The sequence below is a fragment of the Lampetra planeri genome, chromosome 19 (assembly GCF_965212315.1).
Source record: "Lampetra planeri chromosome 19, kcLamPlan1.2.h2, whole genome shotgun sequence".
NCBI lineage: Eukaryota > Metazoa > Chordata > Hyperoartia > Petromyzontiformes > Petromyzontidae > Lampetra > Lampetra planeri.
Genome location: NC_136125.1, coordinates 12,569,690 through 12,641,778, shown reverse-complemented (window position 1 = coordinate 12,641,778; position 72,089 = coordinate 12,569,690). Strand labels below are relative to the sequence as shown.

At 42.8% G+C, this 72,089-nt stretch overlaps 1 protein-coding gene across 1 annotated transcript; it reads left to right on the top strand.

Annotated features, from left to right (window-relative positions):
- Nucleotides 1–12,699: 12,699 nt before the first annotated feature.
- On the top strand, nucleotides 12,700–40,096 carry LOC144724150 (melatonin receptor type 1A-A-like). Its single transcript, XM_078603065.1, has 3 exons — nucleotides 12,700–12,949; nucleotides 25,787–26,250; nucleotides 34,800–40,096. Exons 1-3 carry the CDS (start codon nucleotides 12,709–12,711, stop codon nucleotides 35,274–35,276), a joined length of 1,182 nt encoding a protein of 393 aa, XP_078459191.1. The 5' UTR covers nucleotides 12,700–12,708; the 3' UTR covers nucleotides 35,277–40,096.
- The last annotated feature ends 31,993 nt before the right edge of the window (nucleotides 40,097–72,089 follow it).

Here is a 72,089-nt window from a genome sequence, read left to right as displayed (position 1 = left end):
GAAAGCTACCCATATGGATGCTTACCTAAAACCGGATTCCCACCACCATCCATCCCAGAAGAATTCCCTCCTCAAGACTCTACACCATAGAGCCCAATGCATCTCCGACCAGGAACACATTGCCAGTGAACTCAAGCACGTACACCAAGCTTTCAAGGCTAATGGTTACTCCGACTACACAATCCGCAAAGCCACCACTCCAACCATGAAGAAGGACCCTCTTGATGAGCCATTCAAAACTATCACCTTACCCTACATTGCGGGGGTCACAAAAAAGATATTCAAAATCTTGAAAAAACACAAGATCCAGGTCCGATTCAACACAGTACATAAAATCCATGATCTGGTCCCGTCTGTAAAAGATGTGATTCCAGACATACAGTACCCTGGCATCTACAAACTAAGTTGCCTCTGTGGTAGCAGTTCCATTGGAGAAAACAAACGACATGTCCCGGACCGCATCCGTGAGCACAAAGCAGACCTAAAACACGGTAGGACAAGCACCTCAGCCGTGGCAGACCACTGTTATAATTCAGTGGGCTCACATGACATTGACTTCTTCAAGACAGACGTTCTCTGCAAGCCATTTGGCTACCATAAGAGATTTGTTCATGAGGCTATCCACATATACAAACACAGAGACAATTTCAACCGAGAAGATGGATTCTGGCTTAGCAAACATTGGAAGGATTTGATAAACCATTTTGGGTCTTCATTAATTGTGTTCACGCTTACGGTGACTTTCAGACCGCATTCCATTCTCTTTCTTTCTCCCCCTTCCTCCGTTCCGAGCATATGTGGACTCGTCCGTCTGAACAACCGCCAGTTTCTGTCCATGGTGCTAACGTTAAGAAAAAACGCCACTTTTTTACAATTTTCTTGCTGTAGTTTTCACACCTGATGATGATTGCTTGTGTTGCAATAGAAACGTCGTGAAAATTTAATTGTTAACTTTTTATTATTGTATTATTTCCCTTCTACGTGACTTTACCGAAAGAACCAAAAAAAACAAAAATTGTCGACGACTTGATTCAACTTCTAATACAGGTAGGAACAACAGTTCCACACTGCCCACCAGGGATTATTTGTCTGTCTGTCGTGCATAGCCACGCCCTCGATTTGTATTTCATAGAGTGCTTCAGGCGGGCTCAGCACCACGTGACGCGCCTCCCCACGCAGCTTGCGCCGCGTGACACGGATCGCACGAATGCGCCGTCCAATCAAGTTCCTACCTGCCCACTCCGAAGGAACGTGTTCTTTAAAGACGTACCCATCGGAAACCGCTCAATTGAAAGATTCCGTTCTTTTTCAACGGTTTTATTTAACTTCACTTCTGTTTGTCGTGGTCAAATCTTGTAATCAAATCCGGTGACAATGCATGCCTGTATGAAAATCGGCATCAATTCATCAATTAATTGCCTCCTTTCAAGCAATTACAATTTTTGTACGGACGGCTTATTAATTATATATTTTTGTGCGTAGGTCAAAAACGCCGCGGTTCCTGAACTGTGGAATCGGCTGGCACACAAAGCAGGCACCACGTGTCTCAGGCGCCATTGACGTACTTCTCGACCGTGAGTTTAACCAAGTTGTTAATAAAACCGTTGTTTAGAAAAACTATTTTAAGGAGTGTATTTATTGTAAAGAATAAAAATTACTTGACTTAATATTTTGTGAGGGGGCACGCCTATCTTTTACCGTTATCGAATTATTCAGATTTGAACATCATAAAATGTGTATTTTTGCATTCAAACTCGCTTCAAATCAAAACAATAAACGATAGAACAATGGTTCTCACTTTAAACCGCAATGTTATATGTTGAACGGTTTCTGAATGACACTGCGCACAAACGTGTTTATGGGGCACTTACAATCGAGATTTTGGGCCTTAAAATTAAAAATCTCAGAATTTCCTGTTTGTACCAAATTTCAGCTTTCTACCTTGTCGGGAAGTACCCTAAATGATTTTGAAACATACAGATTAAGGTCTTAATGTGCGTTAGTTCGCGTTTCCATATCCCCCACGAGTGGACAGGACTGCCAGGACATACAAAATAAGTTCTCCCTCTTGAGCAATACAGCCCCTAAATACTTGAACAGTGATTCAGGATGAAAATGTCATGCATGATTCATGGAATAATTGGCTACTCTGGATGCTTGTGGTTCGAAAAGGAAGTGTTTTATTCTTAGGTTTTTTCGGTAAAGTCACGTAGGTAAAACATCAAAATTAATGAAAATAAAATAAAATAAAAACAAAAATCACGACGTTTCGGAGGCAACACAAGTCTCCGTCATCAGGTGGGACCGTCACAGCCGAATTAGCTGCATCAAGTGAGGCAATGATTCAAGAAGTAATCCCTTATAAGCAAGTTGAAGGGGGGAGGAGAGGGGGGGGGCTCATCAGAATGTGGTAGCCAATGAATGGAACGTATCGGGAGGGAGGGGGGCGGGGCTCAAAGACAGCACGGAGTGCTAAGTACAACGCATCGGGAGGGGGAGCGGGGCCAAAACAATGGACGACGGCTTGGACGCGGTTGCCGCTGCACACGCCAACACAATGGACAGAGAGGGGGGAGGGGAGGTCTGATACACATGATAGACAAAAGAACGAAAATGCTAATGTTTATACCAATGCTGGCTGAACAATGAAGAGAGCACTGCCAAAAAAAATAACTGGGGATGTTAACACTCGGTAAAGTAAAGTAAAATAGTGCCTGTCAGATAAGATGGTCCAAAAAAGTGTAATTAAGTCTTTTTTGCGTGGTTGATAACATCTTTCCAATGATTACTAAGTTTGTACCCATCATCACGGTTGAAATTATGTCTGTGTTTGTATATTGTGTTTTGGCATTTTTATGCCCACACATATAGGGCGAAAATTTCGTTCATCATTATAGCTCCTTTTACCTGTTGGTGGTGCTGACAGCAACTTAAACAGTTTGATAGATCACAAAATGTTAATTCCCATCAAATACACACATTTATGAATTTCCTGAAATGAGTCTCACATGCAAATAAGACCCATTAGTTTATAGAAATATGCTTATCTTACGTTGTGTAAATTTGCTTTGCTGAACAGGTGATTTGCTACAAAATTATGAGTTTGATGAATAATAGACTAATCCCATGTTAAAATAACTTTTCGCTTCATTAGGTTCCAAAAATATACATATTCATAAAATATTTGTCAATTGAGAACTTTGGTGAAGATGAAACCTTAACATCTAGTGATTAAGTAGAATAATGCATTTCATGATCATAATGACTCCATGAATTCCTTGGATGATACTGATTAATGAAGCATAGCAAGACAGTCAAACATCATCAGATAATTGCATGCTGCTCATATATTTCTCTTTCATGGTATTAATACATCTAAGCTTACATGGAAAATAGTGGAATGTCCGCATATCGTTGCTTTCAACAATGCTGCCCCGTTGCACGTTACTCTGCAGCTTCCAACTTTGTTCAAACAGCTTTGGAATGTGTTTTGTTGCACGCACGAACACATGCTCTGATCGGCTGACATTCCTCATAACAAAACTAAATATGTATGTACGTGGAACTTCGTTTGTACCGTACGTCGCCGACCGTGCTAATCGGAGGTATGGGGGAAGGACGGCAAACTACACTAAACACACGCACGTGGCTCTAAACGCAAGTGAAGGTGTGGATATGTCGAAGATGAAAGCTCACCTGGTTCGACTGCACCTTTTGACTCGTCACAAACGCCTGCATGTTGTGTTCCCGTCATCTACCAAACATCGTGTTGTGCCTTTCTACCATATACACAAGATACATGCTCCCTCATTGTTTTTGGCATTATATAAAACGTTATATCCAAAATAAATTGTAATTTAAATTCCCAAGTTATATATAATGTTCAATTAGTTGTGTGTATCCGTTTCCTATACAGCAGATATCATTACCACCATACTCCAGGGACTCTCACTGCTGAGATCACAGCTGGAGATCACGATGTTCACGTAGGCACACCTCGGTAACTTGAAGGATGTTGGACCCTGCTTCTCTCTGCCTGTGTATTGTTGTTGACAATGGAAATACAAAAATATCAAATATAGAATACACCAAACAACATAAACACGCAGTCTACGTAAGTACGTGCTATAATAAGACTTGCTGTGAGCATACATTCTCTGCTACCTAATATGCGCAATGTGAATTCCACGTCAATTCTTCTAAACATGATCACACTACATGTGAGCTTGGCTTCTGATTGGTAGTTCAATGTTATCTTTGGGTAATACTTACTTAATGCATGGAAGTCACTGCTTTTACAAAACATACAGTGAACAGATATGCAAATGCTAAACAATTTAACACAAATGCTTAGCGATATTTTATATCAAACGTCTCCTACAAATGAATGCTATTGTACGATCTTCTGACTAAGCGATTGTGTGTCGGTGCGGCAAGTCCTGCTTTTTTCACGACCTTGAGAAAATTCGTGTTTTCAAAAGGAGTTTTGCATTTAACGTCCCTTTTATATGGACAGCATCAAAGATTAAACCAACAAAAGTAACCACGTGAAACGTTGATTCTGGAACGGGCAGTGTGTAATACAATTGCAGCAATTTCAGCAATTCAGAATAGAAAAGGTAGATGATAGCATCCCGTCCTTTCAATGCGGTATTCTGTAACCTAAAAGTAAAAATTGACAATGTGAATACCTGATGGAAGCATGTCTTGTTCTGCAAGTCGCCAAACTTAGCTCTGCCATACATTGCTTTTGCATTCATATGAAGGACATTTTGTATTTGCAACACACTTTAATATGCCAACAGCGTACGAACATATACGGAGCGATTGAAATGTGCACTGCACGAGTTATTATATTCCCGCCTGCGTGGCATCTATGAAGTCAAGATTTAATTTAACTTTGCATGACAACTAAATTGTACGGATTCCGTTCATTGCAAATCGATGTTGCACAAGCAGAGCAGTAAAGATGCCACCAGTCATTTGCGTTTCACGTGAGGAAGTGTGGCCTGTTTAATCACTGCTTGGTCTGGATTTCTTAACCGGGATTTGGCAATTTGCTGGAGTTAAACTTCAACTGCAACAGGAGAGTTCATGAGCCAAAAGCTATCATACACACACAATGTGTACTATCATCATACACACGTAATGTGTACTATCATACACACGTACTGCGTTATTTTTGGCACATTTTGTTTAAACATCAACACAATGATTTATTTGTAAATTAATCATTTGCAAGCACGTGCATAGCGCCCTAGCAATGCTATTCCAACAAAACTGAGGCCAATGAAACGTGCAGTTTGAAAACTCCCAACATCTTTTTGTGACATTCGCAACAACAACACACATTATCTCATAAGAATATGTTTTACCCTGTTCTGGAAATAAAACTGGTGTTAAGATGTTCAAACACCAAATATGAACATTTCGCAAGGAAACCAAATCTGCAATAACCACACGTACTTTGTGGTGAACATGCAAACACACACATGCTCTGTGGCATCGTCTTTGCAACGCTGGTGCACTCTTGCACGTGCCTTGTAAGTTATTTGAAACTGAGCATGACTTGAATATCGCCCCACAATGTTCTAATGAGTAACTTCACGCAGGCAGCGTTTCCCTTCTGGGTATGTCTGGTCACTACGTTTTCGTACAAATAAACATTTCCCTTCATTCATTATGACACTAGCTTTCTTGCCCGTCCAAGCACGGGTGGATATTGCAGTAAATCTGAAATATTCAATAGAAAAATGGTTCAGCTCCTGATTATTGAGGGGGGGGGTTGCCCCATTTGGAGTGACGTCACCCCTCATGGTTATTGTGGAAGGGTGCGGCATGTGGAGTGACGTCACCCGCTCATGGTTATTGTGGAAGGGTGCGGCATGTGGAGTGACGTCACCCGCTCATGGTTATTGTGGAAGGGTGCGGCATGTGGAGTGACGTCACCCGCTCATGGTTATTGTGGAAGGGTGCGGCATGTGGAGTGACGTCACCCCTCATGGTTATTGTGGAAGGGTGCGGCATGTGGAGTGACGTCACCCCCTCATGGTTATTGTGGAAGGGTGCGGCATGTGGAGTGACGTCACCCGCTCATGGTTATTGTGGAGGGGTGCGGCATGTGGAGTGACGTCACCCCCTCATGGTTATTGTGGAAGGGTGCGGCATGTGGAGTGACGTCACCCGCTCATGGTTATTGTGGAGGGGTGCGGCATGTGGAGTGACGTCACCCCCTCATGGTTATTGTGGAGGGGTGCGGCATGTGGAGTGACGTCACCCCCTCATGGTTATTGTGGAAGGGTGCGGCATGTGGAGTGACGTCACCCGCTCATGGTTATTGTGGAAGGGTGCGGCATGTGGAGTGACGTCACCCCTCATGGTTATTGTGGAAGGGTGCGGCATGTGGAGTGACGTCACCCCCTCATGGTTATTGTGGAAGGGTGCGGCATGTGGAGTGACGTCACCCGCTCATGGTTATTGTGGAGGGGTGCGGCATGTGGAGTGACGTCACCCCCTCATGGTTATTGTGGAAGGGTGCGGCATGTGGAGTGACGTCACCCGCTCATGGTTATTGTGGAGGGGTGCGGCATGTGGAGTGACGTCACCCCCTCATGGTTATTGTGGAGGGGTGCGGCATGTGGAGTGACGTCACCCCCTCATGGTTATTGTGGAAGGGTGCGGCATGTGGAGTGACGTCACCCGCTCATGGTTATTGTGGAGGGGTTCGGCATGTGGAGTGACGTCACGCGCGGGACACACATCCTTGGCTTATTATCGTCGTAAATACATATATATATTGCTGCTCGCCCATTATCTCGTCTGCTTGAGAGTGTAAACGTGGATTCTCAAATCACATTTATCTCGACAAACACAATTTTCCACTGCCACAGCATTGTGCTGCTTTGTGGAAAGAGAAAATTGGTTTCATAATTTTAGTTTAGACAAAAAACGCGTTTCTTTCACCATTCACCGACGTATAACTGATTGGTGAGGCACTTTGCGCGTGCGTTACACGTAGTTCTAGATCTGGATTTACAATTTGACTTCAGATTCCACATGTTCCATTACCTTTGCCATGGTTTTTTTGCAACATTTAAAACGGTTCCTGAGCTCATTAGATTACATCTAATCACATTTTTCCTAGTGGGTGGTCATTAGTGAGTGGTGACAGAGTGTGAGTGGTGAGTGGATACGAGTGAGTGGTGAGGAGGTCCTCACCATTTCTCAAGACTCACCAAACTCGTGCATCTTTTGGCTGAAAGGGATCCCCATAATCACCATGCGTCTCCAAAATCTATTAGTCTGCACTGCAGCAACAACTGAGTAATGTACATCACTCAGATGTAGAACGCGCGCAAAGATCCCCGTATAGCCTTGTACAGACTGTTGGGGCAAGTGCTGTTAGCGAGTAGCACCTATGAAGGCTGGCACAGCACACAAGGGGCTGGATGCCTGATGTTTACTCGTAAATGGTTTGAGTCGCATGAATGAATATGTCTATTGTACCTGTCAGTAACAAAAAAATACAGCTTCAAAAAACATGCATGCACAGATGTCAAGTGTGTATTAACACAACGTCTGTCATTCACATACATTGACATTTTAACACGTATGCTTTCGTGACCAGTATCATCCATAATACAGGTTGTTTGAGTTAGATCGTGTAAATATATAAATGTGTCGTTAAACCCGTCACCACCCGACACATTCACGTGTCAAACCTTACTGGCTATGTCGGGTGGTGGCGGGTTTAACGACACATCTACATTTACGCGATCTAACCCCCAACAAAAACTGTATCATGCATACATTGACAGGCATTGACATGCAGACTTGCACTTCCAGAAGTGCACGAGCACCCAGCGGAGATGCACAAGTCGTTGCCTCGAAATGAGTGGCTGTGTAAAACACAAGAATGAAAAGGAAAGCGTCTACATCATGAGACCTCCTTTGCCAGTATCAAAATGTAAAAATTGGTTTTTCCCCTTTTTTCTGGCAACAAAACTGAAACCTTTTTACAAGGAATCATGTCTGCATTAACCACAATATTTGTGGTCAGAATGCAAACAAAAACATACTCTGATAATATATGCGTTGTCTTTGAAACTGATTGTTCTACACCAGAGACATCTTTCTTTTGAGCCTCGTCTCAAAGGGTGTTAGACCAGAGGACACCAAAAGGCGTGCAGCTCAAAGACAAAGCACTATCAGAGTAATGAGGGCTCGGTGTGAGTAGCTACATCATGATACCTCCTTTGCCGGTACTGGCAATGGAGGTCTCATGATGTAGAGTTGTAGACAATGCATATATTATCAGAGTATGTTTTTGTTTGCATTCTGACCGAAAGTATTGTGGTTAATGCAAACATGATTCCTCGTAAAAAGGTTTCAGTTTTTTTGCCAGAAAAAAAGGGGGAAAGCCCTATTCTCTTAATGAAAAGGTAAGCCAATCAGCAAATAATCAAACCTATTGTTTAAACCATCTCTCTTTCGCACGCATATGTAAGTGTGCAAGTGAATAAGATGGCACTACCGTCCAGGCCAGTTATCAATCACAGTCTGAAAAGGTGCGAGCAACCTGAGTTAGTAATTTTAAATGAGCCGTGCTTTAATGTAGTGACACATCAGTAAGCAAGGTTAGTCATTTGAAATGATCATATTGACAAGAAGCTGCGTGTGGTTTGCCCTGTGGTTATTCGATCAATGCTGCATCGGTGGGTAAAAGTGTTGTGGTGTGTCAAGGTTTTGAGAAATGGCTTTGGAAATTGTATTAAGCCTACGTGTTCCGTACCGTGTAAATGTGTTTGCAACAACAGTTTTACATTAAATATCCATCCATTGTAAGGCAGGTTAGAACAGTTCTCTGCTTGCTTTATTTTTACATTTCTTGAAAAAAAACCTTGAAATGCCTCTAATAAAATATTCCCGGTGTTAAAGATTCACATGGCTCCAGGCCAGACAAAGTTTCCTCAGTAATGTCGATGCAGTTTTCCATGTTGGGCGTTTGTCGTATTTGCACTTATATTATATCCTAAATGTGACATACGAACGGTGCCGAAACATTCCTGTTGCGTCATTGTGCTCAGGGCGAGCTCTACAATGTGATAGAATGAGTTCGGCTGCGGAAACGGACAGGCAAAATAAAGGCCGCCATAGTTTCCCTGCAATACATATTGCAACAAGTATCAAAACAAGTATTAAAGAGTATCATACGATGGTACTTTGTCTCATTTTGGTAGCACGTACCAAGAGTGATAGTGTTGTGGAACAATGTGCTTGGCTAATGAAATAGAGTTAAAGATTTACCATGTGAAAAAAAGCTTTTATTTCCACTTATCGCAATTACCGCAAAAGTTGGTATGGCTGATGTAGGTTCCATATTCGCAATGAGCTCGAGCATTGCCAGAATCCCCTCAGTGAACACTCATTCGGGAATTTCTTATGGAGCCTTGAGTTAATTTTTACGTAAACATAAATGCAAGTACAACATGAATGTATGCCCTTTCGAGAATTGTAAAATACTGGTTACATAATAATACAAGATAAGAAATGAAAAAATAACATTGGTGATGCATTGTGGAAAGAGAATGAAAAAGCAACACAATGAGTGTTCAGAAACAGTCCAAACAAATATCATCATTATCATGAGCATACAAACTTCGATAAATGTGGGGAACATTCTGTAGAAGGTGTTCATGAGGACAGCGAGAGACGACAGTGAGTCCGATGAGAGGGGCTTGGGTTGACTAAGAGAGGGTAGCACGTTCAAGTAGGAGAAGTGAGAGAGATTTATACGGGAGAGGGCAGTGAGTTGGGCGAGAGAGGGTAGCCATGGGCGAGAGGCTCGGGAGTAAGACGTGGGAGGCCAAGGAATGTTGAGGGAAGGGAGCAAGGCTACCTGCCGGTGTTGCCCTCATGTATTGCCCAAATCCATGGCTGAGGGACACGTTAAGAATATTAATGAAATCTGGAGACGGAGCATATCACTGAGGGATCTGCTAAAAAAAATCATAAGGGAAGATCAAGGGAAAGAAGACATTTGAAAGAACGCGCTAGGAATGTATTGCTAACGTGAATGAGGCAGGGGTGAAAAAAACCTGTATGCAGGATTGAAGGAAAAGCACTTTATGGATGTCGGTGGCATAATGATAATGAATTCATGACAAAAAGCAGTCACCATGCTCAGCAACCTTGGAAAGTATTGTTTAAAGAGAATGGCTATTTTTGTGTTTTTGAAAGGCTGGAAAAAAGCGATTTTAAATAAAGGTTGTAAAAAATAACGTGCTCGATTTATTAAATATCCTCGTTAAAGTTTTGGTTAAAATTGTAAGTGCATATTCGTTATTGTGAATAATGTTCTTTGAACAAAATATGACCCACACAAAGTAAAATAGAAAAAATGTGAACTGGGACCCACGTCAGCGAAAAGGGTTGATGTTTGTTTTTTTCATGATTATTTTTGTAACAAAACTCACGGGCTTTTTCTTATTAATTCGGAACAATGTCAAGGAAGTACAAATAGATCACACGATTTCAAGGGTTCCTGAATTTGACTGCAAGTTGTCTTGTGGTTGTTGTTGCTGTTTGACTTGCATTCCACTGGGATTTTTGCACACAGTGTTGGTGTACGGTGCTTTTTCTGCAATATTTGCTGTATTTTCTTGGATTTTCTGTTTGCACATAGTCACTTTAAATGTTTTCTTGTTCATGTTTTTGTTTTTTTGTTTGTTGCGGTTGCACCCGATTCAAGAGCCGAATGGCTCACAGGGTTATACCTAATAAATGAACTTGAACTTGAATCATGATGCTTGATGTAATCTCCAGGGAAACGTCGATACCCATCTAAACGTTGTGGGACGACTCTCAAACAACAACACCGGGAGTGCTGAAGCCGTAAGATTATTGTCACGTGTGAATCACGTGACACATGTCAGGGCGCCGCGGTGGCGAGATGTTAACGCCCTCGCCTGATATGCAGGAGGTCGTGGGTTCGACCCCGACACCTGCTGCATATTGGAATTCGTACGAGTCTCTCTCTTGGTGGTCGCGTGGATTTTTCTCCGGCTCCTCCCGATGTGTCCTCTATATTGAGAGCGTTTGGCTGCTATACATTTCCATGTGATAAGCCACTTCGTTGAGTTATCATTTGTGGCCAGGCCACTTCTGAAAAAGAGCTATATAGCTCAGTGTGGCCTTACCTGGTAAAATACTAATTGTTTATTTGTTTTGATTTAAAGCTTTCGTGACTGCAGGGATTCATATTCTTGGTTCTTTCGGTAAAGTGTCGGCTGGAGGAGGGTTTACCAGAATAATTTTTATAGATCTATCCCAAAATAAACCGATGACGAATCATCATGCTGGTCGTGAGAGCCTACGTAGAAAATACCCCTGATGGTCAGCAGGGAGCGGGTTCCAGGAGCGGCTCAGATATGTGTGTATGTTGAAATTCTTTCGCATGTAGCTAACCGTGCTCATCGGACGTGCAGGGGAAGGACAATAGACTAAAGACAAAACGCAATTCTAAACAAATGAGTTTTCAATCAAGATGATTTAAAAGTGCAAAGCTCCAGTGGCTTCCTAATATCTGAAGGAAGAGCGTTCCAGACGGCCACAGAAGCGCATCTGAAAGCGCATCGCGATGCAGTGGCCACCGTCTCTGTTTGACGGCGAGACAAAAGCCGCTGCTGCTGCTGCTGCTGCGAGGAATTCGCGTGATGGTCTCACATCACTCGCCACTGATGTTCACCATGGCCGGGAATCCAGCTCAGGTGGCCTGAGTCGTAGCGAAGCGCATTAACCCGTGCCGCAGCTCCATCCACACAATGCATATTGTCATGAAGACACGCATCGCCTCTCTTGACGTGTGTGTGTATGTACAGAGACCCTGCACCCCGTACAGCTTTAACAGACTGTTGGGGCAAGTGCTGCTTAGCGAGCATCGAAGAATGTCGGCACGGCACACGAGGGGGTGGGTGGCCAGCACGACGCCCGGCCGCCTTTGTCTCCCTAGTGGCGATGTTTTCACATCGCACCAGGTACTCATTTGAGGCTGAGTCGACCTACAAGAGGCCCAGAACCGGTTCAGATAATTGTCCCTGGTGTTGGCCGTGAGCGGGAATCGAAGTGCAGCGTATCGCTAACTGCACGACCGCTCCCACCCACTCACAGATACTTGTAAAGCGACAGGCAGACCAAGCGAGTGCTGCGTTGAGCAACATGCACGGAGGAGTTAAACCTCCTGCACAAGCGACTTACCGTAACTCCCCCAGCACCTCCCCCCTTTTCCCTCGAACTCATCCCCCCCGCGGCTCCCTCGACCGCCACCAACATCGCAGAGCCTCGGCTGCAGCGCCTCCACCTTCCCCTCCATCCACTCCTCCTCCATCCCGCCCCCCGCTCATCACACGCACATGGCACCCGGCTCGTTCATAGCGACGGCGTCGCATGCACAGCGGCGAGAGAGACGCCGCCTGGGCACGAGACGCGCACCTCTCAGCTCCGCCGGCAACTCTCGGGACGCGTCTCGCTGCCGGCGCCGCCGCCCTCGGCTCGCATTCCTCCTCCGCTCCACCGCACCCGGCCACCTCCGCCGGCAGCAAAGGGGCAACCAGCAGCAGCAGCAACAACAGCGGGAGCGTGCGGTAGACACTTAACCTCGCTGCTGCTGCTACTGCCGCCGCTGCCTCCCGCCTACTTCTCGACTGGGCAATGAGCGCACAGACCCGCGTGCTGGACGCCGCCGTCGGGGCAGCGCACACGATGCTGCCCCCAGCAGCGAGTGGCCACGGCGGCGGTGGAGTCGGCGAGGTGGAGGAGGAGGGGGTGGAGCGGCCGCCGTGGCTGGGACCTCTCTTGGCGTCTGTGCTCATCTCCACCATCGTGGTGGACATCTGTGGGAGCCTGTTGGTGATCGTGTCAGTGTTGCGCAATAGGAAGCTGCGGAACGTAGGTGGGTGGGTGAGTGAGTGGGTGAGTGAGTGTGTGGGTGGGTGAGTGGTTGGGTGAGTGGTTGTGTGGTTGGGTGAATGTGTGAGTGTGTGGGTGAGTGAGTGGGTGGGTGAGTGTCTGAGTGAGCGCATCCTGCATCATTGCTCCATCACCGATGTTGTCATGTGCGCCCTCACTCTTACCACCACAGCGGCATTTGTTTAAACAAGTTTGGCTCTGCTGATGAGACCCAGAAAAAGAGAAACAGGTCAAGAGTTCACTTCCTTAGACAAATGCTGATGGATAATTTAAATCCTGTGAAATCAATAGGGCGATGGACTTATAACATGTTGTCTTTGTGTGTAGACAAACCGAAGTTCTGCTTATATACCGTACAATTGTACTAGAGTTGCTTTGTAAGGCACATAAACAAATCTAAAGTGTGTAGAATTTGATACGGAGACAGAGCGGACTTTTGCTTGTAGAATGGCTTTGCTCAGAACTTATAAGGACCATTGCTCAGAATGTAAAGTTGCTCATGCACGATTCACATTGCGAGTTAGAAACATCATCACAACCAGTGGTGATGGATTAAAGCCTCCTGCTACCAAGCCGCGTCGAGTGAGCTGGCGCCACTCGAGCCGAGTGAGCTGTTGCCTTGTCAGCCGCCGCCACTTCGAGGTGGAGTGACACATCGACAGTGCTCCTCCACGCGGTGGGCTGTGTGGAGTTGGGTTGCCTGTGCGTGCCCGCTCTGTGCTGCAGCGTCACAGTGTTGATGTCGCGGCAACGGCATCGTGATGGAGTGGAGTTCAGCGGTGGCGCGCGGTGGTTAGTTAGCACGCGACTACAGAGTTAGACTCCTGAGCTCGATTCCCGGTCGTGGCTAGCATGGGTCGCGAGCGACACCGGAGCGTGTTCCAGTGCCCGCCACACATCCACCACCCTTGCAACAACGAGCGTGGGGATGTATGCTCAAGGTGCGATGTCTAATCTTTAAATGATTATGAAATTCGCGTCGACTACCGATGAGCCGAGTGACCATTATTTGAACGTAAACATTACAACTATGTTTTACCATTGTCGCATAACTCTTTTGAGAAGAGCGGAGTGGAACTCCTACCCATCAACTACTTACAATGTGGGTGACATACGTTTTTATTTTAGGAACACACTGTGCATAACGAGATAGCACATTTAAAATCGCGCATTTTTTAAGTGCACTTGAAACTGTCGAGATATTATTTAGAAGTCATAACGTGTTGAAAAGAGGTAATTTTAATGGCAGATTTAAAATATTTAATTACTAAGAGAACAAAATTGTAGCATTGAAAGTATTGTATAATTTCTATCAATTGGTGTTTGATTTGGCTGTGTGTGAATAGCCACTATTTGAAGTGGTTGAAAGCAATTAAGGATGCACGAAACCTCCCAAACAAATATTTGTCTAATAAAGTTTACGTGTTTAAAATATCTTAAACATTTTCAACATCTTTAATTTAAGCCCTCGTAAATCTTTAAAACATTTTAGCGTGTGGTAGCACTCACATTGCTTAATATTTGCCTGTGATTTTCAGTAACAATATGGAATTACTCTGCATTTATTACAGAAACAAACGCTTTCTAAATCGTAATTTTGTCAACTTTCTAACTTTGTCTGATGAGAAAATATGGCTCATAAGTAATTTAATTTAAAAGGTAATGTCCATAAAACGTTAAGAGTGTGTTTTCATTATATTACAAGGCAGCCACAGAAAAAAAAAACATTAATGTGCAATTTACAAATTGTGGGAAAAACCACTGGCGATTAAAAAAACTAACACTAACTGAGTTCCCACCAAATGAGCCAAAAACAGCAGGAATTATTATTTGGTTCTTTCGGTTAAGTCACGTCTAAAGATAAAATAATGAATTAAAATAATAGCGACGTTTCGATTGCAACACAAGCAATCATCATCAGGCATAAGAGAAATAGCAACAAAAATCTAACTAGAAAACTATAGACAGACATACAAGCAGACAGACATCACAAGGACACACAGAGAGAGGACACATATCGGCACAGAGAGAGGGGTCGAAGGGACCATCACAGAAACGACCCCTCTCTCTGTGCCGATATGTGTCCACTCTCTGTGTCCTTGTGATGTCTGTCTGCTTGTATGTCTGTCTATAGTTTTCTAGTTAGATTTTTGTTGCTATTTCTCTTATGCCTGATGATGATTGCTTGTGTTGCAATCGAAACGTCGCTATTATTTTAATTCATTATTGTATCTTTAGACGTGACTTAACCGAAAGAACCAAAGAATAATGAGCCAAAAACAACCGTGTTAGTTTTGGCGTTGCAGAGAAAGTTTGATTTCCTTTAGAGGGCACTGTGCACACATGAGATGTGTGGAAAGGAAGTCGGATTACTGCAGCCTGGTCATCTGTTGTACCATTCAGAGATAACAGATGATACAAAACAAATGTGGCGGTTCCAAATGTCAATGCCACGACTACATGATTTTAAAAAAAATTAACCCGTAAAAACAAAGTTTTTCACTATAAATCCTTTATATGCGTGGTATCGGTTTTATTTTATTATTCATTTCTGTTTTTCTTGAGTAAGAGTTTCATTTTTATCACATTGGTATTTTAAATTAAATATAAGGAAAGTCGTATATAAGGACATTGGTCTTTGAAACGGGCGGCTAGAGTCCTCTCGTCCTCTGGCTTGAGATGGCTGCCACCTATGGGTCAGATGATTGCCTGCCACCATTAAGCAATTGGTAATTAAATATTTAAAAAAAATTCCCTAAAAAGTGGAAAATTTTGGAAAAAAAATTTCACGAAAATAAATTGTCACGCACAACGAGTCTGTGTGCAAAATGTCAGCTCGATTGGATCACGGGAAGTAGGTTAAAAAACGACCGAAAGATGTGCACGGTCGTAAGCGCGCAAGCAAGCAAGTGAACTTAATATAAAGGATTTAAAAACAATTATTTGGCTGCGGTGCACAAGCACAATCAACTATTTTACGGCAGTGTCGTTGACGAGTGTGTTGAGTTTTTCATCATTTTTATTTGGCTGTTCCAAAGATTTGGTAGAGGGGCTGTGGCTCAGTGGTTAGTGCACTGCGCTATGAATCTGGAGACATGAGTTTAATTCCCATCCATCAACAGCAGTGGTGATTATAATTGAACCAGTTCTGAGTGCCCACCTCTAATCCAAAACAACCCCTACGTTCCTATGACTCACTTATCCAGCAGTGGATTGCCAAAGAGATGTATACAATTATTCATAATTGATTCTTTTAAATCGTTACTTCGCAGACTGCATTCGTTGGAATGTTCACGCGCTGATGGATTGACTGATATAATTTGCTTCAGCCAATTTGAAAAACACACCTGAAATGAAGCTCAAACCTGTGTGGGAATAACAACTGCATGTATGCAGGGAAAACAGGTTATAAGAACAATAAGCACTTAGTACATATACCGTGTATATAACATTTCGGGTAATTATTTATACCGATTTTACATTTATGGCAGCAGCAGTGCAACCTCAATGTCATTTAAAAGAAGAATACACAAATTAAGCCTTATCTTGAAATATATATATTACACCAGGTAAGTCTCAAAACAATGAGGTGTAAAAAGGCGATACGTATAGAAATATACTGAATGAAGAGACAACACGAGCATTGCTCCTTGTGAGCTAAGAGGACAGAAACAATTTTGGATCCGAGGTTCCGCGAGCCTTGCGGCTCCGCGACGACTTTTTTTGTATCCGTAAACAACAAAGTTGAACAATGCACTCCCCCTCTCGTTGATGCAATCAGGAGAATGTTTCTAATTAAAGAGGTATAAAAACAAATAAGATATTTTAAAATCCGTGATGTTGTAAGAGATTGTCCTTTCACCATTTCACCAACACTGGAGCGCGCTCGTGTTTAACAGTGGGGGTGAGTCGTGTGGGGAATGTCAGCCTCCTTCAGTCTGCCCCCAAAGACAAAGATCCCCCGTATAGCCTGAAAGGACTGTTGGGACAAGTGCTGTTAGCGAGAACCTATGGAGGCCATACGACACACGTGGGGGTGGGTGGCCAGCACCACGCCCGGCCACCTTTGTCTCCTCAGTGGCGATGTTTACACACCGCACCAGGTACTCATTTGAGGCCGAGTCGACCCAGGGGAGGCCCACGGTTGCATCAGATAATCGTCACCGGTTTTGGCCGCGAGCGGCGTTGCCTTTAACAAATGCTTGCACAGCGCCCAGTGAGTGATAGCTACAACATTTGCTCTGCGGGACTTAAAACTTGAGTGAATGAGTGGCAGCTGCTCTCATGCAAAGCACCTTGAGCTGTTTACACATTCTCACCCTCGAAGTTGATGGCATCAAGAACAAGGAAATCCTTTGGATGGATGAGGTGCACACCCTCATTAGGTCTACGAACTGAGACGACGCACACTCACGCGCGGGTCCGTCTCGATGCATTTTTGCGTGGGTTTGAGAGGCTCCAAAGCGCCGGCGAAGTCTCATGAAGGTGGCAAGGAGCCAGAGCCTGGGTAAGAACGAGCCCTCCCTGCAACACCACCCTCTGGCAAATCATACATTTAAGTAGCACCTGTAAACAGGCCAGTAGCACTGGGTACGGGTTTGCAGTACTATAATGTGTACTATGTGTACGCACCAATTTAAGTACAATATACCTAGTATCACTTATGTAAAGCATGTACCATTATCTAATTTTCAATAATGACTAAGTGCAGCTCATAAAAAACACACAAAACATTACATAAGCAACAACGGACATTTTACTGGTTACACTTCTCCCGTTACGCAGTTACGAATTCATATTTTATGCTTATAATTTTAACTTAAATACTGTATCATTATTATTTGTATGACATTTTCATTATTTGCTTGATAGCCAATGCTTTCTAATAGAAGACGATTAGTATGTTCATTAAAACCTGTTCGTATAACACGTAGGGCTTTCACGACCAATGGTCAGACACAAGAAGAATAAGACAGTTACACAACCTTTTGTGACATCTGAAAGTTCGGGTAAAATTACTTTAACAGAGTTCAGCAAGCGAGCAAAATTAAAACAGAAAAATAGCATTGAAGCAAAACTAAGTGATGTAACACAATTACTCGTGAAGAAAATGACGCGGAGGCGTAAACAGCACTGCGCCGTGGCACCGCCCGGCCACGTGCAGCGAGTGCCTTCGACGGACCATTGACAAAGAGGCTCTGGGCGAATACGCGAGTTCGGCAGACCCCACGGTGGCTGTGATTGTCACTGGCTAATGTTATTATCAGGTGGCCCGAGCACTGCTGAGAGAAACAATGCAGAGATTGTACAATTGAGGACAGCGAGGCAATTGCGCAGGTGGTTGCACTTGAGTAAGAGGATGTGATTGAGCAGGTGTTGAGGATCAATGATGGGAAACATCCCGTTGGCTGAGATCAAGTCTCTGGCACGCGCCGTGACGGAGACCGCCGTGTCCGTCTCGTGCGCATCGGCTGCATTGGCTTCCGATTGCCGAACGAATACAACATTGTACGGTCGCACTCATTACACTTGCCACAACTGAACCGCAAACACAGTCCTCCTGCGGAGGGAGCTGGTAGGAACGTTTGGTTGCTGGGTCAATGGCCAGGGTCAACGGCGGCGTGGTGTATTCCGCAAATATGCTCGACTGTGAGGGCGGGCACAAGCCGACGTGAGTAGGTTAAACGTTGAGTTTTATAAGGGCACCACGGGGTGAGAGAGCACGTATTAGAGGGGAGAGAGGATGTGTCTGATTATTACCAGAGGCTTAAGTGAAATTAAGAGGGGTTTAAAGTAAATTTCCCCGGGGGGAGGGTGGGGGCCAAGGCCAAAAAGGCAGAGAATTTTACCAAGTTCATCGTTATATTGCAACAATACCTAAGCCGGTGGGTGGGATTGTGTCAGGTGGATAAGGCCGACGAAGGCCTGCTTCACATGCTGACGTGAGAACAAGCCCTGCAGGCATGCCCAAGGATCTGATCGTATTCGTCAGGGAAAGGGTACTGGCAGAACAGGTTTTGCATCTTGTAGAAAAGTTATGTCCCAAAGGTCCTAAAATGCCAAAGGACTCGAGAAAGTATCCATATATGTCAGCATTCATGTAGTCACCCATATAATTGCCAAATCATATACTATTTAGGAAAATATTCTGCGAAAATAATTGGATAACCACCCTAATTTCAGACCTTAAAAAAAAGTCCGCGGCAAATTACATAATTTGAAAATGTAATTGGTGACTAGTGTATGTCAGTACCACTGCCCCGTGAACTCTGGCCAGAAAACCGTCGACACTTTGTGGCCTCAAATTTCACTGAGCATGGCACGAGCACTGCAGCAACGTCACTGTCGTTTTCGTGGCAAGTGGCAGCGATTGTTGTTGTTGTTGCATTTGCGGAGCTCCAGCTGTGTTGGCAATTAAACAAATGTATGATGATTAAGCTCGGCACAACAAAACAAAGATCATCTGCGTGATTAACATTGTTCAAAAGCAACTGCAGCATAACTTCAGTTTTGAAATCAAATAACAGATTAAAATATTCAATAAACATTCCAAATCATTAGCCATTGACTATAAACATGATTAAGTTTAGGAATATGTTTCAGCACAAACATAACTCATCATTCATGTTTTTAGTCGTATAAAAGCTCTTAATTATACATTTAATGACTTGGAGCTGAAATGTAATTTTCATTAAAAAATATTATAATTTCCAAAGCCTACTGTTTTTGGGAAGGGCTGACATTCTACCTTTAAGTTCCTCAAGGAATAATACACTTTTTGAATCAATTAGTTTACTCAGTTGCATTCTCCTATGATATATTTAGCAGAGTTTCTCCGCTGGAATGTTTTCTTAGTGTCTGTAACACCAAATGTCATGTCCGAGTGAACAAGCTACAATTATGCTCTAAATCAATATCATTCTTTGATTCATCCGCGTTTGATGTTGGCTGGTGAGACATTTGCTGAATCGTGTTTTATGAGTGCATTTCCCCTCCAAGTGCGGTATTGGTGCACAATGCGGAAGTGGTATCGCAATGCATTAGTGTTACAGCAATGCGTTAACATTGCAGATCATCTTCTTTCATTGACCAATTTTAAACATCAGTGCCACACAATGAGCAATGATTGAAAAGTGTAGATCTCTCTAGCTGCGTGTACCTCCCAATCACACCACAAAGCTCGACTTAACGAAGCAAAACATGGGAATAGTGCACTGCAATAATGCAAAAAAAATGTCCTTTAAATAATAAGGCTTTCCTTTTAAAATGTTGGCAATGGCACTTTGAAATCACCGAGATATCATTGCTAAACAATTTCTACTGCAACACAACATGAACAAATGGACAACCAAAAATGTATGTCATTTTTAGTCATTGGCAACTGAGTTCATAATGTTTGAACAAACAGATTAGAGCAAAAAGCATGCATATGCGTGTTGCCTGGCCAATACATGATTATGTTCATTGTTCACTCATGCATTGCTAAATTCAATCAATCTCAACAATGCATAACCGGTATTACCCAGGCATTACGATGCTAAAGCAAGCATTCCATACCTGATGATAGTACCATACTGAATACGCAAACTTGTGAATACAGAATGAATGGAAAAGAATGTAAAATATTTCCTTGTCATGAATCGGTAGAAACCCATCTATGCAGACCGATGCCTGCAAATGTATGTCCCCTGCAATCATGAATGACATCGCCAAGTAAAATGCTGGTTATTATTGAAGCAGAAGGCAATTGTTACGTCACCAAGAGGCCATTTATGTTTATGTGCAAGCAATGAGCCCTCCCCCAGCTCTGGCAGGTCTCTTCACTGGCGCAGGCTCGGCCAAACACAGCCACTGAGCAAAAGGTGACTGAGGAAATACATTGAGCATCATAAGGCCGCTCATTAATTGCATGGTGATTTTGAAATGTAGACCAATGCACCTTTCGTGTGACAGACGCACAGCACGGTGTCTCTTCCACGTGTGGTTCTCGGCAAAATAAAACGAAAATCTCCAAAAATTACGAAAGAAAGCACATGAGTGTTTCTTATGACATGGCACCGGAATAATAATGAGGCTCTGACCTGCGTGTGCAGTTCAAGTGAGTACTGATTCAGCTTCCGGCATCGCCTGTTCCTTGGCCTCATCTCCTTCCACTGCCTCGCTCACTTCCACAAACTTCACTGGACAAGCAAGTGTCTGGCCAAGCGACAAAGAGTGCTTTGGGGCAATCAGCAGCAGTAGTAGCAGCTAATATATACTCCAAATTTACTGCAAAGCATGATATACAAGTGGATAAAGTATGAATCACACTGGACAGTAAAACATATTTCCCCATACTGAATATGCAATTAGGTTTTGTCGTCTAAACGTTGACTAATATATTGCCTTATTATAATGGTACTATAAACCACCCACTCACTATTATTTGAATACCCGCTATGTACAGAGGCAGATTATGTAATAGATACAAAGAAGAATTACAATGTTTACAGGCGTGAATGATTGTACGCTGCAGGTATCTTATGTTGATGTGTTACATTCACAGGAATGAACAGTATTGTAGACATTCACGGCAACGAACAGTATTGTAGACATTCACGGCAATGAACAGTGTTGTAGACATTACAAACCTAGAGGACGTCTGCTAAGTGGGACAGGCAAGTGGGGATCTTTAATAAGCCATGCCGATGAATTTTTAAAAATAACAATGTACATTGCAGCAGCTGGAGTAGTCTTCTAAGCCAAGGAGATCACTTGAGATTCATGGGCATTGAGCAATGATATTTTAAAATTCTAAATAATGCCAAAGGATTAGTTTCAAACACTAAGTGAATGGTAATGTTTCCACTTGTATTTACATTTTCTGTTACATAGCCTACAATTGACCTGTTCCCAGATGCATGCATTTTTTACATTAATTCAATACAAGATGTCTGTGAACATTTTCCATAAATCTACACAAGGCTTCAAACACAGATAATGGATGTTTCAAATCCCTTAAATGTTTATTCTGACCCTTGTATAGTATACTCATTATTAGTGACGAATTTAAATATGTATACATTAGGACTTGTTGCGTAGAGTTAGTATAAATTCTGCCACCTTCAGACCTTGATTTTTGATATGAAACAAGTACATTTCCTTTCGGATTTTAAATGTTTCTCTATTTTGGCCATGTCTATTTGCTAGATTACTTTTTTTTAATTTTTGTAATATTTATCTCCGATAGGAGCTCTCTCGTCACTCACTTCAATGGCACAAACATTATCCTCACATCGTCATCTCTCTTCCTTCGACCGAGCTTGGTGCTCAAATGACCCATGAATCATCCGCAGCCATGCTCTATCGACGACTGGATGAAGGACTCTCCAAGCCGTCACCCTCCCTCGTGGTCACCGTATACAACAATTCAACTCGCTCCTGCAGAGCAGCTGATATTGCTCCGTTTACTTTGTGGGTATCCTCTCAGGCGTGTTACCTGTAATGGGAGAAACAAAAACGATACTGTTAAAAACTAAAACTATATTGTAATGTAGTTTTGAAAAAGGGGTTTGAGACGGTGAGACTCCCCTGGGTAAACAAGCGTGATCATGCTTCTTTTATGAAGACGACAACTTATGATAATGTAAATGTAATTACAAATGAGTATGCATACATTTTAGATGTTTAAGGGTCTGTCTGGAACTTAATATATTCAAATTGGCCATTCTTAATATGCCCAGTGCAGTTTCCAACGATTATTCACAACGTGTTGCGTTTTTATGTTTCCCCTTTTAAGGAAGTGTTTTTGTTAAGCATAGGATGGTGTTGAAAATATAATTTAAGGGGAAAATAAGATGTTGGTGGCTCCTCGAATGAGGTTAATCATCATCTTTACAAACGAATATTGGGGATGCAGTTACTGTTGCACTGGACAATAGGGACTGTTCATGCGATTCCAATCCAATACATTTACACAAAAGGATTTGACACTCTGCTGCCTTCACTCTTTTCTTAATCTTACAAACCGATGGATACCTGTGGTGATATATAAATTATGAATAAAACACGGTAATTTGTGAGTAAAATTCACAGTCGAGGTATGGTGGAAACAATACATATTAGGTTACGAAAAAAGATGGGACAGTGCCCCACCTAAAATTTGCTTTTTAATAATAAACAAATAAATGTAGTCATCTTTAAATGGATTTTTTTTAAATAGCCATTTAAAATGAGAAAAAGCTTGAATCAAGCAGCTATCAAAAGTAATTTGACTGTTTTTGGCATTTCGAATCTATTCGTATAGATTTCGGATTGAATTAGTTAAAAACATTATCTAAACATGGGACACTCGTTTTACATAGGGGAATGCTGATGCCCCCTTTCCCCCGCCCAACCCCCACCCTGCATGACATACGGCATCTTGAAAAGGAAATAAGTCCATAATCTAACACGTTTCTACAGCTATTTCCAACATTCCATACAATTTCATGATTTCAGTGACTACCATGACCCACTTGAAATGTCAAGAGGCTTAGTGAGGTCTGACAAGGCAGTGGCGTAGTTATTGATGCGTGTGCCACAAAAATCCAGATGCCCACAATTCAATTCAATGCCACGATCAGCCCGAGTGGCTTTGGTCCCTGGACATGAGTTGAGCCCCCTCGCGGATATCTCCGCATTGAAGGCGCACCCAGTGGCGAAGTGTGTGACTAACACGATGGAGACATGGGCGGCTGCTCATAGCTCGACGTAAAATCTCAATTCTGCCATGCCTGCCTGCTTGCTTCCTGTCAAAGCTTGCCGAAACACCCTTAAAGGCTAAATAGGGGATTTTTTTGGAAGAAAAAAAATAACCCAGTGCTTAAGATGATTAAGTCGGAGAATTACTCGCTATTAATGGCACAATTATTTAATGGTAGCAAAAACATGATATATACGTCCATGATCAACAGAAACCTGTACAGAATGTTCTGCCTTGAAGGACTAAAACCCCATTTTAGGTGGTGTCTACCTACCCCGTAAGCACCGCACATAAACAAAATCAGAATATTTATTTTAGACTGGAGGAATCCCATGAGCTATAAAGCTCTTTTTCACAGATGTCCAGTAGGAGCGGGTAACAATGTTACAACAGCAAAGAGTAAAAAAACACGATAGTCGTGCAAAATACAAGAAAGACAAACAAATAAGCTAAAAACAAACAAATAAAACTCAACCATCCCCATCCTACCAGGCCAAGCCCACTGAGGTGTTCACTTTCTTTTAGAAGTGACCTGACCACAATTGATAGCTCAACAAAGTGGCTTCTCATCTGGAAATGTATAGCAGCAAAAGGACCAGCTGCTAGCCACGGTGCATTCCAATACAATTGTTTCATCCACTTTTGAAATCATCATTCCCATGTTGGAAATGCGACTGGAAAAGTAAATTTTGGCCTTGTGAAAATTACAACGATTGCCATCAAAAGCAGCGTGGAATAAATAAAACTGCAGATGCGTCATTCATAGGAATTGTACACATCTAATTTGCATCACATCACCCTGATACACAGTAGAATTAGATATGCACATATATACATGAGAGCTTTATTTTTTGTGAATAACAGAATAATTTGGTGATTCAACAAAGATGTTTTATCTCCTTGTGACCAAAGTAGGTAGCTCTCAGATATGCACTCGGTTCCCAAAGCAATTATGTAATAAAGAGGTCATTGTGAGTAAGGGCAGATTCTAATGTGTGTTCATAAATGTGTTTTCAATGGCATGTACCAGTGATGTATCATTCCATAAAACGACCATACAAAAAGTGTGCTTTCTTCTCAATATAGGCCAATTATGCTTGAGAGCTGAATCTCAAAATTGTCTACACAACAACCAAGTAAGCACGTGATTGTTTTTCATGATAAATAAATGACAAATATAACACACCCGTTCTGCTGGCACAAATCGGGAGGTTAAGAGTTCAAATCCTGCGTTGTGGTTGACTTAGTCCATCATCTCTCCAAGGGTTGATAAAGTGAGTCGCACTTTGTGGTGAAGTCGACAGCGGCTGGTCTGCGGGTAACTCGCCATATGAATGGGGAATTTCCACCACTGGCTTAGGTCTGTGTACAGGAGATGAGCACCATCCCAATATTATTTTTTAACAGGAAATTACTGATATACTTTATTACTGTTATAGTACGTATAATAATGTGTAAAATGCCATTCCACGGATACCTTTGTAGTAAGAATATGGTCTGCTGCATTTGATGCATACGTATATACACGGCGAGTCTTAAACTTCACTGTGGATAACGCATGGAGTGAATAAGATCAGGCACAACATAGCAAGTCACTTTATCACAATTATACCAAGGTATCAAATGTGTTTGTATATTTTATATAAGAATATGACATGGCCGTGGTATGAAAGGTATCACAGTGGACGTGAAATCCAGGTCGCCCGTTTGATCTCCAGGCATAGCAGTTGAAACAACGGTAAAAGTTTCGATTTAAAGCTTTCGTGACTGCATGGATTCATATTCTTGGTTCTTTCGGTAAAGTCACGTAGAAGGGAAATAATAAAATACGTGACTTTACCGAAAGAACCAAGAATAACGGTAAAAGTGTCTTAGATTCCCTGCCTGCATCCACCTGGCAGTATTAATGGGTGCACCGCAGTCGATCGGCCGGTGGCATGGGGTACAATAAAGTCTGGCCAGCGTGGAAGAGTAGGCAAAAACACCTCCACATTAGCAGTTGTGTGATCAAGCAACTGCGGGTCTGTACCTTTACCAAAGTCCACGACTGGTGACTTCTCTTTACCAACTTAACGGAAGGCCGTGTCGCGTGTGCAGGCAATGTGTTCGTCGTGAGCCTGGCAGTCGCCGACCTGCTCGTGGCCGTATACCCGTACCCCTTGGTGGTGCAAGCCATCATCCACGACGGTTGGACCATGGGAGACCTCCACTGCCAGATGAGCGGCTTCTTCATGGGCCTCAGCGTCATCGGCTCGGTCTTCAACATCATGGCCATCGCGCTCAATCGGTACTGCTACATCTGCCACAGCCTCCACTACGACCGCCTGTACGGCACGCGCAGGACGCTCGCCTACGTGTCTGGGGTGTGGCTTCTCACGCTCGCGGCCATCCTGCCCAACCTCTTCGTGGGCTCGCTGCAGTACGACGCGCGCGTCTACTCGTGCACGTTCTCGCAGTCGGTGAGCACCGCCTACACCGTCTCCGTGGTGTTCTTCCACTTCCTGCTGCCCATCGGCGTGGTGGTCTTCTGCTACCTGCGCATCTGGGTGCTCGTCATCCAGGTCAGGCTGCCTTGCCGCCGCCACCCCCCCATCACTTCTCCTTCATGATGAATTTGTTTACCGAGCAAAGCCTCGGTGAGTTCCAAGAATGTTTTTCCCCATGGTCCTGTTAAGTTTTATTTTTTTCGCCCAGCAGAAGGCGATTGCCGTGTGTTTCCCAATCAAGTAATTTGCAAGTGTTGTTTTTCTACAAATTTGGACCATGGCACCGACGCGACTATTTTTTACACGCTTTCTATTAACTCACTCTGTCTGTTGTCGTTGTATCCTCAAATCTCAATTTTAACCCACTTCCCAAAGTGGTATCCACTGCAAACTTGGAATACTTATGTCATACTGATGACAATACTATATTCTATCATACAAAATAAAAAACATTTCAACATAATTTTTTATATGTTATGTTTCGGCTTGGGTCTAATTGTCCATGCTCAACTGAAGTTGGCTGTAATTGGCCACAGCCCCTTACGTTGTGGCAAGCTTCGGGGCCACTTCCTGGAGTCATGGAGTTCTTCCATTGCTAGTACGGTACATTTCGTGTTTTTACAAAAGTTTTTTTTTATATTACTTATTTTTTATAAAGTCACGGCCTCTCTAGTGGCCGCTGTGATGCAGATGGCATGTCTTTTATGGTTAACACACACAGGCAGCAATACCCATCCATAATACAGGCAATACCCATCCATAATACAATGTAGTAGTGGTGAAAACACGGTAATGGTTTCACTGCACTGTGCATCACAAAACGATGCTCGTGTTTGCTCTCCTTTACTGAAATGAAAGCTCCTCTTCCACAGAGGGTTGTTGACTCTGAGGCACCAAAATAAACTGGGATATACATACTCTTTGGTTCTTTCGGTAAAGTCACGTAAGTAGAAATAAACTGGGATAAATTCTGGGAAGAATAGAGTATATTTTCTCACAACGCATGACCTCCGGTTGTTAGGTTGTTGGTGGTTACCATGGCAATGCTTATACAAATTAGACCAATTTAGAATATTTATCAATATTTAAATCTAAAATACGAAGTACCCAAAGTCTACTGAGGATATAAGATTGCATTTGCAAATGATGGGCTACACCACTTTGGAACCAGTTGGTGCAAAAGTAAATCCCTAAAATTATTGTCGCATGTCACTGCTGGCAAAAAGGGCCTCCATTCAGGAGAAGCTCCTCTGGAGGGTATTTGGCCTACTCTTCCATGGTGGCCAGATTGTTTTGGCCAACATGGCCACGACATGTGACCTGCCATTTAACTAACTGCACCCATTCACAAACTGCTCGGTGGAAAGATACGAGGAGACCAAACCGGCGACCTCCAGATTATTCTCCCAGAGCATACAAGACATGGTTTCCATGGAAACAGGTTTATGTCTACCATTTGAGCTATGGTGCAGAAAGGCACACCACACATTTCAAACGTGTACACACGGATCTTTCAAAATACATTCAGCATTTACCCACCCGGATTGCACCAACAAGTTGTCTGGCTAATGGAGTTGTTGACCACGCTTCAGTAAACCAAATTGCCAGTTCGTAAAAGAAAAATCCGTTCTCAACTGCCACCCTACTCTACCTTTTGATCAATATTTCCCACAACACTCGATCCTGACTGTGACACCTTAAATAACTATACAGAAACAAGAATCAATTGAATTGTCCCAATCGATTCAAACCGGTGAAAACCACCGCGTTGGATAATATAAAAAAACACCGAGCATTTCACAGACAGCGCCCGAACACACATTCGATCTCTATGCGCGAGTTTCACTCTCGTTCCTGTTTCCTGGCTGAAACCCCCAATGTGGCGCACCACGACACCTCGGTGTCATGGCTCAGCACACTGGGCGTGCAACACACAGAGCGGCGGCTCAGTCCCTGGCGGGGCAGTTGAAACTGTTGAGCAGGGGCGGTTTCTTCATTAGGGCGATTGGGCGACGCACCACCAATGTCATTCAACCACAGTCACGCTAGCCGTCACTGTGCCTCTGGATATAGTCCAATCAGCGTCATGTCACGTTCTGTGGAGTACCGCCTCTTTTTGGGCGATTTCCCTCCGGCTAAGAATCGCCCCGAGTGGCCCCATAGACTTACATTCAAAGATGTTTCTTTTCGAACGGCGGGCGCTGCAATGCATTCTCTATGGCTTCCGGGAGGGCTCGCACTAACGTGCTTACGTCATCATACGTGCTAACGTCATCATACGTAAGCACGTTTCATCCAACAATATTATTTGTCGCCACCTAGTGGAATCTTTAATGAAAGAAACTGAGTGGATTGTATTAATAGTGAGTATAGAAACAAACAAGATGTATTGTAAGAGTCACTTTATTTTTCATTAATATTAAAGAAGTGAAGTTGCCTTTACATGCTTAAGCTGTTAATTTATCCATTGCATGGGTGGACCTTATCCTTATCAATCATCCAGACATTTGCCCCCCCTGAGAGAATTTGCAGGAGCCGCCACTGCTGTTGAGCCGCTTTCTTCACTTGACCCACCTTTGTCCCCCCAACGCAAGGAATGGGAACGCCACAGCTGGTGAAGTGTATACGTCCTCCCACCTCGCCCAGGCTGCCCAGCGCGCGAGGGTGGATCATGTACCCACTAGAGGAGCTCTCTAGAGCCCCCGTCGAGTGAACAACGGTGGGATTTGGAATGCAAGATTTAAAAAAAAAACAACGTGGGTTCGGATTAGAATGTTGTAAGCTGTTTAGAGTTTTCATCACTGCGCTATGAAACCAGGGATCCAAGTTGGATTCTCGGCCAAGGCTACCGTCAGTGATGAGTGATATTTAAGCCATTCTCGGGCTTCTCCTTGCCCAGGATGATCAAGTGTGGTGAGCTCACGTTGCCTTCTCCAGCAGTGGATTGACAAAGAGCTGAACACGGTCATCATTATTTATTTAACATGGTTTTTGAGGCTTCATCACTTATGTGCAAACCTCTACTTTTAACTAAAAATTTACGTTTTTATCAAAAAGCTATCACAATTTAATTATATATTATTTCACAAAAGCGATGTAAACAACAACAACAAAGTTGTGCGCAAGCTGACAGCCATTTTGCACAAAAGGTCATTCCTTGAGTGGTTTGAGAATTGAATACGCTGTTATCCAGCAGTGGAAGTATCTATATATTATCATATTGTTAATTACATGCTGTTTACTAAAATACCTCTCAGGGACACAAAGTATCTGCATGAATCTGCATTAAGTTCCATTTTGCATTGAGTTTTCAATGACATTGGGTTTTCAATGACAAACCAGTTTACATTTTAATCGTGCCAAAACAGTGGAAATTCACGATTTAAAACCCTCACCATGTTTTTTGAAGTAATCCTCTTTATCCTCTTGTAACCTGTCATTTGTTTCAATTTATATTTCAATCGACTTTAAATGTCCTACATGACAGGGAAAGTGCTCCCAGAATGTCACCACATGCTTTTTAAACCACAAAACCCTAAACGCAGGGATGAAATTATATGAAAAGTGCCCCTTAGCATCCTGCTGTGTAGTAAATACAGTGAAATAACAACTTGCCTAAATTATTTGAAATTTAACTTCCTAATTTGATTATTTATGAAGGAAATAATTCCCGAATCCACGATACGGCTTTCCAGGAGTGTACTCCCCAAAACTGTGAGGCAAATTAATTGTTGAAGATGTGAATTTAAATGTGGCATTTCAAAAAAGGATTTTAATTAATGTACCATTTCAAGATGCCACATTCACATATACAGTGAGGGAAAAAAGTATCTGATCCCCTGCTGATATTGTACATTTGCCTACTGACAAAGAAATGATCAGTCTATAATTTTAATGGTAGGTTTGTTTGAACAGTGAGAGAATAACAACAACAAAATCCAGAAAAGCGCATGTCAAAACCCCTCATTTTAATGAGGGAAATAAGTATTTGACCCCCTCTCAATCAGAAAAATTTCTGGCTCCCAGGTGTCTTTTATACAAGTAACGAGCTGAGATTAGGAGCACACTCTTAATGGGAGTGCTCCTAATCTCAGCTTGTTACCTGTATAAAAGACACCTGTTCACAGAAGAAATCAATCAATCATGACTTGGAGAAGATCTGCAAAGAGGAGTGGGACAAAATTTTTCCTGAGATGTGTGCAAACCTGGTGGCCAACTACAAGAAACGTCTGACCTCTGTGATTGCCAACAAGGGTTGTGCCACCAAGTACTAAGTCATGTTTTGCGTGTGATTAATGACGGGTGAGCTTACACCGGCTACATGCACTATAAAATATGCGCTATTGCTTACTCTAAACCTATTTTTTCTTGATTAAAGTAAAATCTATCAGTGATACAGGACAGGAGGACCCTGTGCGTGCTCTCGCTGTTCTAGGAAAAGTGAATTAAACTCAGAATATGTACTACTCATGAATGCTCGGTGCATCTTATGCAACACATGGGAGCTGAAGATAATTGTTGAACCTCATCCTCTGTCAGCTTTGAAAAGGTTGAAGGCTTGCCGGAACGTCGAGACAAAGGTGCACTGAGCTGGAACGCTAACCAACAATAACCCCAGTGGCCTTCCAAACCTAAACACAATTGTCCTACAAATATCAGCAGATGCAGCTTATTCGTGTTTAGTTATGCATATATTAGGACCGTGGGAAGCTGTGTTGTCAACTGTCGCCTATTACAGTAATTTCTAATGACCAGTTATGGATTCGTACTGCCAAGGCTCCGTTATGAGGACATTTCTTGGCAGGTGCTCTAATGACAATATTTTTACTGCAGTTATTTAAAAAATATGTTTGATTACTTCTGCACAGCTTCTAGTAAGCCCCGAAAAAGAACAGCGTGTGTTTTGCAGCACCTGGAATAACGAGATGCCACCTGGCTTAAGATGACAGATCACAGTTGGAAATGAACACACAATATACATTATGTGCCAATATTGGTGACATTCACATCTTCCTGCACTGAAGAAAAAAAATGTATTCTCCGAATAAGAAATTAGCTTTGACAACTCATTTTTGACAACTCATTTCATTAGAACTGCTTTTTGTGTTTAGTTTGTTGTCCTTCACCCGCACCACCAAATTTGCACAGTTTGACTACGTACGGAGCAAAACAAGATCAACATACATACAACATTAACACGTAAGGTACTAATATTTTTAAACCACACTAATGATGACACAGTGAAAGTACATTTTATTTCAATGCTTCGGGTACCAGGATTTAAGAGATCAATGCTTGTCGCTGCAAATCTTAGTGATTAAATTTAACTCATTTAAGCTCTTGCCAAATATAGTTTCGCGACAAATAATGTTCATGTAACCACAAATATCTGGGAATTAGTGGTAACTGAAGGACATTTTTGTGGCGTTTTGGAACTCTGTGTACTATGATTTCGTGATACGACAATTTACCCTGTAAGATAATATCCACAATAATCATTTCGTCCGTTTTTCAAATGATCGTTGTGTGGTTATTGTTTCTCTTTTTTTGTCAAACGTGGTGTGTCCTGACAAACTATATATACGTGAAATAACATACTCAGTAATACTACGCTGTAAAGAGCTATTATCCAATCAAGTAAGCTTTGCTAAATGTTCAATAGAGCAATTGACATGGTAATTATATGAAGTAACTATATTCATGTTCATTGAATGATTATTTATTTATTGTGTAACTGACAACCGCGTGTAGTATTAGCGTTTTAGGTCGTGAAGTTGAACGCTTATAAGACTGGTGACAGAGTTATGTTAATTGAACTGCAGCAGTTACAATATTTAGATGATTCTTTATTCCTACTAGAATTGCAGCAAAGCACAAAAACAATGCAATAAAAACGTGAAAGAGTTGTACATTTATGGGATATTGTGACAATCGTCATATCATCAAAGGTGATAGTGCAGCAACTCGACTAGACTCTGACTCGAGTCAAAGTGCCGTGGGGCGACTGTCTCCCTTGAGAAAGCCGCCAAGTATTCTTACTAACAGAATGAGGGCTCCCGATCCAAACAGACTTCGTTTCAAGCTTAAAATTCACTCCAGAAAAAAACACCTCATTCAATCCGTCTCTAAAGCAGTTATAGACAATTATATTGCGTCTCACATCGTATAAATACTCTGCACCTTTGATCACCGTGATCGTATTAACATCACAATCAACGTATACGTTAAATACCTGGAGATGCGGAGTGGGAAAAGTGTTTTTGACCGTTAGGGATTTAGGAGTAAAACAATTATTCGTTTATGAAAACATCCCATTTATTTACAACTATGGAACTTTTAGAAAACGTGTAATGCATTGGGGTTTTGAATATCATAAATAAACTAATAAACAAATAATTCAAATCAAAATTAATACATAGTGTTTTATAAAATACTCGAAGCACTGTGCCACATGTTACATTGTAATGTATGAGTTATGCAATGTTGTACAAGTATTTATTTTATTAAAATCACTGAAATTGTCACTTGAAAGTCCATGCTATACCTAATCATTATAAAGTTATGAAAGCACTTTTGAATTATCGCAGTTTGTTATGGATATTTCAAACAAACGTAAGCCTGACAGCAGGCAGAGGTCTATTGGACATTATTTCATTGCATTGTCAGATAAACATTCTCACTTAGCAAACAATATATTTCACTTTCCATCTGCAGTGTGTTTCACTGTTGTGCAATTATACATTCCCATCCAACCGGGTGATTAACCACCCATCCCAACATCAGAAGACTTTCAATTTAAATGCTGGGAGGACACCAACTCAGATCATCATTCCTCTGGGACGCAACAAAACGACTCCTTTGTGGGACGTCAGCAAGAGGAATAATTTATAAGCACCGAGATCCTGGTTTCAAATTAGGTTTGGCCACAAGTGATTGAACTCTCATCTCAAGTGTAGTGAGTTAATGGTTTTACACACTGGTGGCCAATGATTGCACACACACACATTCCATTCCATTTGGTATGCCACTTCAATCGGAATATTCCTGCTCTGAGAATTAAACAATATATTATTCATAGACATGTGATAGACACTCATGTCAGGGCATATAAAAGGAGGATGTATTCCCTACAGGTGGATAGAGACCTCTTGTAGCGTCTTCACAATGAGCTCTTAGTCATCATCCACGACTGTTCTCCGACACACACAGATGCATTTCTCACTGTATGGGTTCCAAAAAACTATTATGTCTCATAACAAAGCACCCTTGTAATGGCTTGCCATGTTGTGGTGCTGTAGAAATTGTCGAAGTTATTCTGCTTATTGTTATTATTTGCAACTACACACGTGGTCTCAAGTTGACTTAATTATCGGCTTACGCCAAAATAATATTGAGGCTGTCTCGGCACCGGAAACCTCCAAATTGTCCTCACAAAGTTAAGTCATTGACGGTCACTATTTCAAATGGTCTGCACTGCGAGTTATTTAAATGTTACCAATTAATCAGAGCAATGCAGATGTCTGGGTATGATTTAAAGTCAAGTGGGCAATTAGTCATTGGTGGTGCCATGTGGAGTTGGGCAAGCCCACGAAGGCCTGTGACTGGTGGAGGGCCATCACCACATTGGGCTCTCTGCCTCCCCTCTCCAAACGTTGAGGGGTGCAGTTGGGGCCTCCAGTCAAATGGAGTATAAAGTTGTTTACCACAACATTCGATTTACTTCCCCCTCATGGTTTAACCAACACAGTGCCAACTCTGTGTTAAAATAGCTTGTTGTTTTATATACTTTCAGAAACAGGACAAAATACATTCAAGTGGGTGACATGATAATTTGGAGTGCTCTCAATGCTTTAGAATCTGGAATTTTGAAAAAAGATTAATAAAAGATGAAAGCAGCCACTACAATAATTAATATAATGGTCTGTACACTGTCTTATCATGTTTAAAGTTTACAATTTGACTGGCACACACACATGCCCCCTTGTATTCACCTTCATAAATATAAACTGGCTTTGCACGAATGTAAACATGGCTGCATGTATTACCTCTCTCTGTTTACTTTTATACAAACCTGTTTCATACTAACCCACAGGCACCTTCTACAAGACACCAGACACCGACCCCACACTGTTTAAAAAACTCTCCAATTAGTAGAGTGGCAGCTTTCAGATGCACTTTTGCGGCCGTCTGGAACGCTCTTCCTTCTGATATTATGAAGCCACTGGGAGCTATGCACTATTGAATAATCTAGATTGAAAAAACTCATTACTTTATGAACTGCTTTTTGTGTTTAGTTTGTTGTCATTATCCCACACCTCCGGTTAGCACGGTTGGCTACATAGGGTGTGAAAGAAGTTCAACATACATACATACATGACATGATGTCGAGAGTACAAAAAAGCGTACAGATGCACCCATGCCATGGTAGTTGAGGTATCATACTTTCAGTTGTAGGCTCACACATTCCCTAAAATATTGGAGACTGTACCCACAAACATTGAGTCCAGCATTCCTTTGTGGGATTTGAGGAATGCAAGTCATAACAATGGCCTGCTGACAGCTTTGCCTGGCTCGTTTTCACGACGGCACTGACATTGACGCGATGACCGTCTGCGTGGGTGCAGGTCCGCAGACGCGCGAGGAATGACGCGCGCCTCGGACTCACCGTGGCCGACTACCGCAACTTCCTCACCATGTTCGTGGTGTTCGTTCTCTTCGCCGTGTGCTGGGGCCCACTCAACATCATCGGGCTGGTGGTGACGCTGTCGTCCTTCAAGTCCGCACCGATGCAGGTCCCCGGGTGGCTGTTTGTGGCCAGCTACTTTCTGGCTTACTTCAACAGTTGCCTCAACGCCGTCGTGTACGGACTGCTCAACCACAACTTCAGGCGCGAGTACAAGCGGATCTTGCTTGTGGTGTGCACGCCATGGCAGTGTTTCTTCTTGAAGGACGCGTCCAATGAATCCAACGAAGACCTGAAGAGCAAATCTGCCGCGGCGGGGAATAAAACGCAAGTCCACCGCAATTCGGCAGAAAACAAAAAGGAGATCCACTCGGATTCGTCGAGGAACAAGGGGCAGGTTGAAACGGATTCATTTTGACCTGCCGCCAAGGTTCACTTTCGTGCAGTGATGTACTGAACTACAGACCCGTCACCCGCCGATGCCGATGCGTGTTGTCAAGGAGAGCGATTTAAACAGGCGACATGATGTGCGTTTTATAATCATCGGCGACTGCCGACTACATGTGACCATGCCTTCATGGGTAAATATCAATCCATATTCACATATTCTAACCAAGCCCCAATACACATTCGTCTGGAACCATAGGTATCAAGAGTTAAATATAACCAAAGCTTTGATGGCATTTTAAATTAGATAACATACATCATCACTAAGGTGTTCAATGTAATGAAGGGAATGTGTCTATGGACACTCTGGCAAAGTGTCAAAATACTCTCCTCAAATGTGTAACCCTCGTTTAAAACTGTCATTGTGGATTGTTTATTATGCTGTGTGACTGCATCACTTCGTATTGGACACAATGGTTTTATTGTTAATCACATATTTGACCAAACGTACAGATATCGCATTTTATATAAATACATCTTTATACGCCCTTTGTAAATGTTATGAAATGTTCATACGTCAAGCTTGTATTGAACATGTAAATCTCTCGAAAAAGTCCTAATGAAGAATCATGTAATTACAATGATATGTCAAAAAACACAAAGTAAGGTGATTGGAGAATAATATATACACTGTAGTTTGAAACATATAAATACATTCATTATATATCAAATATATAAATATTTCACACAGCTTTTAAAACCTGCAGCACAATCGCATTGCCCGCAATGTAGAACGTTAATATTTCTATTTTATACTTTGATGTTATTATCTTTTGCTACAAATTGGCTCAAGGGACGTTTATCTACATTGACGCTATGGGAATAATAACTATGAACACGACAGTAATGTTGCTGTATAAAATGTAATTATTTATTGCTATTACCGATTATGCACAATTGATTTACTGAAGCACAAAGGCCAGTGCCAAGTTTTAGAAATGTGAATTTAGAAATATGCATTTATCTCTCATGTAATTATTCAAGATGCTATTTTTAATATATCACCATCAATATTACATCAGAAAATACGTGGAGGCTAACAAAAAAATTTTTCCGGTAGCATACGGGGCTAGAGTGCATAGCTGACACAATCAGAGGCTGCAGGTTAAAATCCCATTTGTAGATCAGCTCAGCCCTTCAACACTCTGGGTTCATAACAGTTAAAGGAAGTCGGCAATGATAGCTTCATGGTTTCACGCATGCCTGACATGGGAATGTGAAATGAACACCACTGGCTCAGGGCTGTAAACGCTTCTCTGTGCACTTGATTCCACTGGAGACCATTTAAGGTGGCCTTTAAAATTAACTCAATGGTCACTCACTTTGTTTGCCATTGTTACTCTCATCATGACCTCGTCACATACCCTGCAACATTCTATTGCTCTTAAAGGAGCGTGAGCCTCAATGTTTTCTATCGCTATATTAATTTACATAATCGACATGCGTTTTAATACATTTCCAGACGTACAAAGTTAACTCCATCTAAGATTGAGTCATTAAAAAAAAAGTACTCTATATTTCTCAACATCATCTAAACGAAAGAAAGTGGCCTTTTAGATCATTTAAAATACTCCTAGATGCAAATATATTATATAAAATAGCTATGTGTAATTAACATCATACATGTATAATGAAAGAATGCAGCGTGACTTTTCACTTAAAGGCCTGTAAGAACACGAGACAATCATAGCATTCTATATTCGAATAACGTTATCTTGGCACACATTTTGATATATATTTTTACGTGAGTGGAAGATTTTCGGCAAACAAAAACGGCCAACATCCATGACATTGACTGCCTCGCAACCCACGCGAGCACTTTGCTTGTCGCCAGCGCTGGGACAGGCAGTAGTGCACCTGATCCACAATGTGGGCACAATCGATACGAGAACAAAGAACACACGTGTCATTTAGAATGTGCCGGTGTCTCAGCTGCGTCACAACTGGCTGCACAAGAGCTGGCGTGTCGACCTGACCACGTGTGACACATTTCCGACACTGCTTTGCTCATTAAAAACAACCATGAACCTTGCGGGAGAGAAGGCTCCGTTAGGATGCAGAAAAGCACACTGCAGCCAGCCAGAGCCACAAATGTATACAAACAATTCAGTCATAATATTAAAAACTAAAGAATGCATTCAATATTGAAATAATCTCCATATATATAAAAGGTAAAGTTGTGAATGTGTGTCTGTTCAAAATGTTTAGCGTACTTCCCGACATGCAACAAACTGGAAATTTGCCATGTGGGTACTTTCCAAACTGTACACCATGCAACAATTTAAAAATACACTTTTTTTGGTGGGGGGAGGGGGAAGCCATTAATGCATTTATTTTTTGCAAGGCAAGTGAGCTGTGACGTCAAATATGCCACGTGACCCGCGCACGTGGAAGCGTAACGCAGTGTAGTGTAGTGGTTAGCGCGCTGCGCTACGAGCCCGGCGACCCGAGTTCGATTCCCGCTCACGGCCACCACCGGTGACGATTATTTTAACCGGTCCTGGGCCTCCCCTAGGTCGACTCAGCCTCAAACAATTAACTGGTGTGGGGTGTGAACATCGACACTGGGGAGACAAAGACGGCCGGGCGTGGTGCTGGCCACCCACCCACCCCCTCGTAAATTATATTTGGGACCCATTTTCAGTATCAAGATATTGAATAATAAAAAAGGATGACATAAATACAGGAGGTGTTAAGATGTTCAAACTACAATTAGACACCTATTATAAGGCATCAAATCTGCATTAACCACACATACCACTGCCTTTTGGGAGCCTTTGGTCTATAGCACTCGTGGGACATAACAGAGGCTCTCTAGTGTAGGGCAATTAGTGTGAAGGATGATGCTTACATTATCAAAGCAAATATGTTTGCATGTGTTACCACACGTGTGTGGTTAATTCAGGCCTGCTGCCTTGTAATGTGTGTGTGTGTATTTGGTGTTTAAACATCTTAACGCCTCCTGTATTTATGGCAATATTTTAGAGGATTTAAAAATATATAATTCATGTCTTTTTTACACTTTAACCTGGTGGATCATGGCCTTTAAGGGTACCATGGAAAATGCCTCTCTTTGAAATTCTAAAAATATCACCTTTCAATATTTATAATATAAATAAAGGCTAAGCAATTTTACCTTTAATAGTAATGTGTACAATAATAAAGCATTGTTTGAGAACTTAGCAAGACAACACAGTGGCCCAAAATACTGCATTGTATTCATGGAAAGTTAGATAAAAACTTTATTCAAGATAACAATCAAAATCAAGTTTATTATTTTCGAGATGAAAATTAGGCTTCTCTGAGAGAAAAAAACACTGAATTTGAAATCATTTAAATAATTCAAACAAGTCATTTTATGCATTGTCAATTAAAATGTCTACATTGCAAATTGCTTGCCATGTAAAAATGACATTCTGAGTCAATATAATCTCGTGCGTATAAAATATAGAATAAAGCACTTTCTCAAGTAAAAACATTACTTTATTGATTGGAAATGAATGCATTCTATTTAATATAAAATGACCACTGCTTTTTATAGTGCACACAAACTACTGAGTATTCCCTGCAGACTCAATCATAAATACAGAATTTCTCACCCATTGTAAGTTGTTAAGCAAGCTTCAAAGAGTTCACCGATTACACGCGATAAGCACTGCTCTATTACAGGTGCTCCAGTGAGCACAATGTCTCTCTTAATAACACTGAGATCCAACACAACTGGACACACCACTGCTGCTCTTGCAACACTCACTTGCATTTGGATAAGCACATTTCGCCATGAAGTGTCAAATGAAATTGCAACATTCTCCCGTCTTCGTCATTTTGCCTCTACGCATGCGAGGCAATGGGACATTAAGGGTAGACCTTGCCTTCAAATGAAAACGCTGCAGCAGGAGACTGCGTATTGTTGGCTGTACCTCTCTCACAACCAAACAGGAGGTGATCGCTCACATTTCCAGCACAACCGGAGTGGTTCCGGATATGTTAATGAACTTGCGTTGATGGTGGGACACGTGGTGGAGGTGGGACACGTGGTGGAGGTGAGCCGAGGCAAGTTCTGCAGGGACTGGCGGAAGGTGCCCCGGCAGGAGATGAGGCTCGCAGTGAGTGTTGGTCTGGCGACGTGGCGCGGATTCTCACGCTTGAGTGAAAACTGCGATATGTGTAAGAAAATTGCTGACTAGTGGTTCATGTGTGTTTAATGTTCATTGTGATGTGGTGATTTGCGTTGACAAGAATAATTCGGAAGAATCATGAAAACCATTGCTTTTTTTGTTTTCGTAATCGTCAACATTTTTCTTCCATAGTACAAGCTCATGAGTAGGCCTCCCAATCACGAGATGGTGAAATAAAATCCCAGCCAGGGCAAACTCATCCTTTCATACTGCATAGGTCAATACTTTGAGCACCCACTAGCACAGCTTCACCTCTCCGTTGTAAGTCAACAGTGGGTGTCCTGTAACGAGCCTCGAGATAAACTGATACCGGTCATAGGAATGTAGAATTCCTTTCACGAGCGTAACATACAAATTATCCATCCAAGGTATCTTTGAGACGTGATACATAGGTTATTTTTACACTTGCTTCAACTATTGTAGTTTTTTGTATTGTAATGTTATCTCCATGTTAAGCAAACTCAATGGTGCGTTTTACGCAATTAGCACGCGAGAAAATACATGGTCGTTAGCATGCAGTCGTGCGTGTGGAAACACCGTTCTGTGTGCTTCACTAGGCCATCATGAATTCACTTGCACATGGCATCAACATGAAATAAAGTTTGCATCGGCAACATTAATTAGCAATTTTACATTTCTCATTTGTATATGCGCAAGGCGGAAATAGACCGGTGTTGCGTGATTGCATGCTTCTGTGTTTGCTTCTGTGTTTGCCTTCTTACTTGACTCACTGGGGGGGGGTCCGATTGGTGAGCCGCGAACAGTGGCAGTGTGCCGTGCGAGAACGCACGCATGTGACGCGGGCAAAGTTGTTGGTGCTCATGCAGTGAAGATTATGTCCCTTACATTTTCTAATCCAACCCAGGTTGAACTCTTCGCCACTACACTCGGTCTGCTTATCTGCCCTCCCCTTCCAGTCCCACACACACCTTCACCAGAATACTCAACTTTACTCCCACACACACCTTCACCTGAATACTCAACTGCACTCTCACACACACCTTCACCTGCATACTCAACTGCGCCCCACACACACCTTGACCTGCATACTCAACTGCACTCCCACACACACCTTCACCTGAATACTCAACTTTACCCCCACACACACCTTCACCTGAATACTCAACTTTACTCCCACACACTCCTTCACCTGTATACTCAACTGCACTCCCACACACACCTTCACCTGCATACTCAACTGCACTCCCACACACCTTCACCTGTATACTCAACTGCACCCCACACACACCTTCACCTGTATACTCAACTGCACTCCCACACACTCGTACGCATCTTCCCCCCTGCCCAATGCAGAATGGTTACAATGTCATCGACTGCCCTTTCAAGATTAACTGCACAAAGTGTCTGTGTCTCTGCTGTTTGTATTTTATTACGTAACTTCTAGTAGGTTAGAGAAGGTTTAAATACATAGTGTATAGCTTATACAAAAAATTGCAGTGCGTAAACAGTGAAGCCAATCAAAGCGATATCTGGACTTGTATCCCTGCCTTGAGAGTATGTCTTTATTTTCATTCGTAGATTTACGTCTTTCATATGGGGTGGTGGTGGGGGGGGGACAAATGTGTGTTGAACTTTTAATAAAAATGAAAACAACCTCCATTTTAAAACAACTTCCATATTAAAAAAACAAAGTTCAATTGTCAATGTACATTTCTACTTAAACGACAGCAGTATATTTTATATATTTCTTTATTGATGTTATATTGACGTCACATTGTGATGTAATGCTGTCTTTAAATGATACATAGCCAGTGCGTGAGAAGATGTGTAAATGTTTATGGTTTAGATACTGGAAACAAAAATATCCAACATCAAAAAACACATCACAGCATATTGTGCTTCATTAAAATTACTCATTGCAATCATATATATGCAAATGTGCAATGGAGAGCATTGAAATGGATAAACACATTGCATTGCTTTGGAAAAGAGATGTACCCATAATTAATGCATCCTCAATAATAGCTACAATTTCAATTGACAATGCTTACACATATACAGTCTAATTGCACCAAATAAACACTCGGTATATAATATCGGTACAACATTCAGATAGATGAATTGATATATTTTTATTTTTCGTATTCTGCCATTCATCATTAAAAACATATTCAGACGATGTTCAAACATACGTGTGTGTTATTTAAGCACTCATTTGTATATTCTGATTGCTGTCATACGCCTCAGTGGATCCTTAACTTCACACGCTCTGAGCAAGAGTGTGAAATCTGAAAGTTACGTCGAATTCGAATTCAAATCCAAGCACAAGCTCCAACCTCATCACCTCAATTGTCAGTACTGACAATTCGTATCACCGCTCGCTGAAAGGCACTGTGATCTCCAAAAAAAAGCTGGGTATCGTGGTGCACACCTGTAACCAATTACTTCAGAGGCAAGGGTTAGTGGATCACAGAGGCTCTGTAAAACTCCTCGACATGGGCTTGCAAGGTGGTTCGGGGCTGGCAGTACAGCATGTATGTACTGTGTGTTGAACTTCATTCGCACCGTATGTAGCCAACTGTGCTCATTGGAGGTGCGGGAAAGGATAGTAAACTAAACACTATTATGGATAAACACTAAAAGCAGTTCAAGAAATTAGTTTTCAATCTAGGTTTAAAAGTGCATAGCTGCAGTGGCTTCCGAATACCAGAAGGAAGAGCGTTCCAGACGGCCGCAGAAGTGCATCTGGTGACCATCTTTGTTCGATGGCGAGCCAAAAGTCGCAGCGAGGATGACTGGAGTTCGTGTGATGATGGTTTATGCTCCTTGACGAGATCAGCAAGGTGTTGTGGTTCATTTGTGGCAAGCAATTTTCGTGTAATGAGTGTGGGTTTGTCAAAGTGAAGTGTGGAAGCATACGCCGAGACTGTGCTAGCCGCATCAACCATCTGACACGAGCTCCTGGAAAGCCCCAAAACAAGCCCCTTCCTAACCCTCCAATCACGAGGTTCTGTACCCCAGAGAACCTGGCGAGTGAGGTCAACCAACTGAAGAGGAGCCACACGCTCAAACTGCCGTGATTGGCGTTCTCGTACCAGGCCTCGCCTTATTCACCTGCTTATGTTTCGGGGGAAAAAAGGTGATCCCACCTGTACTCCCAAGAGTCTGTGAAGAGACTTGATAACCAATAGGTTCAGTTGTCCTCACAATTATCCCCTGTGCATCCACGTTTTCACTCCATCGATGGAGACTGGAAGCAAAATAACCTTTGATAAGACAACGGCAATGCCAGGCACTGATTGAGGAAGCGAACACATTACTCTGGGCCAGGCCCATTCGTTTTGAGACTTCTGATTCCAAACCTCAGTTGCTACGTGAACCTATCCAAAACCCAGACATGCGAACCGCAAACTCGGGTCGACTGCACAACCACCATCCAAAGAGCCACGGAAAGCCAGGGTTTTGGTTATAATGCAAGAACAGCTGCAGTTCTAGTGGCTTCGTCTCCACATCGAGGGACTCAAAAGTGAACAGGATGTCCAAATTTACTGCTGTCGTTTTTGTCTCCAGTTTGACGACGTTTTATTTCTCCGACAGAGTTCATGTGCCGCATGCGGCAATTATTGTAGCAACAGGATAACCTTCTGGATTTGTTTATAATTACCCAACGATTAGCAACTATCCAGCCGATGCCGTGCCTGGTGGAGCTACAGTTGAGGTGGACTGGGGGCCGTGGTAGAGACTTAATGTGCGTCGGTTTGCTCGGCTACCTCACCATGCTGGTGAGTGTAGTTGGTTGGGGAAGATACCCACGTGACAAAGGAGCTCAGCACAATCAAGCAAGCTTTTTACAAAGTCCAGTTAAACATAATACAATGACAGCTACGTGAGCATATACATTTACGGTAACAATACTACTGCACTTACTATACTTACAACAGCAAAAAACTACCACATGAGCTCCTCATTCAGTTATACTGTACTATAGTTACAGTTTACTCATGCAATTCTGCATTTGTAAAATAAATACTGTGTCTGGAGTTGAGTTAAAACCATAAAACGTGGTGTCCTGAACTCAATCGTGTAATAAAATATGTTGGGCACTAATATATAATTTTGTGAGCTCACCGTCATCAGCTATAGACAATCCAATGTTGGACGAAAGCCTACCCAGCTGCTGCTGCCCACCATATACAAGGTGATGGGTGCCACAGCATCTATTACCTTTCGATTTAAAGCTTTCGTGACTGCAGGGATTCATTTTCTTGGTTCTTTCGGTAAAGTCACGTAGAAGGGAAGTAATAAAATAATAAAAATAAAACATAATAAAACAATTCTCACGACGTTTCGGCCACAACGCAAGCAGCCGTCCTCAGGCGAAGAATGAGAACATTATCAAGCTAGGAGCTTATATAGGTGTAGCGAGGAGGAGCGCCTTAACAAAAGAATGTGCATATGAAGAGGAATTTAGCATACCAATGGACAATGCGTAGGAGGTGGGCGGAGGGGTTTCAAAGTCCCATTATGCCCATGCATTATGCAGGATCAACAGCACCACGGGGGGGCGCAAGGAACAGCGTTAATAAAGGAAAGGAATGTTAGTGATATGTAGCTGCATTTACCAAACAACCACGTAGAAAACCAAAGTAAAAACTACATAAAAAACTAAAATATAAACTGAAACTTACTATACTCTACAATAAGCTGAGTTACTAACAACAAATAATAAATTACAATTCTACGTCGTAAGAAGTATATAATATACTTCCATCTAAACTTTATTCTCTTTGCATATACAGTACTATATACTGCCATAGATAAACCCAACATTAAATTATATACTGTATTGCTGTAAACCACCCTATACTTTATACATTTTAATATAACACTATGTATTATTCAACTCACCCTAATGTGTATCGAAATGGTTTATTACGTCCTTCCAATGATTGCTAAGCCTGAATCCATCTTCTCGGTTAAAATTGTCTCTGTGTTTGTATAGGTGAATCGCCTCATGAACGAATCTCTCATGATAGCCAGATGGCTTGCAGAGAACCTCCGTCTTGGAGAAGTCAATGTCATGTGAGCCCACTGAGTTGTAACAGTGGTCTGCCACGGCTGAGGTGTTTGTCCTACCGTGTTTTAGATCAGCTTTATGTTCACGAATGCGGTCTGAGACGTGTCGTTTGGTTTCCCCAATGTAACTGCTACCACAGAGGCAACTTAGTTTGTAGACGCCAGGGTACTGTATGTCTGGAATCACATCTTTTACAGATGGTACCAGATCACAGATTTTATGTACTGTGTTGAATCGGACCTGGATCTTGTGTTTAATCAGGATTTTGGAGATCTTTTTTGTGACCCCAGCAATGTAGGGTAAGGTGATGGTCTTGAAAGGCTCCTCAACAGGATCTTTCTTGATGGTTGGAGTGATGGCTTTGCGGATTGTGTAGTCGGAGTAACCATTAGCCTTAAGAGCTTGGCGTACGTGTTTGAGTTCCCTGGAAATGTGTTCATGGTCGGAGATGCATTGGGCTCTATGATATAGAGTCTTGATGAGGGAATTCTTCTGGGATGGATGGTGGTGGGAATCCGGTTTTAGATAAGCATCCGTGTGGGTGGCTTTCCTGTAGACAGAGTGGCTCATTGAACCATCAGGTCTCCTTTTGATTAGGACATCCAAAAAGGGTAGCTTGCCATCATTTTCGACTTCCATGGTGAATCTGATGGCTGGGTGTATGGAATTGATGTGGTCGAGAAATTGGTCTAGAGCAGGCCGGCCATGTGGCCAGATGACAAAAGTGTCGTCTACGTACCTCTTCCATAAGGTCGGGCGTAGAGTGGCAGTCTGGATGGCGTCCGTCTCAAATTTCTCCATGAAGATGTTGGCTACAACCGGAGATAGGGGGGAGCCCATTGGGGTGCCCTCAATTTGCTTGTAGAAGGTTCCATTCCAGGTGAAGTATGTATTGGTTAAGCAGTGTCTCACCAGGGGGGGTACCCCAGCATTTAGTCCTTGATGAACCAAGTCTTCAATGATTGCGATGGTGTCAGGCACAGGCACCTTTGTGAACAAGGAAACCACATCAAAACTGACAAGCAGGTCGTCTGGGGACAGGGCAATCCCCTTGATTGTCGATACCAGGTCAGTAGAGTTTAGTACTGCAGAGGTGGTTTTTCCAGTGAAAGGCCGTAGGATTTCGGACAAAAAACGAGCCAGTTTCTAAGTGGGGGAGTTGATAGTAGAGACAATGGGACGAAGAGGTGTATCTTCTTTATGTATCTTTGGCAAGCCGTACAATCTTGGTGGCCTGGCTGCAGAAGGTTTCAACGAGAACTGTTTGGTCTGATCAATTAATGCGGTTGAAGCAGAAATGATGTTGTTGGTTTTGGAGACGAGGCTGTTGGTGGGGTCTCTTTTTATTTTTGTATAGCTGCCATCGTTGAGTAGTTCTTGAATTTTGTTGTTGTATTCTATTTTGTCCATGATGACAGTGGCATTGCCGTGATAATTGTTTTATTTTTATTATTTTATTACTTCCCTTCTACGTGACTTTACCGAAAGAACCAAGAAGATCTATTACCTTGTATCTGTCACCGAGTATGCTGTGACATTCATTGCGAGGTGATATGCTGTGGCATTAATTCAAAAGAACAAATGGAACTGAAAAGATCTAAATGTAGTTCATCGTTGTCATCATCCATGGTCAATCCGCTGCTGGATGTGGAGCTCACATGCGATGTATCAATCCACCCAGCACCTGCATGTCAACTGATTTCATTGCTCTATTTTTTTGTCAATGTCCCATTCCTTGGCCGCCACTCTGTCATTTTTCTTAACCATGCGTCATTATTTCATCAAGCGATGTCTCCTGCCCAAGCCTTGACAAACTTTCCTTAACCGTGTGAATGGTGGTGATTAAACTGCGGTGATCTCTTACCACGTGTTCCGCTTTCTGTCTCTCGGTGTAATTCCACACACGCATCTCACTGAGATGCTTTGCAGTTTTTGTTATATTTTGTTTGTCAATGACCATGTCTCTGAACTATATGTCAGAGCGAGTAGCAGACAATATGCAGTGATTATGAATCTTATTTAGGCACCTTGACTTACCAGTTTCGGCAAAACGTGTTTTTACTATCACTCGCTATTTCTATTTAAATTCTCAGATAATTTATTGTACAACTCTGCAAACGACACGTATGAAAGAAATGTAAACATTATCGATGTATGATTTCAGTGTGTTCGAACAAGATCATTCCTGCCTAAACAGCACTGTTATTTAGTGGGGGTTTAAAAAAAAAAGGTTAGAAGAGCCTTAGAATAAAATTTTGGTCATCTCAATAAAGAGACATAGGGTATTATTTTGGTGTTTCGGTAAAGTCATGTAGATAGGTTCAAAGAAAACAAAAAAACGATGCCGTTTCGATCGCAACACAAGCGGTCGTCATCAGGAAAAGGGGGTTAGCTTCTAAAGGCAAACTGTTAAAAAAAAGCATGCCAATGAATAATTTCGAAAATTCCTTTAAAAATTACGTTGGCATCTATGCAGGGTAATCAAGCAAAGCATGATGCAAACATTGTAGGTTGTCACCATATAATCGTAGTACACGTTTGTTTCACCAGCATGATGTATCAGACAGGGTGATGCTTTCCTTTGCTCTAATCAAACAGTGGGCATAAGGCAGGAGGCGATACATTGGAATTGGCCGCTTGCGCACAAGCGCTTCCACGTCCATCGCCCACCCTTTTGGCCTCGCCCCCCCCCTCCCTCCCGATACGTTCCTTTCATTGGCTACCATAGTCTGATGAGCTCCCCCCTCCCTCTCCCTCACCCCTCAACTCGCTTTTAAGGGATTACATCTTGAATCATTGCCTCACTTGATACAGCTAATCTGGCTGTGACGGTCCCACCTGATGACGGAGACTTGTGTTGCCTCCGAAACGTCGTGATTTTTGTTTTTATTTTATTTTACTTTCTACGTGACTTTACCGAAAAAACCTAAGAAGATAATTACCATTTCGTTGAGAAGCTAATTTCAACAACACCCAGTTGCTCGGGCAAAGCAAAAAAAAACAATGTAATTGCATACGTGTGTGGCTAAGTGCCTATCATTCGGCAAACAACGTAGTGAAAAATCTGTGTTTATAAAGGTACAAAACTGGAGCCCACAGAGAGAGACAATGTGAGATTGATTAGAACATGAAAGGTAGCCTAACCCCTGAATTGCATTCTAATTAATTCTGTCACCTACAGCATTGCAACATTTATATTTGTACTGTGTAATTTATTACAATGTTCCACTCTTCGATACTCAATAGGTACTCATAGGTAACTATTCATATATCAATTAAAAATCTATTCAGCAAGAAACATTGAACATTTTTTATTGTTTATAAGCCTCATGGCATGAAGTGCGGTCACCAACTGTTATCCACTATCTGTCTGCCCATCTTCATTTGTGTGCCATGCAGAAGGCCTATTGCATGAAACGTCACCCACTACACACGTTGCCTTTGAAGGCCAGTGCTGTTGCCGAGTGTGTCGAGTATTGCACTAGTTTTCAGGTTATTTGAACTCAAGTATCCAGAAATGGTGTGTGATGCTTTTTCTTAAACCGACGGAAGTGTGCCATTTAGTGTTTGTAACGACTCTGACGACGAAGTAGTAAAAGCAACTATTCATTTGGACGCAGTCACAAAAAGGAACCTAGGCCTCGTGTTTGTCTTCCAGCTTGTAACTTCCTCCGAGTGTCCCCACTCTCCCCTTTTATATTCCTCAGCCCCCTTTCTCGAACCTTCTTGTCCTTGTTTATTCTTTTAGCCAATCCCAGTCCTCCTCCTCGAACGGATCATCTCTGTTTTCCGATCAATCTCGTTCAAACCTTATTCCTCCAATCTCTTTAAGTCTGCCTCTCGACCAATCACCGTGAAGGCATCTTTATATCAATCGGAGACCTTGTGTTTATATTCAAATAGCCGTTAGGCTGCAAATTGGCTTGGAGTCATTTTTCATTCATTACATGTTGATACCATCATATAATTTTAACATGTTCGTTATAGACAGCATTCAAGTGCCAACTATAATCTGAACGTGTTATTTAACATGCAATTTTCGTAAATACATTGTTGCTCGTCATCAATTCATAATGACACAAACAAATAAATATAACTCTGATAACTTTTAGGACAAACTTCCTTATGTAGATATGTATCCGTAATAAATACAGCCCTGCATACACTACACAATGTTTACCGCGCTACTTAACGTTGCACTTAACATTTGTATTTTTACTTTTTTCATGTCCTTTAACAAACACACAATTAAACACTCAAGCTAACTACACCGGTAAATAATTAATTGTGGCAGTGCAATATTTACCGAGGATGATTATATTCAAATATTATTAACCTACAACGACACCTTTTTCTTCTTTAACACTTATCGTGCTTCAATTGCAAATTCATGGAAGTGGATGATAATGATAATAATGAAAGCCCTATTAATTGGCTGACATGAAAATATGAACTCTGCATGGTGCATGAGCTCAACAATGACACATCCTTGGTTTGTGTTCTATTCAAATGCACATCAATTGCGAAGGGATCTAAATAGAGCAGAATGAGACTGTCTCACTTGCGACAGAGGCCAAATGCTGTGCCCCACATTCAAAGCACACCAAATTTCGCACGCTGCAATGCCCAATATGATGTAATTAGGAGTGCAGTGTGGGGTTTTCACGAATGTTTAGTCCAGCAAAAGCGGGTCAACGGAACAACGATGACTGCCGTCTGTGCGCTCAAACTGACTGAACAATCATGCAATGTCAAAAACATGTTTGTAAGCATTGGTAATTATCAGTGCATTTTGTACAATACAAACATTTATAAAATGTATACGGCTCTATAGATTATTAAATGTCATAAATAAGATGTGATTTAATCTACATGCTTCAATATATATTTTTATGAGATGATCGTCATTGCTTTTTAATCGAGGAGGAAGAGGAGGTGGGGGTAAGGACGTGGTAGTTATATTTAAGAACATGCTCCACGTTCTTGGGTCTTTCGATAAAGTCACATAAGTAAGTACAAAGAAAACCCTATCATCGTGACTTTACCGAAAGACCCACGAATATGGATTCCTACAGTCACGAAAGCCTTAATTCAAGATGCTCCACGTGATTTGCTGCATTTTCACGCAACCACAGACACTCTTGTGCGCCGTGGCGCATGCATCCATCTGGGCGTCGTTGTTGGGCATGGAGCGAGTCTGTTGTGGGCGCTGGAGTCTGAGGCCAGCGGAAGCTGAGAGGGAGGCCGGCTTTGTCCCCTCGAGCCCTAAGACGCCGCTAATAATATCTGCTCACTGACATTCCACATACGTCACTTTCTTCAGCTTCTGCCACATTACATATGATCAACTGCCGGCAATTATTTGCTCCAGTTAAGGGTTAGCTGCATTTGATCTATTTACAGGCACATAGGCTATTCATATTGTGACTCTAGTATCATTATTATTGTCAATGGCTCAACATTCTTTTAAAATTGTCTTCCATTAAATATTTTGGCTACCCTTTGAAACAAATCTTTTACCATCAAATGTAGAGGTTTCTCCATACACTGAACCTCTTATTCACAAATTGAGGCGTGAGTCTTGTCAGAAAATAATGCAATGCAACATGTTCCTTACAGTACCAGATTGTACGATTCAACCTCTCACACGTGGGAGCGCTGCTCTCTGAATCGGTGAGAAATCTGCTTTGTGTCTACAGCAGTCTATGTTACAATATTCCCTCGTTATTCACAAACTTGCGATCCGCGATTTTGGCTATCGCATCTGGAACTTGACACAAATACTGCATCGAGAGAGATAAAGTAATGAGTTCATTTATAAACTAATAATTCATCCTTAAATTGATGTTACTTTGTTTATTATACCCACTTTTGTCTCACATTAACATAGCCACTATGTTAATGTGGAGGCAGCCCTCCGATCTGACATTAACATGCTAATTTATCACATTAACATCACTAGCCCCGCCCACTTTGTTTATGACCCTTGGGCTGCACCCATTTTAAACCTTTAAAACAGTCTGCCTCAGCAGCTGTCCCCCTCTTTTTTCCTTCCTGATGACGAACGCTTGTGTTGCGATCAAAACACCGTAGTTTTTTTGTATTTTTTGTTATTTTCTTTGAACCTAGCTACGTGACTTTACCGAAAGACCCAAACTCTATGTATTTATTAACATTATACATTTTTTTCACAATCGAGAACCAAAGGGGGGGGTGCAAGGTTGCAGTAAAGATTAAGAACCACTCCTATGGGGCATGGGTTACTGCACTCCGGACTGTGCCGCGGTGCTGTTTCCGTGCCCTGACCCCTGACCCCCGACCCGCCCACACCCCGACCCCTCTTCTATCCAGCATTGTTTTTTTTGTAAAGCACCTTGAAATGCGATTGCATTTAGAAGCCACATGAATTACGTTGTTGTTGGTTTGGTTGAGTAAAAATTGGCAAACACTGCCATGCATCTAGTAATTTGTTCAATAATTAAACTTATGATAATTGGTTCTTTACCCTTCTATCTGGCAACAAAACTGACACCTTTTTACAAGGAGTCATGTTTGCATAGACCGCAATACCTGACAGTGCACATTATCAGAGTTATGTTCTTTTGTTTGTATTATGACTGCAGGTATTGCGGTCTATGCAAACATGACTCCTTGTAAAAAGGTGTCAGTTTTGTTGCCAGATAGAAGGGTAAAGAACCAATTATCATATTTTTACTGGCAAATGAGGTTCCCATAGTGTAGATGCTTGCCCCGAGCTCTCATACTCTGATGGCGCATTGTCTTTAAGTTGTGCGCCTTTTGGCGTCATCTGGTCCAACCCATATGAGACTAGGCTCTAAGGAAAGCTGTCTCGGGTGTGGATCAATCAACTTTAAGGACAGTGCACATTATCAGAGTTATGTTCTTTTGTTTGTATTATGACTGCAGGTATTGCGGTCTATGCAAACATGACTCCTTGTAAAAAGGTGTCAGTTTTGTGGCCAGATAGAAGGGTAAAGAACCAATTATCATATTTTTACTGGCAAATGAGGTTCCCATAGTATAGAGTAATTAAACTTACTCACCCGACACTCTGAAACCCTCCATTCTCCACTTTAATTAACCGTTGTGTTCATTAAACCGTCTCCGAGCTTAGCAGTCTTCCAAGCTGGTTAAAATGCTTTGCAAAGGCCCCAGAGACATGCACGTTTCTACTGCAGCCTCCCTCGCACGAGTAGCGCTTACCCTTCCCATGACTTTACTGTCGCCTCAAAAAAGCAATCACGATTTACATACAATTCCCCAGGCATGTAGGCACCAAATCTGCATTTAAGTTTGTTAACGCAGGGGTGTATATATGTTTCTACAAATGCAATTACCTAAATTAACCCACTTTGCACTGCTGAATGAGAAACTGAATCTAGAAACCAGTCCAGAGTTTGATTTTATTAAATCAACAATGCTGATCAAATTAACTCCCAGAAGATGCGAGTTTGGCCAATGGAATGTGGATTGTAAAAAAAACAAATACTTTTATTGAACAAGAATACTTGGCCAAGTCTTATAAGCGTCGGACTGCTGTTACGTGAAGGCACAGATGGAGGTGGATCGTTGTTACGTGAAGGCACAGATGGAGGTGGATCGTCTGCCTGTTTGTTGCCACAAACATTCTCCACGACAGGGACGGTTATTTCCACTCTGGTCACTGCACAACCTCGTACCCATCATACATCACACACCCACGTCACATTGAACTCGCAACACTCCACATATTTCTGATAACTTACACAGTAAACGTTTTGCCTAATTGTAGCAGGCTAAAATAGAAAAGTTTAAACTTGGCCACCTTTATCTGACTTCAGGCACAGTCACAATTCTCAAACCCACATGTTGAGACTGAAAAAGGTTATGGACACAAATAGATGAATACGTCAGCAGGGGTCGTCTTGGCACATTATCGCAGCAGTCGTTCACACCTGCATCACTAAAGAGTGGTAAATGAGATTGTGACGTAAAGTTGAACCCAATAACTCCCTGCGGGTGTTGGCCGACTCCAAATCTGCAGGCTGCTGCTGCTCACAGTCAAATGTTTCCATGAAAACAATCAAGAGATGCGTGTAATGTGTGACCGTTCTCTAAATTACGAGAGCGTGAGAGAGCTTCCTTGATGTGAAAGGACTGCATCTGGTCCATGGCCGCTCGTCGCTGCCCTATTCTTCAAGTGCACGAGGGCGTGTAACAGTAGGTTCTGCCAGAGGCAACGGGTCATAATTACTAAGTCCAATTCGAACCTAACAGCCGACACATGACCTGTTTTACATATATGCTCACTAAAACAGCAATTTGGTGACATCCTGACACTGCTTGTCCTGAAGGCTGGGAGCTAAACGCAGTTGTAGTTTCCAATCGCTGTTTGCAATGCAAGGCTGTGGTGGGGGCACAATGTCAATGCGCTGTTCAAATTCCGGCCATTGCTGACATCGGTGACTTGCCGCGTGAAGTTCGGTAACCCCCCCCCCACTCTCCTCGTGCTATGCGGAGGCCTTCACCCAGCAGCGCATTCACAACGCATTGTAAACTACAGTATATATATCTTTTTTAATGAACGTAAACACAATTTTGTGCAATCGAGCACGTGGTACAATGCACAATTAGCTTTTAATTGGGCACCATTACGCTGGACAAAATGAGGCCTGCCGAGTATGTTGAACTTCTTTTGCGCCGTACGTAGCCAACCGTGCTAATCGAAGGTGCGGGAGAAGGGGCGATGGTGACCGCCTCCATACGCCGTGAAGTGCGTGGCACTCCAGCAGGACGTGACACTCCAGCAGGGCGTGGCACTCCAGCAGGACGTGGCACTCCAGCAGGACGTGGCACTCCAGCAGGACGTGACACTCCAGCAGGACGTGGCACTCCAGCAGGGCGTGGCACTCCAGCAGGGCGTGACACTCCAGCAGGGCGTGGCACTCCAGCAGGGCGTGGCACTCCAGCAGGGCGTGGCACTCCAGCAGGACGTGGCACTCCAGCAGGACGTGGCACTCCAGCAGGGCGTGGCACTCCAGCAGGGCGTGGCACTCCAGCAGGGCGTGGCACTCCAGCAGGACGTGGCACTCCAGCAGGACGTGGCACTCCAGCAGGGCGTGACACTCCAGCAGGGCGTGGCACTCCAGCAGGGCGTGGCACTCCAGCAGGGCGTGGCACTCCAGCAGGACGTGGCACTCCAGCAGGACGTGGCACTCCAGCAGGGCGTGGCACTCCAGCAGGGCGTGGCAACCTGTCGCTACGCAGCCGAATGCCCTGGCTATTTGGCTTCTCCCTTGCGGGCAGCTGGTTTAAAAAAAACTGCAAGTCATAAAACGTGATTTTACGTCAAGATAATTAGATATGACAGGGAATGGGTCACTGTGGAAAGTCTTGGTGGCAACAGTCAAACTACACTTAAGGAATAACTAATGGGGGGAAAACTAAATAGACGTAGTTTATTCCATCACCTATGTTGTTTATTTAAGTCAGAATGTGTTTGTCATCTGCTGCGTTTGTGTTCAAGTAGCTCTGCGGGTGAGGCGGCTCGCCAACTATGTTGGTTTAGCGACCCCTGCACTCCGCTCGACACTAAACGCGGAGTTTTTTTTATCTTATTGCCTGCATGAAGAAGTTCAAGGGTGAAACTGAAAGATGTTGAAGAAGCTTATCGAACAATTGTCGTTAGAGGGGTTTGTAATTTGCATTTTAATGCGTGACTGCACTCGAAAAGGACATTCTCGGTGGCAATCAAATTAGCATGATTTGATGACTGATAAAGTGAAATATATGTGGTTCTTAGTAGCAGAGACTGATATAGGTCACGTCATTTTCATTAATGTTATGCCATTTATTTTTCTTTCACTAGAATAGCTGTGCTCTAAAGAAGTCTGACCTAATGGGATTTAACTCATGCTATAGATGAAGAATCACAGCGGGAGCGAAGAATCGGCCTCAGAATAGTAAAAAGAAAAGTGCACGTATATCCTTAAAAGCATACATGGTCAGAATGTTTCAAAGTCAGCGTGGCCTTGATTTCAAGGAAATCATCTAAGCCATAAGCCATCCAAGTGGGAACACTCTAAAGCTGTGGGAACGTGTATATTAGTAATATTAATAATACATACGTATAGTCTTTGGGTCTTTCGGCAAAGTCACGTAGATAGGTTCAAAACATAATTTTAAAAACTACAACGTTTCGATACATATGTATTATTGATATAGGTAGCTCACAAAATGAAATTATATGAACAAATGTTTTAAAATGTATGGCTCACGAAAAACAAACCATGTACTTAATAATAAAAACAATAACCATATTACTGCAATTCATTGGAGAATAATGCAATAACTTATTGGTTTAATTAACGGCCTTGCATTGTTATATGAATTCCAGCTCCCTCACAACAATGAAACAAACTAGAAAGTTACCATGTCCATTTGGATGTTGAGAGTATCGCATCTGCTCCGAAACAAAAGCCTAAATAACACGTTCCATCCTTATATGGAAAATCTATTTGCTCTGCTGTTTGTGAATAGCAAGATCAAGGCTAGAAGTACACATTGACCAGCCGTGTTGAGCCAAGCTTTCACTGTCATCGTTAATTCTGCTATAGACAATTTTTTGTGATAAATCTGTAGTGACATCGGCGGGATGTCACTGCGCAGTGCCGGCCCGAGAGGGCTCGGTCAGCGCTGAGTGACAGCGCTGGGTGGCACCACGCTCGGCGTGCAGTGCCAGCCCCTACAGGATCGGGTGGGAGAGTGCTGGCCGTAGGGAAGGGGTCACTGAGGGCCATGCACCAGTCTTGTCCATCAGCCATCATCTGTTCTAGTGATGTGTCCTGCCCATGTTCCATCGGTTATCTTAGCAGTCAATGTGATCGGGCGTCGTAGCGGCGCGATATTAAATCCCTTGCTTAGTATGCAGGAGGTCATGGGTTCGATCCCAACCTTGACACCCATATATTTGGAGTTTGCATGTTCTCCCCGTGGTCGCGTGGATTTTCTTCTGGGTCCTTCGGTTTTCCCCTCCACATTTAGAATGAACGCCATGCGTGCAGATTATATGACTGCTATAAATTTCCACATAAGCCACTAAGTTTGAGCTATCATTTGTGGACAAACCGCTTCTGAAAAAAAAATCGACATGGTCACAAAAAGAGCTCAGTGGGTCTTACCTGGTAAAATTAAAATAGTTGAGTTTAGTCGTTAGATGTATCTAATTGGCCGGGCTGTGGAGGCAAGGGTTGGAGGGTCACACAAATGTTGTGAAACTCCCTTCCCAAGGGGGTGGAGGTGCCATCATCTGCCTTGCCAGGAGAAGGCGGTACAGCAAATGGGGACTCTCACCGGTTCCATCTGTTCGGGATAAAGTGTTGCTCCCTCGCACGCGTGGATTTTGTTTCCAGATGCTCTGCTTTCCTCCCCCATATAAACACGCACAAATTGTCCGATAACATCTGAATATATCGAGGAGCGTAGAGCTTGGGTCATTGTTGGCACCGGCTCCAAACCGCGCGGCTGCCTTCCCACCTGGTCTGTGACTTCTCGCGCCTCCAAGACATCCCTTCATTTCCAGAGTTGGCACTCCGATCCACGTGTTCCTCTTTCATGTCTTTCAGTTTAAATCCCAAAATGCATATCTCTGTGCTTTGGTGTAAACATATGCAGACACATATACGCTGATGTGTTTGGCAGCTGAATCGCTGGAGCAAATGTTTTCATGATATTTAACAATCGTGTGGTATGTGACTTTAGTTTCACACTGAATCATCTTGTGCCCAACTTTGCAGCCTTCAATTATTGCGTGCATTGTATTTCGATTGATTGTTATAATGAATGTCATTGGCAAATCTGAAACGGTTAATATTTACACCATTTTAAACTCTGTGAAAATCATCAAAGTCGCTAAACCAGTTCCTGCAACAAAATGAAATGAAATACAGTACACATCAATACAGAACATCAATTATAATCACCAACATAGGAATGTGTAATTACCGACAATGGCTCAGAGCTACACAGAGAGATACGAGGCTTGACAGGCATCTTTCATTGGGGGCAAATGTTGTTTTCATCGAATTATATTATTCATGACTTTAATATAATATGGTATGTGAGCTGGTTTGTTTGAGCTACTTCATAGCCTTATCGCAAACAACCAGCTAAATGCAAATGTTCCTATCATGTTGAAGGCTCAACGGCAAATGTGACGGAGATGTGCGCGCTGTGGCATGGCAATGCATCACGACCACAAAACGTGGGGCAAACTGGAGCGCAGAGTTGAGCTCCATAAATGGAAATAAATCGTATCGCATTGTAATTGCCATGAACCACATTCCGCACCAATGAAGCTCAACTGGCGGGCTGCTGCTGCTGCTGCTCGGTGCAGATATTCCACTTTGTGTGGAATTACAATCGCATCGGATTGCATCGGAGATACAGAGCACAGTCCAGGATGGCCCAGATGCATTGCGATCCCCATTGAATTCTCTAAAACTTAATATACTTGTAAAGGTGTATTTAAAACAGCAATGAATGTGCAAAGGAAATAAATGTTAGTGGTCAATTAATTGGGGGCCACACGACACCTGGACCACCACCACCACCACCCCACTGCACAGTGTAGCGATGTGCCAGGGCAGCGGGTGTACAATGGTGGCAGCAGGACTCACCCAGAGGGAAAAACGGAGATGTTACACAATGTTACACAATGTGTAACATTGTGTAACATTCTAATAACATTCTAATGTGTTACATTCTAATGGCAGCATCGCGATTGAAGTGTTTACATTTCATATTAAAAACTTTAAAAAAAACTCCCGACAAAGCAATGTCGGATTTAAGTTTGTTAGTTTATAGCTGCTATTTCTGATTGATTCGGGACTGTTAATTGTATATTTTCTTAAAAGATCCCAGTTTATTTAGGCCCCCCCCCCCCCCCGTGTGAATTTCCGTCATTCTACCCGCCCTCGCTCTTTGCTCTGAAGAAGAGCCATAGTCAAAACGTCACACGAGTGTCTGTTTAAAGAATGACGTTTAAATATCGCGCTCTATTCAGCTTCTAAATACAAACTCAACGTATGAATGAATACACGAGTTAAGCATTGTTCTCAATTGGCCTACCTTTTTGCTCGTGTTCCAGCATTTTCCATTAAAATTCAAATTGTACCATGACAATTGCACACTGACCAGATGAGCAACAAACACTACACATGCATCGCAGCAGCAGTGTGCGTTGCGGTTGGCTGTGAGTTCTGGAGTCTACTTGTGTTGTGGTTATTGCAAACATGATGCCTTGTATAAAGGTGTCAGTTTTTTACCAGTTTAAAGGGTAAAACCCTACTACTACTTCTAGAAACCCTGTTCACTGATAAGGGAAGGAAGGTACAAGTTGGCAGTTCTTATTTTAACTCTTCTGCATTCAATTTCAAACAAGGTGACCGGACTTACAAATTATTTCAACGTTTACAACAATAAAAACACATTGAGCACATCCAAGACATCTTTCAAGCTGTCAAATTTTCAGTAAATCCAATAATCATTCCCATCGCTTCACAGCAACTGATTTAAAAAAAGTAATATTGCTCAACTAGATTGTATCAATCACTGTTTAAGATGAAGGCACATGAACATTTGCGGGTCAACAACACTGACTGACTGAAGGTGCACGTAATATGATGAGAAATAAATTGAACGTGTTTTATCTTTCAAAAAATATTCATGGATACTTTGGCCTTTTTTCATACAAGCGTAACTCTACTACATTAATTCTATACTATAAACTAACCATAGATAGTCTACACCATTTAGTCTTGGCTAAGGTTCTATATATAGAGCACAACATGTGAATTGAAGATGTTTGTGCCACTGAATATTATTGAGTTCTGCATTAAAACGCTTTAGAACACTTGGACATGAAGGGATGGCACGTCCAGGGAGGCGCATTTGTCTAAATGTGTCCGAAGAGTCTCACTCACACACGCTCACACACGCACACACTCACACACGCACACACTCACACACGCACACACTCACACACGCACACACTCACACACGCACACACTCACACACGCACACACTCACACACGCACACACTCACACACGCACACACTCACACACTCACACACACTCACACACTCACACACACTCACACACGCACACACTCACACACGCACACACTCACACACGCACACACACGCACACACACACTCTCACACACGCACACACTCACACACGCACACACACTCACACACACTCACACACTCACACACACTCACACACTCACACACACACTCACACACGCACACACACGCACACGCACACACACGCACACACTCACACACGCACACACTCACACACGCACACACTCACACACTCACACTCACACACTCACACACACTCACACACGCACACACTCACACACGCACACACACTCACACACACTCACACACACTCACACACGCACACACACACTCTCACACACGCACACACTCACACACGCACACACACGCACTCACACACGCACACACTCACACACACTCACACACGCACACACTCACACACGCACACACTCACACACACTCACACACACACTCTCACACACTCACACACGCACACACTCACACACGCACACACGCACACACACACACTCACACACGCACACACTCACACACGCACACACTCACACACACTCACACACGCACACACGCACACACTCACACACGCACACACTCACACACGCACACACACACACTCACACACTCACACACGCACACACGCACACTCACACACTCACACTCGCACACACGCACACACGCACACTCACACACTCACACACGCACACACGCACACACACGCACACTCACACACGCACACACACGCATACACACGCACACACTCACACACACACGCACACACACGCACACACACACTCACACACTCGCACACACACTCACACACTCGCACACACGCACACACACACGCACACACACACGCACACACACGCACACACACACGCACACACACGCACACACACACGCACACACACGCACACACACGCACACACACTCACACACACACGCACACACACACGCGCACACACACGCACACACACACTCACACACTCGCACACACACTCACACACTCGCACACACACGCACACACACACGCACACACTCACACACACACGCACACACACGCACACACACACGCACACACACGCACACACACTCACACACTCACACACTCGCACACACTCACACGCGCACACTCTACCCCAGCAACATTGCCGATTGAGCGCAACACGCGGAGTGGGTCGCGGTGCAACGGAGCGCGACCCGCCAGGAGGGGGCGCCCCAATTTCTCACTCTCTTGGCCATCGTTGATTCAGTGAACGATGTCAAACGTCCCGAATCATAACCTCGTGGTTTCGCAACCAGGTGGCAGCGGTGGCTCCGCTGCTGCGCGTGGCTGGCTGTATCCCCGTGACGCGGAGGCACCAGCAGCAGCAGCGAGGGTTGGTGGACCACACACGGATGCTGTGAAACTCCCTTCCCTTGGGCGTCGCGGGATGATCCCTAACACCCTGGGCTTGCCAGGAGAGGGCAGTACAACAGATTAGGACTCCCACCGATTCCGTCTGTATTGCATAGAATAGTCTCCCCCTCACACGCACGGGTTTTCTCCAGGTGCTATACCGGCTTCCTTAACCACATGTAAACACTTGTTCATTGGCCGACACCACCTTAGTATATCGAGCACCGCAGAGCTTGGGAAATTGTTGCAGCCTGTGGCTCACCGCGTGGTTCCTCCTCGCGCCTCCTGGGGGGGGGGGGGGTCTCTTAGTGGCATCCCCTTCGTAGAATGAGTTCCAGAACGTGAGAAATTTGGCCTAAAAACACGTTTTGCCCTAAAACATTCTGCTAGAGGCGTTAGCTGCCAAGCCTTTGTTCAAATCCTTTCACACGAAAGCAGTCTCAAAGACCCTGGGTCCTAGACAACTCGGATGGATCCCTTGGCATTAACACAAATGAAGCACAGAACATCTTGCAGTCGTGGTCGTACAACCTGCGAGAGGCAGGTTCATTTGCAGCTCGCCAGACATTCTTGCAGAGTTGTGGAAATCACCTGGCCATGCGAGAAGCGCTTACACGCAATATTCACTCACGCTGCTGGTCTGAAGGGAGCTACGTCTGCACAAAACACAACGCCCTGTGCTGTACCCTGACAAAGGAAGCCCTCCACGTGGTGGCTATGGCCAATTCCAGTGGCTTTTTAGGAGCCAGTGTCTGTGGCTCCACAGGGGAGTTATGAGTATCAAGTCCAACCCTGTCTATCCTGATTCGTGTGTCCTTGCGAATTACAGATGTGGACACGACATAACAAATATCATCATTGTGGAGGAACGAAGTAATAAAGGAAGCAGGCAAACCGGCTCCTTTCCCACATCCGTTCCTCCATGTAAGCCGGACGAGACACTGCATGTCGAAACCAGGCCCTGGAATTGCTTGTGTTCGACTGACGTTGAATTATGTGATCCCAGAAGGCCGAGTGGCTGAGATGTGTAAAAACACTTGCTTTTTCAAGTCGAAGGACAGACATGGGACCTCCTTTGCCAGTATCAAAATGTATTTCCAGAAAGGGTAAAACCTATATTATTATATTTTGATACTGGGCAGGGAGGTCCCATCATGTAGCTGCTAACCCCGAGCTCTCAATGTCCTGATGGTGGCATTGCCTTTGTGTTGTTCGCCTTTTGGCGTCCTCTGGTCTATCACCATTTGAGACTAGGCTCTAAAGAAAGGTGTCTCTGGTGTGGGCCAATCAGTTTCAAAGACAATGCAGATACTTTCAGAGCATGTTAATTGTTTGCATCTTCACCACAAGTATCTCTAGTGAATGCAGACATGATTCCTTGCAAAAGGTTTCAGTTTGGTGTTTTAACATCTTAACACAACTGTTTTATTGCCAGAAAGGGGGAAACCTATTCTTCGGCAGACATGGGAGACAGGAATATAATTTGCTTATTTATTTAGTGACTTATATGCTTCACAATGAGGCTATTGGGTATACTATGCAATACAGATTAAATGTACAGCAATTTCAGGAATATCTGAGTCATACATTAATGAACTTAAATAGTCTTCATTTACATGTGAATTATTTTAATGTGACATTGTGCTGATTATTGAGTTAATAACAAAACAAGATTGTCCACTATTGTAAGCATTTCTCACTTCCAGACTGCTGGGGAACAGTACATACTTTAGTTGAAGTTTCTGTAATACTTTGATTATTTTTACTTGAGCAATATCGCACGAAAAAATCGTTAATTAATCAATTTACAAGCCTTGACTCAGTCTTATCGTCTCTCGTTCCACACATTACATTTAATTGTAGCAACGTTCTGAATGAGTCAACGTAGATTGGGAGAACAGTCCATATAGGCCGCGCTCAACTAATCTGTTTAACGGATCTTTTTTTATCATCCAACATGCCCTAAGATCTTAAAATTTAAATTAAATAAATGATTGGCCATTTGAACTGATCAACATTTGGTCAACAATGAAGTGTTTGAAAAGCACACATGTAGATGTTTCACGTGAATGGGGGTTTATCTTAGACTACCAAATCAGTTGCATTCGTATAGCTTCTAAATGCAACCATTTCTCAAGACTCTGCACAGAACAGTGCCAGTCATAGGCGGAGTGAATAAGGACAGTTCTTGGAGCCTGGATTTGAACAAGAGCAGGCAATCGACAACCTGGGTGGAATGAAGTTCCAGAGTAATTGGGAACATCAGTGAGTGAGCACCCATCGAGTAAAGGTTCACTGATGATGACCATGATTAAGGATGGAGTTCGTCCTGAATTATTTATAAGGAATACACTTACTGTAATATATGTGAATTATTCTCTTAATGAATTCTAATAGTTCACAATTACAGTTTATTCTTTATTATTAATTAGGAATGCAATGAACAGATTGTTACAATGAAGCTGGTAAACATTTCCAGCAGAAATTTGATATCTCTAATTTGGCAGAAAAACCTAAAATAATCCTCTGGGACTTTGTGTGGATACTCCAGAGAACAAAATTCACTGAATTATTTCAAGATGATATATGTTAAGATTGAATGCTTTGTGGGTTTTTTTAATAATAAAAAGCAATCGGAAGATCTATGGAGAAAACCTCCACATTTCATTCGAAACGCCAGAGAATGAAGATGGAACAATGATACAAAGACGAACATTATATACTCGCAAACATCAAACGCATCAGCCACAATAATTATGTTGATCAAAGTATAACATGGTAAGTAAATTGAGCTCAAAACAACCAAACTTGCTCATAAATTAAATCGCAAAGCATTTGTGCACAAGAACAAAATTACTATAACCTTTTTCAAAGTCCTTAAGTTTGGATGCCAAAACATCTGCAAATGGTTCCTTCTACTGACAAACACCCTCACAAAATCAGTTCTCACTCAAAGATGGAAAGAACACTGAATACCTGTTTACTAATAGGAGAATATTAAAACTTGCATTTCGGCAGAGAAACAGGGAACAAGCACACCATAATCACATTGTAGAAACTTATTTTAAAACTAGATCCCCGACTGATTGTAAAAACAACTGTCTTGGTATTATCACAATAGCACACACTTGTAAGACCACGCGGCGAGATAGTCCACACCTTCTGGAGGCTGGATGGGCTTTATTTTATCAACAAACAAAACCGAATGGAGAGATAGATAAATAACTTCCACAGTCAAGAAAAATGTGTTTAATGAGCTAGCGATAATAATTTCATTTTGTTAAATAAAAAATAGCAAAAAAATATTTACAGCCCTTTATCAAGTAAAATGCAGCAACACATTACTGCGGAGGGAGCTGGTAGCAACGTTGGGTTGCTCGGTCAATGGCCAGGGTCAACGGCGGCGTAATGTATTCCGCAAATATGCCCGACTGTGAGGGCGGGCACAAGCCGGCGTGAGTAGGTTAAACGTTGAGATTTATAAGGGCACCACGGGGTGACCAGCGCCTCCCCACCCAGCCCCACCCCTCCCACCCCCCACCCAGCCCCACCCTCCCCCCCAGCCCCTCCCTGCACGATGGACACAATAATCCCCTGTGGGCTGGTGTAATCAGGAGGTTCCTACCAGTATAAAGGCTTCCCCATACCACATCTACACTGCACCACTTTGCTCAGTGCAGGTGAGCGAAGTAGGGGAGAGAGATGTCACGCATCACTGTTCTTGCCGATTGATCTCAGACTGTGGGAGGACGACTGCCAGGTTCACTGCACCACTGACACGATCCACCCCCTCTCGAGACTTTTCTCTCTGAAATAATAACCTCATTTAAACGCCAGGTGTGAGTGTAGCCGTGAAGGCAATTACATGCTTGAATTTATAATGTGCCGTGATCTTCCATGAACAAAGGTACTAATTTATATTAATTGTAGGCTAAACATTCTGAAAAAATTGCTAAAAGAAGCATAATGAATGACAAAATGTGCTCACGGTTGAAAAGATTCCCAGTTTTGTAAGAGTTATGGCAATGATGAAAATATATGGTTTAACATTTTTCTTTTTTTCATCAAATCAAAATACATCCTACAATTCACCCACAATCAGTAATCAGACAGCTTTCGTCAGACATTTTACTCTTTTCATGGTTCGTTCCAATCAAAGTGTAAATCATTGCATTCACCAGATCCACGGCGTAGTTTTTCATGGTATAATACTGGACCCACCGAGGTTATGGGGCCTATGAAAGAAACTGACTGAGAGTGTACGAGGGGAAGCTATCAAAGCTACGAAGACTGTTAATCCGTGACAAATTGTCGTTTTTTTACATTTTAAATCTAAGTCCATATTTCTTGCCCTGGAGAAAATAAACTGGTGTTTTATTGAGGGGGAAAAAAGCCTTCACCAATACATTTTACAAAGATCATGAGTTTGAACAAAGTCTCGTGCTGAGATCCAGTAAGAAATGTACATGTTTTCAAATAATTACCAAGTGAAGATGCACCCCGATGCAGAAGCGCTCTCACACATAGAGGAGTCATTAACCATAACGTAGATAATTCAATTAACTAATTTATCTCCAGAATCTTCACGAAACATTAGTATGCAGCCATATAAATAAAAAAAATGTTGTTATGTTGTCAGCTACATAATGTCACTTCTGTCGCAGATAATCGAATAATGAAAAACAATATACGCCCGATCATTCCACTGCTGGATGAAGGACTTGCCACATTTTGTTCCTCGTGAGGGGCTTTGACCATACTTCACCATGCCCGTCTTTGCACTTCTTCATTGTAAGTATTTTTTTCTCAGTTAAGTATCACATAGAGCTAAACTAAGACTAATTTCCTGAACACACACACACACACACGAAGATTAAAGATTATTTTGGATTGGGCAGAACATTTCACTAAAAATACGGGAGGCCACTTTCACCCCGGAGATCGAGCATGCAGGTACCGAGGTGGATTCTTGCATCGCATAATAGAGGTGTTTTTGGGTTAGATCGCGTAAATATAGAAATGTGTCGTTAAACCCGCCACCACCCGACACAGCCAACTAGTAAGGGTTGTAACGTAAACAGAACGTGCCAATTCGTCACTAGTACAGCACACCGGAGTGTTGGAGAGCAAAGCCACAACATTTACAATCCGAGTACGAAATTTCGCCAGTAATTACAACTAGCTTCATCAGGCGACAGCCAGATTTTTCGAGAAGTCAGAATGTTGCGTTCCTTCTATAGAGGCGTGGATGCCGTGACGACGCTGCTGCGCTCTTGCGTCACGTGGGGGGGGATTACTGAGTCAACATCCATGATGATGGCCCTTTGATCTTGTCGTTCCCGTCTATTGTGTGTATTAACCCAACATCACTGTCTATCTTCTTGGTTCTTTCGGTAAGGTCTTCACCTGAGGACGGCTGCTTGCGTTGTGGCCGAAACGTCGTGAGAATTTCTAGATTTGAAGCTTTCGTGACTGCAAGGATTCATACTCTTAGTTCTTTCGGTAAAGTCACGTAGGTAAAAAATGAAATTTAAATTATTGTTTTTATTTTTATTTTTTATTAATTTCAATTTCATTTTTTACCCACGTGACTTTACCGAAAGAACTAAGAGTCGTGAGAATTATTTTATTATGTTTTATTTTAATTATTTTATTATTTCCCTTCTACGTGACTTTACCGAAAGAACCAAGAAGATGAATCCCTGCAGTCACGAAAGCTTTAAATCGAAATCCTTGTATATCTCAGAAGCCAAGCAGCCTGGCTGGTATTGGCATGAGTGACCACCATGCATAACAGGTGTTACAGATGTCGGAACTATGTAGTGTGCCAGTGGAGCTAAATATATATAATTGGTGTACTGTACCTCTGTGCTTTCCACCATCACGAACCTGCACTGACAATTGTGGTGACGTATGGTCAAATAGAGTTCACAACCGGGATATCATGGGGAGGCATCATCTGGCAGGGTGTGCACAAGGGGCTGTACGCGTGTCGCGATGTGCTCACACGGACACTCTTCGCTTTTCTCCGTGTCACTTTATTTACCTCGCAGCCAGTGTGGATGTTGCTCATGCACACACACACCCTTGTTCCCAACTCCCCGCCAACTCCGCACACCCCTTATATCTCCCTCCTCATTGGGGGCCCTCACTCACCCCCAATGAAGCTGGCGCCTCCAGGACGTGCTCGCTCGCTCTCTCTCTCTCTCATCGCCTCCATCTCCCGCCTCTCCGGCGGCTACCCCGTGTTCCAACGCCCGCACCTGTTCGTCCCCAGTTGCACCCTCCCTTGGCTCAGCCCGTGCGATCCGCCACTACACATGTACAGGCATCGAGTGCTTATGCTCCCAGAAACGCATCGTTCTTTAACGCGTTTTTAAATTATTTAAATTCTTATGCTTCGTAATTGTATGTTTGATATTTATTAATTTAAATTGTGCACCGTTAAATATTGCTAATGGTGTTGCTGCCCTTGCGGTAAGTTGAGACATTTCATTTGAACCCTCGTCGTCACCCAGTCCTGGCAGGGCTGCCACCTCCAAGATTCAACCAGTGCGATGAGCTCCTGTCCTGGCAGCCACGGGTCTCGGGGCGACCGCGCCACTGATGACCCATCGTTGTGCACATGCTCACTGTGCACGCGTGACCTGGATTCACATTCATATACACATTCAGTAGCGCCCGATAGGTCCGATTGATTTGGCAATGGTTCAAAAATAATAGGGCACGCGAGTGTGCCTGCATAGAATATAGACGTGACAGGAAATAAATGGGTAACGCTCCATTGCTGAAGAAACCAGGGACTGAGCAATTTCACTTCAGCATAATGCTACAGGAAGTGTTGAAAATCCACTAGAATTCCACACCATTCTCTTGATAGACCAACCACTGCTGATTTCCTAAAATTCTGAATACATTTTATAGCACGAGCAGGGAAAACGGGCTGAGTGAATCATTGACTGATATTTCAAATCATCACCGTCTGAATGTTTGACGGGGGTTTTTGCCAGTTTGGCATCAATCAGGTTAACTCTCCTCCACCCAACAAGATTGTCACGTTTACAAAGGTATTAGTTATTCGTGACAATATATTTTATCATAATTCGGACTAAGAAGGATCACCAGTGGCTAAAGAAAATGCATGGCGGCTGAACCTAAAATCAAGATCTTTTTCCTGTTGCCGAACGAATATATTATAAGGTCACACACTCATTACACACAAAGTGCTTGCCACGAATGAACCACAACACCTTGCTGATCTCGTCAAGGAGCATAAACCATCATCACGCGAACTGCGATCATCCTCGCACTGGCTTTTGGCTCGCCATCGAACACAAACGGTCACTGCGTCGCGCGCGTTCATATCCACTTCTGAGGCCGTCTGGAATGCTCTTCCTTCTGATATTAGGAAGCCACTGAAGCTCAGCACTTTAAAATCGAGATTGAAAAAAAAATTTTGAACTGCGTTTTGCGTTTAGTTGTATTGTCCTTCCCCCTCACCTCCGATCAGGATGGTTGGCTATGTACGGTGCGAAAAAGTTCAACGGACAAATGTATATTGACGTTTCACTAAAACTGCTTTGAGATTCTTCAGGTATTTTAAGTCGTGCTTTTTAAGTTTCAATTTCAAGGTGTGCACTTGTATGAAAAAATAAACTTCAGATACATACAGTATACGTAAATGTTCAATTTCACATTCACCTTTCCTGAACATTTAATATTACAATAAATCTCATCAACAAGTGCCATATCCCTTGACGAGACGTCAAACTGTCACCCCCCCCCTTCCTCACCCATCTGCTCGGAAATTTGATCACTCAACCAGCCACTCACAAACAGCTGTGCTGCTCTCTGTCATGCCGCACGGTGCTGTGCCCTTACCCTCAAAAGCCCCCTGGGACTGACTCCACGTGACCCCTGGGACTGACTCCACGTGACCCCTGGGACTGACTCCACCTGACCCCAGGGACTGACTCCACGTGACCCCTGGGACTGACTCCACGTGACCCCTGGGACTGACTCCACGTGACCCCTGGGACTGACTCCACCTGACCCCTGGGACTGACTCCACCTGACCCCAGGGACTGACTCCACGTGACCCCTGGGACTGACTCCACGTGACCCTTGGGACTGACTCCACGTGACCCCTGGGACTGGCTCCACGAACCATCTGGGCAGTGGGCATTTCCACTTTCTGAAATAAATCCATTCAAGGTCAACATTTCAATTGCGAACATTTATATTTCATACTGTTGTGGTGGTGCATCAGATGTCGTGCTACATACGGCGTTGTAATGTAGTAATATAGGAGGTAAATACAAATGGAGGGCACGACTAAAGAATCGGACGCCGCTTAAAACAAAACAAACCCCATCATTTAAGTTAGTACGAAAAGGAATAGATACGTATACAATGTTACTCAAATACAAATACACGTCTTGAATTTGGCTGTAAAAGCTTTACTTAAAATGATCACTTGTATTGTGTTATTTAGGACACATCGTAAAAATCCAAACTGTCAATTGGCAGAATTCAGCCAGAAAAATACATTTGCTACATTTGAAATGTGCAGTGTCCAAGTCAAGGTCAAATAATAATAAAAGCGAAATAGCCTTGCAATGTATTAATATCAACCATTGTGACAATGTGCTTTAATATATCTTCGAAGATCTTCATGACAATTTCCTACACAACGTAAAAGTTCTCAGCCATAATGTCCACTTGATTGTGTCATGAAATATAGAAGCACGTTAACTGTTTTGTTACAATGAAAGGGCACCAAATCTGTCTCTTTTTGTCCACATTTTACAACCTCATCTGTGCCTGTGTTCAGCTTCTTACATCATTTTAACACAAACATACATGTCTGGCACCATAATGAGTAATCTCCATCAATGGCATTCATAGCCACGTGAAAAAGGAAGCCAAAAGATAATCACGCATTTTTCAAAACAGAACCTTCGGCTCATCTGACTTGGTTCTTGGTGTCCTTCACAGCTTCATGTCCTCATTTTTAAAATCTTACCATTTGCATACTATATATGCAATATATATTTTAGGCCTTGGCTTTTGAAATGAATGGCTACATCAATTTCCACTGAGTGAAATACTGTTTAACAAGGAAAATAAATCAAGAAATATAAATGGTTTCTGTAAAGCTTTCCAAAATGAATCTGTCCTTGTAAGTATTTAATTAGCAATTACAACAATATAGCATTACAAGCCACAAAATTAGATGACATCACATCGCTCATGAGGTGGGACAATGCCAAGATATCATCACACAATTATGCCATCAGTAGGGAGGCAAGCATGTCTTATAAAGCCATCGCTTTTGCAGACAAGGCATATCCTTTTACCGCTGGTTTTTAATTGCCAAGTTATCAATTGGTCAGTCTTCTATAGGGCGAGACCACAATGTTAGTATAACCGTGTGTTTCTATTGGATCATATTTCTGAAATTCATCCTACGCAAGTGGGCATGAGTAGGACACATCACAAGCAGTGATGGTAGCGGATGGTCGAGACTAATGAAGGAAGGTCAACCAGAGAAGGGGACGTGTCTAAGAAGCCTACCATGGAGATGTCGTGACACAATCAGCTTGTGTGCAGGAACGAGGTAGATTGACGCATTACTTTAGGAACGCACCCACAATTGACAGATCGTGACTGAGATGATAAACACAAAAATACTATTATTGTGATGCAAATCAATACAATTTAAAAATTACTTATTCTGGCCTCAAGATCATTACATCTTCCAGAAATATTTTGTACAGCTACATTTTTTATGAATTCACATATATATACATAGCAGTACTTTATATATATATAAAATAAGCAGAATCCATATTGTAGAGTACTCTCTTAAATACATGTTATTTTCGCGAACCAGCTCATCTCTCAGTTTTCTATATCCTTGCAGGCTCACGGATATTTGTTTCTTAATTTAAACTGCAAAAAACATTCATGTTTGCGACGTAAATTGGGGGAAAAAATTAGGCCATGTGAGCCTTTGTTAATTTTCAAGTTTGCCAGATTTGAAAATTACGATTAAACTCACAAATTACTTCGGAAAAAAAACCATCCCCAACTTGCAGGCGGGTGCATCGTTCCCCGCCTGCAGCAGGGAGACTTGCTGCACTGTCACCCAGTGCAGATGTCCAACGTTTTTGCCAAATCTCAGGTGACGAGATTTGGCAAAAACTTTGGACATCTGCACTGGGTGACAGTGAGACAATTGAGCTGCACCCTCCTGTCATTCGCATCGACCATCAAATATACCACTACTCTGTGGCACGCGAGTTAGAATGTCTTCTATTGCTTTCTCTGCACGGCTGGGTGCCCCAATTTGTCTTTAACACAGCCACCTTATGCAATGAAATAACATTTAAGTTTGATTTGTTTGAACGATTTGGTTTACTCCATTGAAACAAATTAGATGTTGAAAAATGTTCCAGCATATAATACAAATAATTACAACCAGAGTGGTCTGCCTGGTCAAAACCATGAACCTCTGCGGCAAGCAGCTTTACCAGTAGCCTTCAGTCCCTCCAGAAAAACGCGGAGTTTTTTGGTGATTGTTGCGGGCAAAAATCGTTGATTATGCGGCACGTTTTCTTAAAAAATGCGATGGAATATGCGGGATATTTATGCAATTTGATGCGATTAAATTGCGGGAACTTGCAAAAATTGCGGGAACTTGCAAAAACTGCGGTTTGATGAAAAAGAGAAAAAAAAGTGATTCCCCCAACACCCTATTCACTAGGCTACTACTTTAATGTAAAGAGTCATTTCTTATTACTTCCTATGATAAGCAAGCATACTACATCACAGAAAGTGCTGGGAATATTTAAGTTCTCATCTTGTTTTATTTCAGACCTTAACAAACAGATGGCTCAAACTTACAAAACATTGAGTCGAACAAGTTCTGTAGCTTTACAAAATGAATATGCTACAACTTCTGTAAAAATGAATAAATAAAATATTAAAAAATAAAATGTGTGCTTCCTGTTTTACAGAGGTAGCTATACAAAACAGACATCTTCTGTTAAAATAAATGTTTTCAGTGCACATTAACGTAAGCAATACAGTAACAGTACAGTCTTACAGTAATGTAAATTCACATACTACTAACAAAAAAGTGCAATCTTACAACTGTAAAGTTGCATAAACTCGTGAATAAAACTAACTACGTAGCCTCTAACACTGGCCAATCATTCACCATCCTCATCCTCCATCCCCTCTCCCTCAGTGTCCATCTCCTCCCCCTCCACCATCTCCTCCCTCTCAAATGCTCCACTGCGGACTCGTTGGTTATGGTAAAGGAAGATCAAGGCTTTGAGGTTTTGGTTGGTAGTTGATCTTCTTCGGTTAGACAACACTAGTTTGTAGATGCTGTTGCTGCGTTCAGCATCAGCTGAGTTTGAGACAGCATCTTTGTACCGCTTGGCCAAGGAACTCAGCACAGGAAGTCTCTCCTGTAGGCCATCCCAAAACACATCCAAATCCACCACGCCGAATGGTGCAGCTCTGAGTGCTGCTGGACCAAGAGTCTTGAAGTAAGAATCAAATTCATCACCCTGCACTTCAGTGAAACCTGGAATGGCCTTGTAGCTTGCTACGGAGTCATCTAGGAATGCAATGTGACGAGGGTCAAACACCCTAACCTCCTGGAGAAACTCAATGGCCGGCTGCCCATGTGACATGTACTTGGTGAGCTTTTCTTCAGCGTTTTCATATGCCTGACCAACTGTGCAGAGGATCTGTGTCTTTGTGGTGTAAGGTAAGTTAAACCCTTCAAAGTATTCGGCACACGCCTCATACTGCAGCTCTTTGTTGGCAGCAAAGACCACCTGCAGATCCTCCAGATAAGTGAAGATCTTTGTGGTCACAGGACGTCTGCTCTGGAAGATATCGAGAAGACTTAGGAAGCGTTTGCACTTGTCAGCCATGATGTTGATCTGGACATTCAGGGACTGAGCTAGGTCTTGGTCTTGAAGCATCTCGTGGAGTCTCTCCACAGACT

Bases quoted from the DNA above. Each gene is read 5' to 3' on its own strand.
- LOC144724150 (XM_078603065.1), top strand. From the start codon at position 12,709: ATGAGCGCACAGACCCGCGTGCTGGACGCCGCCGTCGGGGCAGCGCAC. The intron at 12,950-25,786 runs GTGGGTGGGTGA...TCGCGTGTGCAG, and splicing joins TAGGAAGCTGCGGAACGTAG to GCAATGTGTTCGTCGTGAGC. The intron at 26,251-34,799 runs GTCAGGCTGCCT...GCGTGGGTGCAG, and splicing joins TCTGGGTGCTCGTCATCCAG to GTCCGCAGACGCGCGAGGAA.